We start from the raw sequence: 72,089 nt of genomic DNA, 5'->3' as shown, positions 1-72,089 counted from the left end.
TAAAGCAGCGTCTAGTCACTGCCCCAGTGTTGACCCTTCCATCAGGTGAGAGTGGATTTGTAATTTACTTTAACGTATCGTAGAAGGGACTTGGTTATGTTCTAATGCAGCAGGGGAAAGTCATTGTGTATGCGTCTCACCAGTTAAAAGAGTATGAAAAGAACTATCCTACGCATGACTTGGAGCTGACAGCAATTGTGTTTGTGTTGAAGATCTACCGACACTACCTTTATGGTGTAAGGTGCGAGATCTTACTGAAACGATCTGCTATTTATTCAACATTGTTTTTTTCTGAGTATAAATGTCATCTATCATAAATACTGAAAATAACATCCTAGGCTCAAAGACCAATGAGGAAATTCTGTCTGTTATACATATCTAAGCAATGGTACACAAAACTGGGCACTACTATATACAACGCAATATAATATACCAAAAAACTATACTACTCTGCGATATATTTACAATACAAAATACCCAGTGACGTCACTACAACTTGAAGACTATCCCAAAAATATTGTTATCTCAAAAATACCTACCCTTCCCACAAGGGCAGCTCAAGTCAATCTCTACTCGCGAGCTTGATATACTTGCCTAGCTGGATCTCCTGAAAAATGGTAAGTCACTAGGAAGTGGAAATATGCTATTATTAGTGTGTGGCGGCTGAGTTAAATAATTAAATTACTGCAATAATACTGTAATATGAGAAAACTAATAAACTGTATAGAATATATTTATCTATCATGTAATTCTTAAAATATGACTGTGTATCTGAGTTTACTATTTGAAGGTACTGCTAGTATAATAATATAAATTGCTGCTATGTGATATATATGTACATAGGAACTTCTGCTATACCCTAGGATCTGTATATCATGATATATCCCCTCATGATAGGGTTGTGCGGCCCATAGGCTGGACTTACTCTAGTCGGCCCTCTAAGTAAGTCAATCTCTATCATCCGCCAATCTGTAATGATCTATGTAGATCCTGGCCCACTACAATCACTCTGGGCTATCTCAAACCTCTGTCATCGTCCAACCGGCTACCTCAACCCAACATTCTGGGGAGACTGCAAATCTCTCCTAGTACGGTTAGACGAAATCCACATGCTATCTGAGTCATGTGGTTGCACGTGTCTGAAACTAGCAACGGTACCATGCTCTGCTGTAATTATATCTGTCTGTAATTTCCACAAGGATCTGATATCGTGTAATATTGTATACATAAAATATAAATATTTACTCATCTTGTTGCTTTTAACATGATTTCAAAAACAACCATAACACTATATTTCAGAGTTATATTATCTGTATGCTCTGTATATAATATATGTATACTCTGTATATAATATATGCGTGCTCTGTATATAATATATGTATGCTCTGTATATAATATCTGTATGCTCTGTATATAATATCTGTGTGCTCTGTATATAATATATGTATGTTCTGTATATAATATTTGTATGCTCTGTATATAATATCTGTATGCTCTGTATATAATATCTGTGTGCTCTGTATATAATATCTGTATACTCTGTATATTTGTTGTAGCATCTTGATGCTATCACTGTATAATCTGTCTGAGTGTCATGGTCTAGAAACCATATTTTTCTCTGAAAATACTGTAAGTCTCATTCATTTCTAACATTTTGAAATATCTGAATATCTGCATATCTAAAATACTGTAAAATCTACATATGTAGGGTACTGTAATAACTTATGCCACACATTTGAATAAACGTAGTCTCATGCTCAATTTCTGTAATTTCTGCTATAAAAATAATATTCATAATTCTCTAGAAAATAATCTGATATACATGCTTAGAACACTCATTCATAATCTTTTGTATACATAATAAAAATTGCTAGCATAGCATATTTCCCTTACCTTAACTCTGAAAAACCCCTATTAAATTTTGGGCCTATACCCGCAGGGTTCCTAACTCAACATCTTGAAAACAATATCCCCCAGAACAAAATATCAGTATTTCCTTACCTACAACATTTCTCATAACTATAAGGAAGGCATAATCTGAATAAAATACCTTACCCTGAATTTGGGATGAATTTCAAATTAACTTTCCCCGCGATCTGCTTTGGTAGACTTGCAGAGAACTTCGCCAGGAGCATCGTGGTGGCCTTAAATCTTCAATCCAGCGAGAAATGTGGCCAAGATCGAAGAGAGAAGGGGAGGGAGTTGTAGGAGAGAGAGAGAGAGAAAAGAGTTTCTACACTGAAATTTGATTAAAAATGTGAGTTTCAGCTATTTATAGGGCTAAATTCATCGACGAGACACGTCACCTCGTCGACAGTCCTTCAATAATTTGGTCGACGAACTTCCTCCCTCGTCGACGAATTTCAGACTGTCCTAAAAACCCTTCTCGGTATTTTCTCATCGATGAGGCGTGGCTTCGTCAATGAGGTCCCCTTATGTGCTTGTCGACAAACTCCCTATGTTCGTCGACGAGGCCCTGTGTAAGAATCCCAGGTTATTCCATCCAAAGGGCAATGTCGTCGACGAAGCCTTTTGCCCCCTTCTGTTCCTATTTCCATTTCCCCTCCCTCTTTATTATTTAGATACCAATATTTTTCGGGTTGTTACATTTATTGACCATAATAGTCTCAAGTATTTCTTCACTCAGAAGGAGTTGAATATAAGGCAGTGCAGATGGCTCGAGTTGATAAAGGATTATGACTGCACCATTAGCTATCACCTAGGAAAGGCAAACGTGGTAGCCGATGCATTGAGCCAGAAATCTGGGGGTACATCAGCCTTAATAGTTATGGCTTCACACCAAATCGTGATGGACCTGGAGAGGTTGGGTGCAGAATTGGTACAAGGGAATCATCAGGTGTTTATTTCTGGTTTGGTGGTTCAACCGACTTTAAGGGAGAGGATCAGAACAGCTCAGTTGAAAGATGTAGAGTTGATGGAGATTGCAAGAAAGATATAGGATGAGTAGCACAGAGACTTTAATGTTGCTGAGGATGGAGTTCTCAGATTTCACACTCGATTGTGTGTGCTAGATGACGCAGAGATAAAGATGACGATTCTAGGGGAAGCTCATCGCTCTCTCTATATTGTTCACCCAGGTAGCACGGAGATGTATAGAGACTTGCGAGAATCGTTCTAGTGAAGTAACATGAAGAGGGAAATTGCTAAATTTGTGGGTTAGTGCTTGACATGTCAGTAAGTGAAGGTAGAACACCAGAGGCCAGCCGGACCACTTTAACCACTGGATATCCCTACATGGAAGTAGGAGCATATCTCAATGGACTTTGTATCGGGATTGCCTTCAGCTTTACATGGGTAGAATGTCATGTGGGTAGTGGTTGACAGATTGACGAAGACTACCAATTTCATTCTAGTTAGAACCAGTTACTCCATAGATAAGCTAGTAGAACTCTATGTTTAGGAGATAGTAAAAATACATGGCGTGCCTATGTCCATCGTTTCAGATTGGGATCCACGGTTCACTTCCCATTTTTGGAAGAGTTTGCAGGGAGCATTGGGTTCTCAACTCACTTTCAGTACTGCATTTCACCCTCAGACGGATGGACAGTCTGAACGAACTGTTCAGATTCTTGAGGATATGCTACGAGCATGTGTGTTAGATTTTGGGGGCAGTTGGATCCGATGTCTGTCATTGGTTGAGTTTGCATACAATAATAGTCACCAAGCCAACATTGGAATGACACCATATGAGGCTTTGTATAGTTGTCGGTGCCGATCTCCATTGTATTGGAATGAAGTAGGCGAGCGGAAGATTTTGGGACCAGTACTTGTTTAGCAGGCCTCTACAAAGGTCAAACTTATCAGGGAAAGGATCAAGATAGCCTAGAGTCAGCAGAAGAATTGTGCGGATACTCGCCGAAAGGAGCTAGAATTTGAAGTAGGTGATATGATATTCTTAAGGATTGCTCTGATGAAGGGGGTGATGAGGTATGGAAAGAAGGTCAAGCTAAGCCCTAGATACATTAGACCGTTTGAGATTTTGGAGAGGATTGGTTCAACGGCGTACAAGATAGCACTACCCCCGACGCTGTCCAGGGTACAAGACGTGTTCCTCGTATACGTGTTCCAGAACCTTCACAAGTGATCAGTTATGAATCATTGGAGATCGAGGATATTTTGGTATACGAGGAGGTACCAATTCAGATTCTAGATCGAAAAATACAGGAATTGCGTACTAAAGATATACTGTTAGTTAAGGTGTTGTGGTGGAATTATGCAATTGAGGAGACTTCTTGGGAGTTAGAAACGGAAATATGCCAGAAGTACCCACAACTGTTTAGCGAGGGCTAGTGCCAGACAGGTAAGGGTATGGTTATATATAGAAGGATTAGAGTAGGTTGTGTGGCTAGTTGTGTATAGTTTTAATTATGGATAGTCTTTGGAAAAATTTGTTATGGATATTGTAATTTCCCAAAGGTAGTATTGTAACCACGGTATTCCTTCGCCATAAGTGAGGGTAATTAATAAACGTGGGGCGGGGCCACTATGTGGGTGACTACCAACTCTTTTGTAGACAAGAGTAGTGAGTTGAAAATGTTATTGATAATAGTTAACAAATTTCGAGGACGAAATTTTTTTAAGGAGAGGAGAATATAGTGATCCTAAAAAAATAAATAAAAATAAAAATAATTTAAATTAAAATAAATAATAATAATAATAAAATTATTTAATTAAATTATTATTAATTAAATAATATAATATAATATTATAATGATATAAATATAATATATATATATATATAAATATAAAATACATAACCTGATGGATTTGAGAATCCTTCAGGTGCAAGAAAGGTAGCAGTGCCTCCTCCGTTCACTCCTCGTCTCCTCTCTCCCACTCTCCTCCGTCTTGTTTCCGATATTCGACCGATCGAAAATCTGAAAATACCGTTGGGTTCTGCTCGTCGCCACTGACATTTTTACCAGAGCGGATCTATTGTGGGAGCGGCATAGGCGTATCTCCTAGGGTAAGGTCAAATCTCAAATTTACCTCAATTTCTCTTAAACTATAAGCCCCATTAACGAACGAAAATTGTCAGGAGACTTGTGGAGAGATTCTCTACAATCTAGCCGAAACGATTTTTTGAATTGGAGCTCTAGAGTACTAATCCTAAATCGAGGGTGAGTTTGATAATTTAGGATTTTATTAGGCTATTTAGGGTATTCAGAACTTAGGAAAATTTTAGGGAAAGTTACTTAGGGATTGTGACAAATGATATGGTGAAATTTGAATTTCTGGGCTCAGGGGTTTTTGAACACCTGGGGCGTAGGCCGGGGTGTTATCAGGGTTTTTCAGGAATCAAGTAAGGGGATGAAGTTAAGTCAGTAATTTTATGAAACTTGAATCAATTTAATTGTTATGTTTATATAAATTTGTTTATTTATTTATTTATTCATTTGGGAATTTAAAGGCTATTTTGAAAACCAACCGTTCAAAATAGATTTTACAAACCTAGGATATATGATATGATATTTTTGAATAAAATGAACGGTGGAAAACTTGTTTGTTTATATGGATATGTTAAAATGTGAAAAATTGTGTGGTGGATGATTTTATTTGTATGAATTATTGTATATCTGGATTTGGGATTTTGAAATACTGGATTGTTTGAGAAATACTGGAATGGTTGTGAAAAATACTGGAACTGCTTTTGAAAAATGCAGGACTTTGATTTGACGATCGAGGGCCAGGGTTTTGTTTAAACGGCTTTGAGCCAGGTTGTATTTTGTGGCCGGGGGCCAGGTTTTGGAATAAAAGGGAATATATGTGAATTAATATTTTAAACGGTGATTTATATTATCTAAATTGCATGATATGCTTTAGGAACCTTGGGGACCTGTATATCGTGAGTACGGTACCGTTGTTAGAGATTTGTTATGTGGTCGTGTGAGCCCACACCAGTGCTGAGAGGTGTAGGGTGGCCTTGTCCGATTTGCCTATGTGAAGTGAATGCACCCCCTGGGTGAGGGCAATCAGACCAACAGTTGGAGCTGCATAGACCCGCAGAGTATGTTAGCAGAGAGTACAGATGACTATTGTTTGGGTGGATCCCCCAGGACAATAGTCCAACCTTCGAGCCGCACAACCTGTGCCATGGGGAAGTAAATGGTGTGTTTGTCACATGGAGTGTCTTATATGCATTTTTGTTAATTTATGTGAATACGGTTAATTAATAAGATAACTTCAAGAGCTTACTAGGAAAGGTGAGTGCCCTAGTAACAGTCATGGTACTAAAGTATAGGGAAGCTACTTGTATGGGTAGATAATCTTCCCTATCCTCGGCTAATTGTGTGTGTGAGTGTAAAATAAGAATATTTTCATAAATGTATTTATCTACTTAGTGAATTGGTTATTTTCTGTACACTAAATGCATGCTGACCACACACTGACATTCACTTAGTCTTTCCCTTACTAAACTGTGCCTCACCCATACTTTACAAACTGTCTTTTTAGGGAATCCTAAAGATCGGGTCTAGCAGGCTAGAGGAGTCAAATTAGTGGTGTAAATTTTATGTAGGTAGTGTGTAGATAGAGATTTTATTTTTGTTTAGTTTTATGGGATGTAATTATGTGAAAATAGATATGTTTGTGTATAAAGATAGTTAGAACTCTAGTAATGTAATTTGAGGATTTTATATTTTATTTTCGCTATGTATGTGTGTTTTATATTTGATGAATAAGATATTGACTCACTCGAAAAATGAGCAGCTCGGAAGCTATCCCAAGTATAGGAGTTATGTCGTGTAATATTAAGCCCAAGGGCTAGATCGTCTCCTCAGGGAATGCATTTAATCTCAGATTTTACGTTCTTCCAATCGAAATTAAAAAGGTACTGAACTCAGTTCAGATTCGGGTTTTTCAAGAGTTGTTTAATTTTACGTTTGCCGAATTAAATGACACGTAATTTAAAAACCCTAAAACTAACATGCACTAAATAAAAGAAAACAAGCATAGAAACTCTACGTCTACTTAAGGAAACATTGGGACACGCACTAATTAAAAATAGAAACTACAAATAAGGAATTAAAACACGCTAGAATATAAACTCTAATCTACCTAAGGAAACATTAAAGCACGTGTCAATTAAAGAAGGAAACTTTGAATATAAATTTAAAACACGCAAAGGAAACTTAACTAGATATGAATACACACAAAAAAAAAAACGAACCTTTAACAAGAAGAAACTTGAATTAAAACTAAATTATTAATGAATTAAACGAAAACAAGACACGATAAAAACACAGACTTTAATAAAAACCGACCCTAAACTAAATCAAGTTTCGAAAAATAAAAATTAAGTCTTGAAAAGATGACTATTCTAATTTCGTTAAAAACAAAACACTTCCTTTTTTTTTCTTTTCGTATTTTATTATTTTATTATTTTTTTTTAAGAAACAAAATCAAAATCTAAAGTAAGCAAAGATAAATAAAACAGGACTAATTTAAATGCCTTAGATCTAATACTAACTTTAATTAAGAACAATTAGAGTAAACAAAAAATTACACTTCACTAAAAAAATTAAGTCCCTTAACAAACACTCAAATCCCAAGTCTCAAATAAACTTAAACAAATAAAAAAAAAAAAACACATCATTCATTGCAACTTAAAAAAAAAAACAGCAAAGAAAAGAAAAGATGAGAGTGAGAGAGAGATAGCTCTGAGGATGGAGAACTCTGCTGTGCCGTGGACTGGTGGAGAATGCTGCAGAGCTGGTGTTGGCTCCTGCAGGGACCTTGAGGGCTGCTGTGTTGTTGGTATAGCAGCAGGGGAGCTGCTGTGCTGCTGGTATAGTAGCAGGAACAAGGAGGCCGAGGCTGCTGTGCGGTGGAGTTGCTGGCTGTGCAGAGGGCTGAGGAGGAGGCTTGCTGCGTGGGTGTGTCACGGGTTGCAGCAGAGGGGCTGCTGGTGTGCTAGCCGAAGGGAGTTGCAGAGGGAAGATATAGAATAGAAAATACAGAGAGCTGTAAGAGAGAAAGAAAAAACAGGGGAAGAGAATGAGAGTTTGAGGGAGAGAAAGTAAAAGGAAGAGAAGAGAGCAAGATGAAAAAAAACAAAGCCAACTAAGGAAGAAGAAGAAGAAGAAGAAGAAGAAGAGGAAGATTAGAGGAGAGCTTGGTGGTCAGGGCACAGCTGGGAAAGAGGAGAAGAGAAGAATAAATAGAGATTGGGGAAGAAAGCCCTAGACTCGGATAGGAGACCCGACCCATTTAGAGGACCCGAATTATTATATTTTTTTTGTTCTCTGTTCATTGTAAATTATGCTCTTCTGGAGCCCGTATCTCACAAAACTCAAAACACAAAAGTTGTAGATAATCCTTTCCTATTTCTCCAAAAATTTGAATCGTCTCGATCGGAGATCGGACGGAAAAGTTATGCACGAAATACGAATAGGTGTCGGTTTTGATTCCCGGGAATTTTCCTGCTACAAAAAATTACCAAAACTTCATAAATAGTGCAATAAAGTTCAAGAATGATGATTTTGGTATTTTTTTAAAATATTGGATAATTTTGGATATTTAATTAAAAATATAAACCGTAAAGCTCGGGTTAAACGTCCAATTACGCAGTTTCGGTGCGTAATCAGATATCAGGTACACTAACATCACTAAAGTAGCACTCCAGGGACACGTGGCGGGTCGGGGTCATTACATTTCCATATATACACACATCTCCAAAAACATTCAGTATTCACAACATCAGTATGTTCCACAATCATCCATAAAATCCAGAAGACTTAAAACATAAAACATAACTTATTTACTTCCCAAAATATCATCAAAATTTTTGTACCCTTTTCCCTATTTAGAACCCAAAAATGCTATCAACCTCGAGCTTTTACGTGGTGGTCCTAAAAAGATAAATTTGTAATCCGGTGAGACACATCTTAGTAAGGGGAAGAGACAATATATCTTAAAAACAACGTGTGGTCAACATGAGATTATAATCAACATTTTAATATCATTTGCAAAACCAATAATATATATTCTGAAATCATTTTCTGAACCCTATCAAACACATGCAAAACATTCACCCACGAGACTACCCAAGGATATGGGTGATTACCCGCCCACACAAGTAGCACCCGTTTGCCCTGATACATTAGGCAACCCAAAGGTCACAACTGAAGCATACTAGGGCACTCACCTTAATCAGTAAGCTCTTAAGTGATAAATTAATCTAATACTCACACAGTTCTTATAAAAGTTTACTAGCAAAGGCCCCCAAGAATAAAGAAATCTACCCGCCCATACAAGTAGTTTCCCTCTGCCTTAGTGCGTTATGCAGCCTACTGCTACATCTGATACTATTAGTGCACTCACCTTTCTCAGCAAGCCCTCAAACGAAGAGTTTGCCTCGCCCTAAAGTAACATCTTCTACTAGTATAAATACTTGATTATACTATAATACATTATTTTGTCTGACGTTATTCAACCATCTGTATCTATTCATGTTCAAAACTTTAGCATTTCTTGGCATTTCACTTTACGTAACCTTTAATATTTTACATTGTTCACATTTCATATTTCATATCCATTTCATTCACATTTCCATTTCATTCATTTTCATTTCACTTATTCGTACTACAACTCCTTTTAGTTGTACATTAGTTAGTTCACATAGATATGCGTTAGAATATGCTAACACAACTCCTTTTAACTGTCATCAATTAGTCTACAACTCCTTTTAGCCGTCATTGCATACATGGTTGTATTATCATGCACATAGTCCTTATACATTTCATTATCATTGCATTTCTTACATAGCCTACATCTTATACATATAACATACGTTCAAATAGCATTACTATCCACTCATGCCACACATTTTGGTAGTAAAATTCATATATTGCATGTAAAATAAGCCAACCAATGTTTAATGTTTATATATTGAAAATACCTTTCATTTCTTACATAATTATCCTGGAAATATTTTCCACTTTCATCAGTTCGTTTTCACATATACATAGCTAAATAAGCAGCCTTAATGTAATAACCCGAAAAAAAATTATTAAAAAAATAAATAATTAAAATTATTAATCAATTAATTAGTTAAACATTATTAAATTAATGTATTAAATAAAAATAAATAAATAGTAAGAAAAAAAACACTAATTATTAATTAATTAATTAATTATTATTGAAATAAATAAATAAATAAATAAAATTTAAAATTAAAATTAAAATAATTAAATTATTATAATTATTATTAATTAAATAATATATTATATTATATTATAATATAAGATTATATATATTCTGCTTCAAGAAGATATCTTATATATATATATAAGATTACTTCTTTAAGCTCTGCTTCAAGAAGATTGTAAATTAAAAGCGATTCGTCTCTCTCTTCTCTCACTGTCTCCGTCACTCTCTTTGTCATTCTCCTCTCTCTCCTCAATTTCGTTGGCTTAACGAGCATCAATCAGAAAATGGAAAGTGCCATTGGATTTCTATTTCCGTCACTAACATTTCTATTAGAGCGGATTTATGGTGGGAGCGGCGTAGGCACCACTCCTGGTAAAAGGTATATTTCCCCTAATTTCTCAATTTCTAGTTAAATATGTTGTTAAATCGACAATCAGGCACCACCATGGGGTCCTAGTCGTGATCGTCGTCATTTTGACATAAGTAAATTTTCAATTGGGGTTTTCTAAGCCCTACTCCAAAACGAGAGTGAGATTTGAAAAATTGGTTATATTTGAGGGTATAACTATTTATTTGATATTTAAAGGCTTAGGAAATATTAAAATAATATTTTATTTAGGGTTGATTTAATGGAATTAAGATTTTTTATTTAGGGTTCGGGTGAGCGCCGCAGGTTTTTTTTGGGGTCCCAGTTGGTGTAGTTCAAGAAACCAGGTAAGGGGAAATTATATATTAAATCAGATTTTATGAAATTAAAGGTAATAATTTGTGTTATATTATATGTATGTTTTGGTGTGAATTATTAAAATGCCAATCATGTAAGACTATGATTTCTAAGCCTAGGACCACTTATTTAGTTATGTATTTGTGGAAATGAACTGAAGAAAATGGAAGAAATTTTCTAGATAATTATGTAAGAAATGGAAATTGTATTTTCAGTAATTAAATGCTAAATGTGGGTTGGCCTATTTTATAGAAATATATATGAATTTTACTATTAAATTGTGTGGCATGAGATTCTGTGCAAATATATGTTAAATGTATGAGATGCAGGCTAAGTAAGTAAGACATTATGAATAATATGTGATATGGATAATGTTGCCTGTGTATGTTAAATGCAACCATGTAAATGTAAAACAGCTGAAAGACAATCATGTTAGCAGATCTAGTTCATTTCTATGTGGACTAACTGATGACAACTAAAAGGAGCCGTGTTAGCAGATTCTAGCGCATTTCTATGTGGACTAACTGATGATGGCTAAAGACCAGTTGTAGTACGAATGAATGAAATGAAAACGTTATGCAATAAAATGACAATGGAATGACAATGCAATGAAATGAAATGTGAAACGTGAATGATACAAATGGGAAAAAGTCACTTAAAGTGAAATGCAATGCAATGCAATGCTAAGCTATGAATATGAACAGATGTGTATGATTGAATAATGATAGAAAGAATGATGTATTATGATATTAGAAGTATGTATGTACGTAGAACATGTTACAATTGGGCGAGACATACCTTTTTCCTGAGGGCTTGCTTAGTAAGGCGAGTGCACTAGTAGTTACAAATGTGGCAGTAGCCGCATAACGTATTAGGGCAGAGGGAACCTACTTGTATGGGCGGGTAATTTTCCCTATCCTTAGGGCCTTTGCCGATAAACTATTGTTGAACTGTGTGAGTACGAGATTAATCTTACACTTGAAGACTTACTGAGTAAGGTGAGTGCTTTGGTATGTTTCAATTGTGACCTTAAGGTTACCTAAGTATTAGAGTAGAGGGGTGCTACTTGTATGGGCGGGTAATCACCCCTATCCTTGGGTAATCTCGTGGGTAAATCTCTGCATGTGATTGTTTAGGTTCAGAAAATGGTTTTAATGTTATGATAATGATTTGTAAATGTATTTAAAATGATATTTGTTGACCTTATAGGTCACACCCTGGTTTTGATAATGACAAATACTTTTGTATTTAATAAATATCTAGTTCATGTGCAGGTTCATATTAGCATATCATCAATGGCACGTGAAAGCTCAAAGCTTGAAGATAAACTCATGCTCTTAATTGTAATAATTTTTAGTGAAATTTGTCTGTAATAGTAATTAGGGTATTCGGTTTGTAATAAGCACACACATCACATGCATGGTTTATTTTGTAAGCTCAAACCAGATACAAACCAAAAATAACCATAAAAAGACCTTAGGGTTTTCCTTTCAGTCGACCGACACCAGACTTTTTCGATGTCTTCAAATTGGACCCTAAGTGCCCCTAGGACACTCACACTTTCACATATATTTGTTAGGCACTTGAATAGGGCTTGTTTGCTTCAATACAGGACTGAAATGCACACACGATGCACTTTCGGTCGACCAGCCAAGCTAGTTCATTTTGGCCTGGTCAACTGAGATACCCTAGGTCAAAGTTTGACCACTCGGTCGACCAGCAAAGGTAGTTCAGAAGGCCCTGGTCGACTGAAACTCCCTTGGGTCAAAGTTTGACCACCCGGTCGACCAGCAAAGATAGTTCAAAAGGCTCTGGTCAAGCGAAACTCCCTAGGGTCAAAAGTTTGAACTGGTCGACCGAAACTGGTAGTTCAAAAGGCCCTGGTCAACCGAAACCCTCCTAGGTCAACAGTTGATCATTTGGTCGACCGAGAACATTTGTTCTCCAACTACCTGGTCAACCGAAGGGTTCTCGGGAGAATTCCCAGCGGTCTAGTCGACCGAACCAGGCAGTTCAAAATGCCCTGGTCGATCGAAACTCAGAAAATTGGGAAATCGCCTTCTCCTGGTCGACCGTGCCCTTAGTTCAATGTTTCCTAATCGACCGAACCATTTGAGACTTGGTCGACCGAAACATTTTTGGTTGACCGGACCTCTCGGGTTGTCATCATTTTTACCGCAGGTTAAATATTTTTAATTAGGGTTAAATTGATTTAAATATCATTAATCTTTTCTAACAATCCCTAATAGGTCCCCAACGGTCAAAATTTTTAGTATGTCTATATATACTCTTTCATTTGGTGGATTAAGCATCGATTAGCAAAAAGATTAAGAAAATCTCTCTCAAGCAAAAACACTCTCTTTTGATTCCCATTTACTCATACTCTTCCAAATACACTCTAGCTTACATTCAATACTTGTAAAATCATTTGTAAGTATTCTTGAGTGTTTAGATAGGAAGGTTTGCTCTCTCTTGGTTGTAAGATTGATCTATTTTTATTAAGAGCTGAACCAAAAGGATTCTTAGGGGGCGTAGCCAATAAGTTCATCCCGAGAAGACTTTACTAGATCTTCTGAGATTGTATATTTGTTGCAATATCTTAAGAAGCTCATTTTTGCTTTTGGTTGCGAAATATTTTCAAAACCATTTACAAATATCTATTGCTCTTTATTTTGAAAACCATTTGAGGCAATATTTGTATTTGAGGTGAAACATCTTTGTTGCAATATTTATTCACTCAAATATTTTTGCTAAAACAAAGATCCAATATATTTTGCAATCCAAGCATATACATACTTCCATGATTGAGATATTCTATTGATTGATATTCTTGAGGCTTATTTGATATTCTGTGTGAACACATTTGATTGAAATACTTTGAGATACACAGATTGCTTGTTTGACACTCTCACGTACTTACTACACTGATAGAAAACATATTTGAGAGTTGAAATATCTAGACCACACAGAGCTTACATTTTAAATCATCTGTGGTGTTTGTGTTTGTGCGCATTTGTGGTACAAATCTTCTTTACATGAAAGCACCCATATATTGTACCGTTTAATTGTATATCTGAGAGATTCCAGGCGTGGCCTGAGGGGGCGGTAATCCAGTTCGGTAAGGATTGGTGTAAAGGTTGAGGTCAGCCCTGTGATAATTTGACCTGGTTTGTATAGGTGCCGCTCCACCCATTAAAGTGAGCAAGTTAGTGTGATAATCCTTGTGCTGGTTAGCCAAGGTGGGGACGTAGGCAGTTGACCGAACCTCGATAACATATCTGCGTGTCACCCTTTATTTACTGCTTTCTGGTGCTTGTGCAATTAATTAAACTGCTTCTTTTAATTTCTGATATATTTACATTATTCGCATTAGATTGACCATAGGGTTGTGAACATAGGAGGAACACCTAAGAGTTAAATTTTAAAAATACCAATTCACCCCCCCTCTTGGGATTACGATAAAGCTAACAATACTTATATAGCTCATGTTAGCCATACCCTGTGTTTATTATATTGTTTCTTCCTTTACTGAGATGTGTCTCACCCGAATATAAATGTATCTTTTTTCAGGATTTCCTCGAGATCGAGCTTAGGAAGCTTGAGAGTTTTAGCCTTTTTGAGAATCATAAAAGAAAAAGGGTATATAATGATAATACTTTGGGGAATGTAAATGTTTATGTTTTATATCTTTATGTTTTAAGTCAGTTATGAAATGAATGATTGTGAAAATACTGGAATGTTTGGAGAGGTATGTATTTATGGTAATGCAGGTGTTGGATGGATAGTAGGGATGTTATATAGGGGTAGTAAACTCTGGTATTATTGATTATGTTTTTATATTATATAGAGAATATGTTTATGTTTTCCGATGCATATAATTGTAACGACCTGCTATTTAACTTGGGTTTTATATATATATATATTCTATAACATTTATAATGCTTTAATGCCAAACTGAATTAAACCCAACCATCAACCTAAACAGCGAGAAACGGAAATCAAATGAACATAACCATATATAATTATATACAACATCAGAGTGCTAACGTATTTCCCAAAATATACATATATGTTTGTTTTTCAGAATCCCTCAACTGGCTAGGACTATACAAACATACTCCCAAAAAATACTCACACTACTGTCAGGGCAATACTAACACCCCTCTATCTGTGAGCTTGATCTGCTCGCCTACTTGGATCACCTGAAAAATGTTAAAGTAATTGGGATGAGTCAACACTCAGTAAGACGAAATATGCTATTGCTAGTGTGTGGCAAATGAGTTACAATACTATAAAAATCTATTACTATATAATCATGTATCACTGAAACTGTAAAATACAATACCAGTAATATAACTATCACCTTTCTCCTGTTACTTAACATTTCTGTACTTTAGGTTTCTACTCAAAATACTTCTAATATATATATATATATATATATATATATATATATATATATATATTTTCTGTCTTTGTAAATCTGTATAAACATAGTAATAACTGAAAACTTCCCTATGGATAATTGTGTGTCATGATTTAACCCCTCATGACAAGGTTGTGCGGCCCGTAGGCAGGATTTACCCTAGTTGGCCAACCAAGAATAAATCACTAAACTCCATCAGTCTGATCAGTCCTCCTCAACCCATATCTGATAGGGAGCTTGTCCACTCGTGGGCTTTATACGATCGACCTTTATACCACGTATTATTTGAATAGGTGGTTGCGCTCTATATACTGTATATAGCAATGGTACCGTGCTCTGTAATCTATAACGGTCCAATAGGGCATGATACTATATAATATATCTCTATATACCACTATCTGTTTTACCATGATTCTATAATAATTGTATAAATCATGATGCTGTGATAAACTATATCTGTATCAACTGCATTTCAGAAATAAGCTGTAAAACTGTATGTCATGGTACTATAAACTGTATCTGTATCAACTATAACAATCATGGTATTCTGTAATTACTATAAATATTTTCTGTAAAACATAGCTCTGAAAATACTATAAAGCATGTCTTTGTACTATATTTATATTCTCAAGCCACATAGTAATTTAAAACATATTATACACAATGGATAAACTGTAAAACTATATTAATTCATACTGTGAATAATAATCTGGTATAAATATTTATACTATACTGAAAATCATACTAAATTAGTCTAACATAGCATATTTCCCTTACCTAACTATTAAAAGCCCTTATCGTATATTGGTCCTATACCTGCAGGGCTCTCCACTCAACACCCTGAATACAACATTCTCCATAACAGAATATCAATATTTCTTTGCCTACATCATTTCCTACAACTGACAGAAGGCTAAAAATTGATTGAAAGACCTTACCCTGATTCTAGGAAGAAATTCGACTTGATCCCACCGACGATCCGCCCCAGCAGACTTGAAGAGAACTCCACCACGAGTGTCGTGGTGGCCTCAGATCGATGATTCGGCGACTGACGGGGCCGAAATCAAAGAGAGAAAGGGGAAGGGCTGTAGAGGAGAGAGAGAAGGGGGTCTTTGGTCAGATTCTGCGCAAAAACTGAGTTTAAGCACTATTTATATTGCGGGATTCGTCGATGAGCTACGTCACCTCGTCGACAAGTCCTGTAGAAAGTTCATTGACGAACCTGCTCCCTCGTTGATGAATTTCAGACTTCCAAAAATCCTTCTCGATATCTTCTCGTTGACGAGACGGGACCTCGTCGACGAGATCCTGAAGTACCCTCGTTGAAGAAACCCCTGTGTTTGTCGACGAGGTCTGGGAAATTTTCTTGGAATTATCACCTCCAAAGATGAAGTCGGTTGCCTCTTTCTGTTACTATTTCCATTTCTTTCTTCTTTATTATTTAAATATCGTTATTCTTCGGGTCGTTAAATCGTGAATTATGGATTATTATGAATTTTATCAGGTATAACGCACTGAACCTTGGTTTAAGGGTTCAGGGCGTTACACCTAAGCTCAGAAAACGTAATTTACATGATTGACATTTTATACCCACATGAAAACATATATACATAAATAAAACATAATCCATTTCCATTTAATTCATAAAAACCTAATTTAATATATAAATTTCCCCCTTACCTGAATCCTTGAACTACACCAACAGGTATCCCAATCTTATGCCTATGATGCTCACCTAGTCTCTGGTTTAAAAACCCTAATTTAATTAAATAAACTATTATTTATACATTTTCTCAACTTAATAACCTTAAATAATCTTTTTAAAACCCAAAACTAAGAATCCAAACCCTTACTTAAACTTAGAAGCGTTTCCCGAAAAGCCCAATTTAAGAAACTAATCTGCAAGATGTGTAGAGAATCTTCCCTAGAACACCGTAGCGACTTTCGATCGTTGATTCGAGCTGAATCCGAGCTTCCCCAAACCTTCTTATACTCGACTTTGCCACGTGGACTCATCGATGAGAAGATAGGACTCGTCGACGAACCACTGAAGAACACTCGTTGACAAGGCCGTAAACTCGTCGACGAGTTTCCAAAGATCTCTCGTCGACGAGAAAATCATGCTCATCGACGAGCACCTGTTTGTTCCCTTTTACAATTTCTTTTCCCTTTTTCTTCTAAACTTTTCTTTTCTGTTCTTTTCCTTTATTCTTTGTTTATCTTTTTCATCTATTATTTTTTCCAATTATTTTATACGAGCATCTATTTGTTCCCTTTTACAATTTCTTTTCCCTTTTTCTTCTAAACTTTTCTTTTCCATTCTTTTCCTTTATTCCTTGTTTATCTTTTTCATCTATTATTTTTTCCAATTATTTTATCATTAAAATTTTCGGGTCATTACATACCCATTTATATTGATTAATGTATTTTGCTATGCCAAATGAAAAAAACGTTTAAACTGATATAAAATTAAATCAAATATTATCCCGCAAACATAAATGTAGAAAGTTAAGTGGGTATATAAAAAAAAAAATTAAAACGTGACTACTAGCATAAATTTCTTTAAATTACATGCGCATATGAAATTTAAGTTATAATAAATTTGAAAATAAAAAAATTGAATATTGAATGCATACAAATATAAACTTACCTGGCCTTGTCTTTCGTAAAAAATAAAATAAATATTCATAAATTTTCTTAACTTGAGAATGCATTTTTAGATTATGAAATTCCTATTTATAGGCAAAATGAAATCGAAGGTTAGTCCATTTTTGTGAATGTTTGGGCTTTCATGGAAGAAGATTGGGCTGAAATTTCAAGAGTTAGGAGCCCAAGTGGTGGCAAGGAAGGGTTTCAATGAACTTTTCTAATAAAAAAAGGGATAAATTGATATGATATATTTTGTCAATTAACTTAAAAATTATATATCACATGCGAGAAGAGTGTAATTTCCTTTTTTTTTTTTAACAAAATTTGTTATTTTATTTATATCGAAATTATATTTTTAAACGCATTTACTTTTTTGAATAGTAAAGTTGAGTAATGGGGAATTCATAAACCTGCATTAAACTCATAATCACATTTAGAACAAATAACATTCATTCAAAAGCTATGATTTTTTTTTAGTGCAAAATCACCATAGCCATTCATAAAATAAAGCCTTGTCGATTAATAATAGAAATTTGATTCCATGAAAATCCAATTAATTGATTCTATAATAGCTAATTATTCCAATTAAGCACCACGACAGTTTTGATTTGATTAACATAAATACTAATTTTTTTTTATTATATAGGATTTTCAGCCACCAACAAACTCTTCGGACCCTCTGATGCGGCACCAAACCTACGGATCAGTGTCCTTCACCCCCAAGTCTCGTTGATCAGGGTAAAGTCCGAAATACGATACGACTTTCATGCATCAGTTTGACATTCGGCCAACTCGACCCCTGTGACACATTTCCATTACCATCTACGATCCCCAATGGCTCACAGAGAACTCTTACCATCTACGGGTCTCGCTGGCTTATAGAGTAAACTCTCACCATCCTTAGTCATCGTTGGCTTATAAAGTAAATTCTCACAATCCACAGGTACCGCTGGTTCCGTGAGTGTATTTACCTAGAATTGAACTCTTAATGCTTTTTCTTACGTTTTGATACCTTTCCATTACGTCATGCTCGCGGGGGCAACATAAATACTGATTGAGGCATAATGAAATTGATTGACAACCAAAAAAAATAAGAAATAAAAAATGAAAATATATTATATAATATTACTCCTTTTTTCATGCACATTTTGCCTAATAACTATAATTCTCATACTGCATTTGGAGTATTTATTTCAAACATAAGAATTGAATAATTTTCAATACAATTTTATATTATATTTTATTCAAATCTAATACAACTCTAAAATCAAGACATTTCCAAACATAATGTTAGACTTTTATTTTCAAAAACCTGACATACCCAACTAATTTTGATTATTTATGACTCAATTATTTATGCACATATCCAAACATGTGTAGAGAGTGAAATAATTTTTATTTTTTATTTTAATTTTTGAGACAATTACAAAAAAAGTTAACTAATTTTTTGTTCTAAATATCTGTAAAATAAATTAACAATAATAAAAATTTTTGCCTCTGTTTGTCTATGAAAAAAGTTAATTTTTCATTTTAAATTTTTTGTTTAATTAAAAAAATAATACCTTGTCCTCTAATTTTTTAAATTTATATAAAAAAATTTCGTGTGGGTTATGCATTGGTTTTTTTTTTTTTAAAAAAATTACAAAAATCTAAGTACAAACCCCTAATTTAATTCATGATCTCAAATATCACATTATATATTTTTTGAAAACTTTAAAAAATAAACTGTCTCTCTTTGTAATATTTATTTTAAAATTTAGAAATAAAAAAATAAAACTATTCGTGCAGTTACAAACTTTTTATTTTTATCTTTTTAATTAATTTTTTGAAAAACTAAAAATAAGTGTAAAATTTTCTAATATTTTAGAAAATTAAAAAATAAAATAAAAATATTTCCACAATTAATGGACACTTAAAAAATTAATGTTTTCAAATGATGTGTATATAAGTAATTTAATAAATTATTTTGATTTTTAAATTTAAACAAATCTTATTACTTTCCCCTAAAAAGTTATAAATTTGAAAAATAAGAAAAAATTTGATTAAATGATTCTGTCAGTTAAAAGCTTAGGAAAAATATATAGAGATAAGAATTAAAATTTGTGAAATCATGTAGAACTATAAAATCAACTCAAGTCACAAACTCAAAAGTTTAAATATTAGTTCTGACGACCTCTTGGAATATTTTTGATGTCTAAGTTAATTAGTGATTAGGTTTGAAAAAAATGTAAAAGAGTAGGGGTCTAAGAGAGAGAGAGAGAAAGAGAGAGCGATTTTTCAATTTGATTGTATGTATTTACATTCTAAGAGATGATTCTTCCCTTTTCATATTTTGATCTTTACGTGGACCTTCCAATTATATAATGGGTAATTCCTATAGAGGAAATTATATAATGGGATCTTCCCCTTAATGTGGTTTTGACTCTTTATTTGTTATCTAAATTCTTAACATGTTGGAAATGAGTGCCCTTCTTTAGATTTTGATATTTATATGTATATATGATCAATTTGTCATATTTTCAACATCTAAAATATAAGCACATAGACATGTAAATGTAAAAAGAGAGATCCTTTGTATAATTTCCTCAATGCAAGGTCATGTGGGTATGAACGTGTATAATCATCTTGGTGATTATTTAATGGGTAATTTTTACTAATCTTAGTTTGTCAATAACTGTCTTGTTAGATGTAAGATTATCTTCCTCAGGTGTGCAGGTCAACTCGTCTATGTGTTAGGCATTCGAGTAAGTCGACTCTCCATGTGTTAAGCATGTGGCTGACCTGCCCAGGACAAGTAAGCTCATCGAACAAATTTGCTTTTACTTATACTTTGCACGTTATTGACATGCTTAAAGTAGGTCAATTTGTCCACGTGAAATGTACAAGATTGCTCTATTTTATTACAAATGAAAAACTATAATATTTTCTTCCATTGCCTTTTTTTTATTTTAATATAAGCTTTACCATTATTTCTATTTGTAGATAGAATTTTGTACAAAATCCAATAAGAGTAAGAACTACCTTAAATGGCAGTAAGATCGTTTTACAAAATTTTACCCTTAATTTGTCTTTCCTTTTTTGGCAATATGAGATTACTTCCCTAAGTAAACTTTGTTGCTTTTTAATTCGATCCGCCCTAAAAATATCTTTTGCCTTCCACAAAATTTTACGCCCAAACGGAGCCTTAAAGCTTGCCGGTAACCGGCGCCGTCCAGGTTTAATTTCCCACAGTCTCTTCTCTCTGTCTCTCTGTCTCTCTCTCTCTCTCTCTCTCTCTCTCTCTCTCACACACACACACACACACACACCGATGCGTCAGTTCTTCTCGTTGATCTGAATCCTATCGGTTTTGTATTGTCGGACAACGTTTGCCAGCCAGTATATAGAGCTTTCATGACGCTGATAATGTGCAGAGAGTGAAGGTGGGACTGGGCGAGAAGAAGATGCATAGAGAACGGGGCAGCGCCGTGGTTAGATCGAAATCAGCCTCCGGTGCCGCCCGTCCGATCAAAGATCTCGGGAAATCGACGGCTGTCAACGAATCAAGAGGAAAGGACAGGTACACCGTGTCGGTGCCCTCCATGGTCTGCAACAGGGACGACAATGGTAAGTCCTTTATTCCCTTTTGTGTTTTTTAAATACGTTTGCATAGATACTATTAATATTTTAAGAATTTCGTACAAAAATTACACAATCTGAAAGTGTAGCTTTTTGGGGGTATGATTATGTTTCTTGAACTGCTCAAAGATCATCTTTATTTGATTGGTTCCATGGCAAAATCACATAATTGAGGGAGTAAATTCTCAGGGTGTATGAGTAGGTTTTAAAGTGCTTAAGGAATGCCTTAATGATTAAAATTTGGCTGTTGGTTGTTTGCTTTTGGAAAATTTTGAGATTACTTGGCGTTTTGGGTGTCGATTGTGGGGTTCGAATGGTTCCTTTCTGTCTTCAAGGGCATTTGAAGGTGACTAAGCGGTTATCTTGAAAAATTCCCAGGTTCCTTGGAAAAATCACATAATTGAGGGAGAAGGAGCTTCTTGGGGAGTATGAAGATTGGGAATTAGATTTTTAAAGTGCTCACAGAATGCCTAATGGTTTAGTTTGGTTGACTTGTTCAGTTGTTTGCTTTTAAAAATTTGAGAGATCCACTCGGGGTTGTGGGGGTTAGAATGGTTCCATTTCTGTCTTTCAGGCATTTGAAGTTAACGAATTGGTTATCTGGAAAGTGCATCCAAAATAATCAGAACCATTATGAAATTGATGGATTGGGAATAAATTTAGGTTTTTCTGGGGCTAACAGCATTTGTTGCTGTTTGTAGATTTTTCTAATAGCAGTAGCTCGTAGGTTCCATGACAGAAGCACATAATTGAGGGAGTAGCTTCTTAGGGAGTATGATGCTTCAGGTTAGATTTTGAAGTGCTTAAAGAATGTCTAATGGTTTAATTTAGTTGCTTAAGGATCCCTCAAAAGTTATGCTTAAGGATCCCTCAAAGGTTAAGGCTTTCACTTTGTTGGTTGTGCTTAATAAAATAAATAAGAACAACTTGTCGCAAATCAGAAGACCTTTGAAAGCTCTTTCTCCTGATGTCTGTGTGCTATGTTTCAATGACTCTCAGACAGCTTCTCATCTCCTTTTACACTGACTTTGCTTGGAGGATTTGGAATAAGTTGTTTGGTATCGTGCTGGAGAGTTGGGTATGCCCTGTATCGGTGGAAGATTTACGAGCCATTTCTTTCACAGGTTTTGACAGAAGGAAGGATTGGGCAGCCTTGTGGAGGTGTGGTATATTTGCAATTTTATGGGGGATATGGATTGTATGCAATGCATGGATATTCTCCTGGAAAAAATTAATTTGGGAGTTGGTCTGGGATAAGATCCAGTTTTTAGCATCTCTATGGTGTGTTAGTTTTGGTTTTTTCAGAGCAAATAGTTTCCAAGGGATTTAAAGAGACTGGACGACATGCTGCTTTGTTGAGGGTTTTTTTTTTTTTTTTTTTCCTGTAGGTTTAAGTTGTTTTTTCTGATTTTTTCCAGATTTTCTTTGGGAGATTTCTCATTCTCCCTCTTGTAAACTTTTTTCCCGTTAATATAATTTTCTTGTGCTATAAAAAAAATTGTTGTGGGTTGTTTGCTTTTGGAAATTTGTGAGATCTACTTAGAGCACTGCGGTTGTCAATTGTGGGGTTCTAATGGATCCATTTCTGTCTTGCCGGGCATTTGAAGGTAACAAATCAATTATTTAGAATGGTCTATTGAATAAAATTAGATCCATTATGAAATTGATGGATTGAGATCAGTTTTAAGTTTTTTTTGAGCTAACAGTGTTTGTAGCAATTCGTAGTTTTTTCTAGTAGTAATCAATACACTTCCTAGCCTGTTGAATTTACTTTTGTCTAGTTTTCTATCAATTCTTCAATACTATTCAATCCAATCCCCACGTCCTGGCCCCTTTCTCATAATTAATTACAATATGTTTTAAAGAAAATCTGTCTCTCTGTGCTCAATCTATTTTATGTAATGGCCATATATATTCAAACTGTTTTTCAATCATTAGATGATGCTGGTGGAGGAGCAAATGGAAATTATGATGAATTAGCATCTGGCTCAAGACCTCCATTTCCATCAAGCACTCTCGGTTACTCTCAACTACCTCCCCACCATACCAACACACATTCTGTATTTTATCAGAAGAGCCTTCACCCTTTTCGAGCTAACACAGAGTGCTTAATTTAATCCCTTTCTTCATTATGTCAAATTCTGTCATTTTAGCCACATAACGGTATAAGTATATGTGGCCAAACTATTACTTATGAGTAAAAATGGGTTTTAAAATTGGGCTTGGGTTTTAAAAAAAAAAAAAAAAAATTGGGCTCGGATCATTGTTTTAAAATTGGGCAGGATTTTCAGCTAGTGATAGCAGTTTTGTAACTGATGAGCATTGTGTGGCCATGATTGGCTGATGATTTTCCTGATAAGTTGTTATGTTACGGTTCCTTTGCGTACCAGTGACAGCACGCAATCCAAATAGCTAAAATTAGTGACCCAATCATGATGTAAAAGATTCACTGCAATCCTAAGAAACCCTAATCCTATTCAATTAAAAAATGAAAAATGAAAAGAAAATTTCAAGAAGAAGAAGAAGAAGAACGATGTGGATCTCTTCCTCAGTTACTTCCCTTCTAATTCTCTTATTTAGTGAGTCAAAAAAAAAAAAAAAATCTTAAAATGGACCTGAGCTCTGCACGAGATATGCATAGCCATATACTCTATTCCCGTCTCCCCTATCATTCATCCACTTTGTCCCCTGCGAAAGGATTTGGTGGCTGAAGAGTCCAAACACCATACACTCTCCTCGAAGTTTGCTCCATACCTGTAACTCAATCTCACCTCACACTTGCTTACTTTGAGCTTTGCTATGTTTTCTGTCTGTCGCTTGTTCTCCTTGTTCTCTGTGCTGATGGAACCAACAAGCTAGTGTTTTGGCAACAATGGTGGCTAAGATGGCAAGAATTGTGATAATGGGGCAGGGATGGCTGGTCTTGCTGCTGCCATCCTCCCTCTTCCCTTGTCACACCCTTCCTAATTTAGAGTGCTACCTTCAACTCCATGAATTCTTTAAAAGCTATTTCTGTCTGCAGAGAACCAGGAACAAGGGATTTCTTCATGGCAAACCTTGAATAAATCAAAAAGTGAGAACTTGAATCAATTTTTTGTGATGTCTGGCAGCACGGCAGTGGCATTTCATGTGCTTACCCTTCTTTGGTTGAGTTTTATTCAAGAAGCATGTCTCTTCTCCAGATTTTCTTGGCAAGGGACTTGAGGAAAAGGAAAAAAAAAAAAAAAAAACAGCTTTCCTCTTTGTTTTTTCCTTCAATTTTCTTCAATTGGAATATGCTTTTCAGATGTGGAAAGAATTTGAGGAAAATAAAAGTTGAGAAAGAAAAGAATAATATAAAAATAAATTTTATATTCTTTGATTGTAATCAAAATTTTAATCTTTAAAATAAATTTGTGATAGGGTTAAAGTGAAAAAATACACATATTTTGATGTTTTAACTCACCTTAACCGAGCAACCCCCAAACTATTCAGATTTTAGTGGTTTGAATTGGCTCTGATTCCAATTCACTAATTCGAAGTTTGAATTGATGGTCCGAGCTTAATATTTACTTTTACAATATGACACCTCAACTGAAAGAGAGGAAGCAGCTGCCTAATTTTTCTTTGTGGTTCTTGCTTTCTCTTGAAACCACAGTCAAGGCAGCTCCAATTTCCCTCTCCTTCTTCCTCTTTCTCACCTCCTCTCTGTTTTGGAATGATCAAACAAAGTACAATTTAGGTACGTCTATTAACAGTAAGAGACATATTTTTAAAAGAACAAAGTAGACCTTTCTCTCAACATTCATGTTACATGCCAACCTATTAAATAAGTAAACCTCAACTTTTTATATTTTTGCCACAATCCCATCATTTCAATATCTTTTGTACGTGTCAAATTGTTAAAATAACTATGTTATTAGATCTTAATGCCTCACCTTATTTTGTTTCTACAAATAAACTCTTAATCAAGATATATTTGGCTAAAAAAGAGTTAACGTCCTAATGTATTTAGTGAATGGCCTATATAAATGCATTAAAGCATACCTTTAATCCAAAATAGCAAACCAACTAAGCCTATTTTAGCAGCTGGGGCCATTACGAAATGCTGTTGCATAGAGGATTTTTGAGATCTTGATAGTGTTTAACACTGCTAAATTGGCATGAACAAAAATTGCAGCCGTACTATCTATTATGGACCAGTACCGTAATATAAGTGCTCTCATGGGACCATTACGGTTGTTGCAGGACTGTTGCATAAAAAATAATCTTTTACTTTTATACTTTTCTTCTCATTTTCCCTCATTTTTCCTTTCGTAAGTCAATCTTGATTAACTATGTTAATAGAGGGGGCTAAGGTTATAATGAAGATGATAGTGATCTAGAATTATTTATTTATTTATTTATTTTTTTTGTAACATTCACAAGATACACATTAACTAACAATTTTATATGAAAAATGCTGTATTTAAAAAACTTATTTATTTTGATAATATTATTAATTTGATAATTTTCTATGCTGTTCAACTTCACATTCTTTCATTTTCTAGTTTTTGTCTTGTTCTTGTTGTTAATACTTTATTTTTTTAATGATATATCTTATGATTATAATATTATATTTTTAAAATTTAGGTTATACAATATAACTTTCTTGTCTAAATTTATTAGATTGTTATTACTTTTAACTAATAAAACGAAAGAACATGTTTAATTTGTTGTATGCTTTATGTGTCTAATAGATTAATGGAGAATACATATTATATGCTAATGTATTCTATTTTTTACACATGATTAAGGAATGTAGAAAAATATAATTTTTCTGTCAATAGCAATTTAAAGTCAGTGTAAAATTTATTATCCTACTAAACAATGTTGGCAAGTTGAGTTAAATGATCCAAAATACATTATTATTATTATTATTATTATTATTTTTTAAATAAGAGTTAGAAGCTTAAAACGTCCAACTTTATAATTGGATCAGGTTGTCTGTGCTTGAGGAAAATTCATGATTGCTAATGAAAGAGAAAAAAATATAATTTCTGTCAAAAGAAATTTAATTAAATGTTGTCTATACAATGTTGGCTAGTTGAACTAAATGATCCAAAATGGATTAGTTTTTCGTTTAAATAAGAGTTAAGAGCTTAAAACATGCAAAAATATAAATATGGATAAGTTGACTGTAGCACTTGTTTCCCAGTATATAATAATCGCTTCTCCTGCTTCTCACTACACTCGTCACCATTACACCATGCTACCTGCTACCACTATTTAAAACTATGAAGCCTACCCCTCACCTACCATGTGCTAAGTTACATACTCCATACCTGTACCAGTACCATGACTAGAACTTACAGCGTCCTGGGTAACTATGATTTGAATGGGGTTTTTGCACTTTTTACCCTGGGCCAGTACTCGAATTTTATTCCAACACAGGAATAAGTTATTTGTTTTTTTTGGAGAATGGTTGGTTTGTCCATTTTGGCAATTCCTTTTGTTGGTTTTGGTAGGAAAAAGGACAGGGCAGTGCTCTGGAGATGTGCTTTTTTGCAGTAATTTGGGGGCTGTTGCTGGAACGCAATGCATATATTTTCTCGGGGAAGAAGTTGTTGTCTCTGCTGGTTTGCGAGAAGATTCATTACATGGCTTCTCTTTACTGTGTGGGTCATGGGAACTTTAAGGTGGTGAGGTTTTCCAATATTTAGTGCAATTGTTGATATTTGTTGGATTGATAGTGTGTGCTGGTTTTTTTTTCTTGTTCTCCTTTCTTTTTTGATTCTTATTTTTTTTGTATTTTTAATTTTATATCTGGATTATCCAAGATGTTTTTAAGGAGATGTCCTATTCTCCTGGTCACCAGATCTATCAATGAACTTCTTCTTTTGCTACAAATTTTTTTTTTGTTCCAATCCATAGTACATTAGAATTGCACAATTGAATATAGAGGCATTCAGCATGGTTGGAGAATATGCCATTAGACTCCCTTACCATGGTGACATGGTCAGCACTGTCTTCGGCAGGGGCACTGCATCCTCAACACTGCATATGGCAAATAAAGCTCCTGGATGAGAATCGTCAATTTGGAATGGGAATATCAAAGTAATTAAATGACCCTTTGGAGGTATTGGATTTGATAGGAAGACTCCCTTACCATGGTGACATGGTCAGCAGTGTCTTTGGCAGGGGCACTGCGGCCCCCACACTGCATATGGCAAATAAAGCTCTTTGATGAGGATGGTCAATTTGGAATGGGAATATCAAAGTAATTAAATGACCCTTTGGAGGAATTGGATTTGACAGGTAGTTTTTGGGGAGAGAGAAGCATTTGAAATTGCTTGAAAAAACGAGTAACGACTAATGAGTCAGAGATGTGCAGAGATCACAAGGACAAAATTTCAGAAAAAAAATTGTATCTGCGCCATTTATGAAAAAAGGTTAGTGTTAGGGGAGGTCAGTGGAATTTTTTTAGAAGCGAGGGAATGTCTGTAACTTTTGTCAAACCTGGGATGTCGGTATTTTTGGCCCTATTTAATTTAATTTTTTTTTAATCAATTTTTGGTGAATAATAACCTGGAGCTTGTGCCCTCATTATAAATAATTCATAGATGATGTTCACATTTTTTTAATTGCAGATGAATCTGAGACAAGCAGAGAAGATTCAGATGTTAGTGGCTCTGATGGGGATTACACTTCTTGGATCTCATGGTTTTGCAACCAGAAAGGAAATGAATTTTTCTGTGAAGTTGATGATGACTACATCCAAGATGATTTTAATCTTTTTGGGTTGAGCAGTCAAATTCCTTATTATGATGATGCGCTTGATTTGATTTTGGATGTTGAAACATCTAATGGTGAGGTTTAATTCTTTAACCGACAAGATTACTTTGTTTGAATTGATCATCTCATTATTTGTTTAGTGCAGTTTTGAAGTTAGATTTAATTACATAAAAAAGAGTTTGGCCTAGTGAACAACACTCCCACTTATAGCTGGCTCTGTGTAAGATAGCTTTAGGCAGCTTTGCCTGCCTCCCCCAAATTTCTTGCGAGGCTGATAAACCCTAGACTCAAACATGTGCTACTCTCTGTGAATGTGCATTTGCTTTTGCATTACCTGATATATAACTACGTAAATGTTAGAAAAAAGAACTTGTTCGTATCTTCTTTTGCTTACAATTTACAACTTGTAGGGCATGTGCTTAGCTGCCTTTTATTCCTTTATTGGATGGCAGTGTGCCTTGGTTCCTTTGTTCTTTTATAAGCTCTGTGCTAGGTGAGCACTGCATGAGTCTGGCTCAATCCCATTTTTCAAACCCCTACGCCCCTAACACCAGAAAGAAAAGCCCTATCACTACCTACCTACTTAAGAAGTGCATAAGGGTTGGCGATTTGGTTTGGACAATTGTGATAGCGGGACCAAAAACTTGGTTTAAAACTGGGCTTGAGCTTGTTTACAGGCTTTATCAGTCTTAATCCGTGGGTTGGTTTGCCCAATTTATTAGCTTGGCTGTCTCTTATTGAGGCTATTTTTGTATGGCATATTTTTTTCCGGGGGGTACATGGGGAGGCTCATTGGGCCAGGGGATGCTCAATGGGGGGCTGTACATCCACCTTTCTAAGTGTCCACAATGAAATTGATGTGTGGATTTTATGGCTCAAAGCTGGTTCTTGGAAAACTGACTGTGTGTTGATATGAATTGCATGTAGTATTGTGTTGCTTATATTATATGTTATTTCAGACTAGTTAATTAGGTGTGCATATTGTATGTGCTTGACATGAACTTCAAGCATCTGGATGTACATTATAGTTTTTGGGGCACATCCAAGGGAAATTTTGATCATTTGGCCCCAGAAATTATGTGCAGGCATTTCATGGAATTGATACATCTAGATAGTTCAATCGACTAAATGTTGATTAGACACATTAATTGCCCAAAGTCGTGTTCTTAATCCATCTCTTTGTTTCTGTCCAAAATTTACTAGTTTGCCTTTTTGCCCTCACATGATATCTATAGATGATATGCTTACTGAGGAGCAGAATGAATTGGTTGAGTCAGCTGCAGAGATGCTGTATGGTCTAATTCATGCTCGATACATATTAACTGGCAAAGGAATGTCTGCAATGGTGAGATGTTTTCCAAGCTTTTAAGTGATTGTTATGGCTTTGTTTAACAATTCAAAACTTTACCATGGCAAATATTCTGCATCCTTGTGTTTTCAGTTAGATAAGTACAGGAACTATGATTTCGGGACATGCCCAAAAGTTCAGTGCAGTGGACAACGATGCCTTCCTGCTGGTCTCTTCGACGTCCCCCGATCATGTTGCGTGAAAATATACTGTCCGAAATGTGAAGATATTTATGAACCTCGATCCAAATCCCAAGAAAGTATCCTTATAACTACTGCATTGCAGGCTTTTCTTAGCATTTGTGTTTGCTTTCAACACTTGCGTTAATCAAGTTGGCTTTAGTTGCCCCAAGGGCAATGACAGTGTGATACACTAGGGTGCTTTGCCTGCAGTTAAAATTACAGCCAAAATAGGGTCATTCATTATAATCACAAAATGCCCTAGTCTTAAGCTAGTATAAGAGTCTAAGAGAAGAATATAAGGCCCTGTTTAGTTGTGAAAAACATTTTCCATTTTTCATTTTTTAGTTTTCCAAATAATTATAAAAATTTCTCTCTTTTTTTTTTTAGTATTCCAGGATTCGTATTAAAAGGGGTTGAAAATGAAGATTTTGTTTAGTTGTGCAAAATAAATTTTCATTTTTTATTTGTAGATTTGAAAATAATTACGAAAAGGACAACTTGTTTTTTAATTTTCCAAAAATTATGTAAGGTAGTATTTGAGATCATGAGTTTTGGGGCTTGAGTTTGGATTTATGCGGATTTGGAAGAAACTCAATTCATAATCCACATGAATCGAAGTCCAAGATCCAAGTTCCATGTTCCCATTGCAAGGAAAGAAGTTAGAAATCTAGAAAATAATAAAAAATTTTCTTCAAATTTCATATATAAATTTGGAAAATTGGAAAACAAAGTGGTATTTCTGTAATTATTTGAAAAATTAAATAATAAAAGATAATATTTTCACAAGAAAATAATACACATTTTTTTTATTATTGTTAATTTATTTTGTACAAATGTTGTAAAACTGAAAAATTGGCAGCTTTTGTACTTCTTTGGAAAACTAAGAGGAAACATGGAAATTGTTTTTCACAACTAAATGGTCCCTCAATGTTTCTTTTAAGTGTTATTGAAAACCCACAGTTATCTTGTGCTTAGGTTATTTGGCGGCTGGGTGCCTGGATTTGTTTTGTGATTCATTTCATGCATCTGCCAGCTGAACTTTCTGGGATGCTTCACCATAGTTTGGTGATGCATGGGATTAGTTCACTCTTGATGGCTGGATAAACAATCTCATGATAGCTGTAACTGTTGCACTTTCAAGCCTGTGTCCCAAAACTTGGAGTAGTGCACATGGTGCCATGTCGAGTCGATGGTACATGGAAAGATATTTGTCGTGACATGATTTTTTAAATCATATTTGTGATGCTTGTATTTGTTGTGGACTGGGGAACAAAATAGATAATGTTTTTTCCAATCTCTTATTGGAAGTCTTCTTGTGAACTATCATTCTAAACAAAACTTACCATAGTGAGACAATCTCCACATTTTTCTGGATCCATGGGATATTAGTTATCTTCTTGGGTTTTGAGAATCATCCATATTAATGTGTCAATAGAGCCTTTGCACTACTACTCCTATTTGATCTTATCTAGTTTTTGAAAAACTTAGTATCTGAACTTTTAGTATTGCATCTTTGAATGGGCGATGACATTAAGGGTTTGTTTAATTGTGGAAAACCATTTTTCAATATTTAGTTTCCCAAATAATTACAAAAATGTCATCTTGTTTTCTAGTGTTACAACATTTCTATGGGAAAGGTGGAAAAAATGTTTTCCTACTTTTCTATGCAAATGTTGGAGAACTGGGAAAAAGTTGCATATTTTTTTGTAATTCTTTAAAAAATTGAAAATGAAAAAATAATTTTTAAACAGGCTATAATCTTTTTTGAGAATGCTTGAATACAACAACAACAACAAAACTAAGCCTTAGATCGCACTAGGTGGAGTCGGTTACATGAATCCTTTTCCACCAATATATGCGAACATGGACAATTTCTTTTGACAACTTCAGGGCTATTAAATCCATACTATTTTATTTCAAGTTATTTTAGGTCTACCCCTATCCCTTCTACTGCTCCTCACAATAACTTACTCTTCCTCATTGGCGCACTATGTGGCCTACTTTGTAAGTGCCCAAACCATCTGAGTTGCTCTACCCTTATCTTATCTTCTATAGGAGTTATGCCTAACTTACTACAAATATGTTCATTTTTTAATTTCTCTTTCAATGTTATATCATTCATCCATTTAAGCATTCTCATTTCGACAACTTTCACTTTTTGGATATGTTGTTTCTTAGTTGCCCAACATTCTGATCCATATATCATAGCTGGTCTTTGAGTCATTCTATAAAACTTTTATTTTTTTAAATTTTAAGGGTGTTCTACGACCACAAAACACATTTGAAGCACTTCTCTATTTTACCTAACTTGCTTTAACTCTATGCATTACATCTTCTTCAATTTCTTCTTCAACTTGCATAATAGATTCAAGGTATCGAAATCTACGAGTGCTATTTATTTCTACATCATCAAGTTTAACTTTGTCTCTAATATTCCTCTTACTATTATTGAAATTACATTTCACATATTCAGTCTTATTTCTACTTATCCTAAAGCCTCTAGACTCTAAAGCTTCTCTCTATAATTCTAACTTAGCCTTTACTCCACCCCTAGTTTCATCAATCAATACAATATCATCTGCAAACAACATATACCATGAAACCTCATTTTGGATACTCCCAGTTAGTTGATCAAAGCAGATCCTTGATATATACCTATTATAATTGGAAATTCTCCAGTCTCTCCACCTATAGTCCTCACACTAGTCATTACTCCATCGTATATATCCTTAATGACATTAGTATACCTACTACATACTATTTTTTTTTTTTAAAACCTATAATAGAACTTCCGTAAGTACCCTATCATATGTTTTCTCTAAATCAATAAATTCCATATGTAAATTCCTCTTCTTTTCCCTAAACGTTTCCATTAATTTTCTTAAAAGATATATAGCTTCTGTAGTAGATCTCCCAGGCATGAAACCAAATTGATTTTCTGAGACATTCATTGGGACATTCATTGTTCGACTACCCTTTCCCATAGTTTCATTGTATGACTCTTAAGTTTAATTTCGTTATAGTTATTATAGTTTTGAATATCTTCTTTATTTTTGTATATAGGTATTAAAGTGTTTTTCCTCCATTCATCTGACATTTTCTTAGTTTTTAAATTGTGTTAAATAAATTACTTAACCTTATAATTCCATTATCACCTAAGCATTTCCAAACTTCAATTGCAATGTTATTCGGTCCTATAGCTTTTTCATTTTCCATATTTCTTTAGTGCAAACTTAACTTTGTTGACTCTAATCTTGTGAATAAATATAATATTTTTAGTTTTTTCCTCATTTGTCAATTCCAAGTTTAAGCCTTCTATTTGGTTTTTATTAAATAGTTTACTAAAGTAATTTCGCCTTCTTTCTTTTATGTCTTCTTCCTTAACAAAGACAATATCATTCTCACTTTTTATACATTTTACATTACCTAAGTCCTTACTTTTTCTTTCTCTAACTCTAGCAAGTTTAAATATACCTCTTTCCCCTTCTTTTGTATCTAATCTATCATACAAATTATTAAATGATCTATGTTTAGCCTCACGAACGATCTTTTTTGCATCATTTATTGTCTCTTTATACTTTTCAAAGTCATCCATGTTTCTACATTTTGTCATGCTTTATACCAAATTCTTTTTGTCTTTACTGCTTTTTTAATATCTTGATCCCGCGACCAACTTTCTTTGCTATTCGAGAATTTTCCTCTTGACTCACCTAAAATCTCTTTTGACTTTTTTTTTAATAGAACTAGCTATCCTACTCCAAAGAGTGTTTGTGTCTACATCATCCTCTATAGTCCTTTCACCATCTTTGATCATTTTATCTTTAAATTTTATTATATTTTCTCCCTTTAGGTTCTACCATCTAGTTCTCTTACATTGATTTATTTTATCATTTTTCTTCCATTTTTTAATACATATATCTAACACTAAAACTCTATGTTGTGTGGTTAAGCTTTCACCTGGGATAACTTCACAAGTCTTAAATGATAAACGATCTACCCTCCTAGTTAAGAAAAAATCTGTTTGATTTTTATTTTGTTCACTTTTGAGTGAAAATACTCGAATCAAAGGAGTTATTTTGATAATGATTTAGAGGGACTAGTTTATTTCCTAGATTGTAGCAATTGAAGTTTGATTAACTCCCTCTTTAGTTATTTTGGGTTATTTTTTATCATTCTGTTGCTTTTATCTAATTACGATGTAAACTGAATTCTTTACTTTTCCCTAGTTTAATATTTTAAAGTCAAGTATTAAGGAAAACAGGGTGGAATATTGATAATGTGAACAAAGGGCATTGAAAAGGTGCATTAAAGGTCTCACAAACTCAAATGATGGCGATAGAAAATCATATGGGGGTAACATGTATACTTAATAGATCGAAAGAGTTCTTTTTCTCAAAGTTTTTCATCTTCTTAGGCTGGTAATGAGGGAGTTGTTTAGGGGGAAAATCTCTTTGCAGATTATCGTTCTTTACCTTGTTTGTTTTGGTTTGTGTGTGTATTTATTTCTTCCATTCTTTTGTATATGCAAATTAAGGTTTCAAATGGATTACTTGCAACTGCTCTGGCATCTATTGTTGTTTTTTAGCATTTGTTTGTGTATGCAAATTTAAATTTCATATGGATTACTTGCAACGGCTCTGTTATCCAGTGCTTTTTGGCAAATTAAAATTTCAAAGTGAATTAGTATTATCTAGTGTTTTTTTTCCCACTTGTATATGCAAAACTGCTCTCTTTAAGCATTATTGCTCGTAATTATTTCGAAGTTTCTTTGACTATTCTCAAAGTTGATGGGGCTTATTTTGGAACAACATTTCCTCATTTGTTTCTGATGACTCACGGCCACCTCAAGCCACAGAAGGTGCAGCAGAGCTTTATTCCCAGAATATATGGCTTCAAAATTCACAAGTAACGTAAGAAGTTTTAACTGCTTTTAGCTAGCTCTCTCTCTCTCTCTCTCTCTCAAGAATGCTCAATTCTAACTTTGTATATATCTTTATAAGCCCCCCAAATTCTTTGAACTGGTTATATATATATATATATTATATTTAATTTCTTGTTGAGAGATTCTTGTATACAACTCAGGCTTTTATGAATGATCAAGTGGGGTACTTTTTGCTATTTTTTTGAATTGCCTCTTGGTTGAGGGCAGAGATGTTTATGGTGTTTCTTGCTACTGTATTTCTCTATCTTGAAAAGTTATTCTAGCTTTTCACTTGATTGGGGCTAAGCTCTAAAATCTCAACAGTCAATTGTGATTGTTACTTTTTCATATTTATTTATTGTTGGTGGGCATCAAATTGTGAATTAAGAGAAATCATTTATCCAGACTGACATAATTCCGTGGTGAAGAGTTGTTATAATGATTTCAGTAGGGTGATATCCTGTTGCAACTAGTTAGTAATAACTACATGATTGGTACATAGCGATTGGTATACCTAGGAACCCAATTGTATTCATCACTCCATCTTTCACCACCATTCCATTCCCATTCCATTTTGCAAAAATCTTGTGTTTTATGCCGTCTTTGATCATTTGAGGATGCTAGAGTTTTTGTTTTGTTATTTATTAATTTTATGTTTTTATGTATTTTAATCTTATTGGAGTCGTATAGTGCTATGAATTTTTTCCATAATGAGATGTTCCTTAAGATGCAAGGAGGAATTCACCAAGAATGGTTATACTCTCCTAGGGTTTGGTAAAGTATTCGAGACATTGTATCTAGATTTGTTCCGGGTACACACACGGGTGGACTTCCCATTGGGTATGGAGCCCACCCTGTGTATTCTCGGGACAAAGCTGGAGGACACTTGTTCTGAAAAAATTAACTATTTTTATTATAATTAATTCTCATGTTCAAACTCGAGAATTTTGAACTCTAGTCAAAGCTTATAGATTTTATTTTTCCCATGGAAATGCTGAATACTGTTTTTTTATTTTTTTTAATAAAAAAATGGTTTTAGTAATTTTCGTGGCTGAATACTGTTTTTTTGTTTTTTTTAATAAAAAAATGGTTTTAGTAATTTTCGTGAGAAAATTCAGGCGCCATTGAGTTGGGAAAAGGACTTCTGTCATGAGAAAGCGAAGTTATTTTTGATTGTGCTAGGTCTTTTATGTTGACCACAAGCTATTTTCCTCTCACAAGAATTGTTGGATGACCCAAACACTTTAAAAATGAAAACAAGCTTAGCTATAAGACTATTTTCCTCGAAAGCAAATAGAATTTTCTTTTCAAACTTAAACTATAGAAAGATGACAAAACTTCTTAAATTTTTATAAAAATGAAAAAGAAAAATTTATTATTCCATATTCCTATGGTGTGGATGATTGTAATATCAAATATACATTAATAAGATTGCAAATTTTAAAGTAGCGTATCCTTCATTTCATTTCTTTTAAAAAATATTTAATCATTGTGTATGAAGACAAGAAAGATTGTCCGAAAGAAACAGTGCAAGAAAAAAGAAAAAGAAAAAGAAAAAAAGCAAATAGGTTATTGGTTAAGTGCATGCCAGAGAATGGACCGTAGGTCTTTGCATTTGCACAAAAATACAACATGTAAAAAAAGTGTGTCAAGGTGGGTGCCCTAAACTAAAAATAAATATTTTTTGTTGAAAAAAAAATAGATAGTCAGAAAAAAACAATAGAAAGGAAAATACTAACCTCGCACTCCTAGAATTTGAAAATAAAACTTAAATTTTTTGAACTATTCTCTTCATCATTTCTATTAATAAAGACTCGGAAAATTCGAATCATGCGTATTTTACAACCTTTTAAAGAATAAAAAAAATAAAATCTTACTTTATGTCTCTCAAACCAAGTAGAGGATGAGTATTTCATGCTTTAAAAGTCTTCAACATGTTCATAAGAGCTAAACCTGCTTGCAAGCTATAAATTTGAAAAATCAATTTATCAGTCATTGAGGAATAATATATTTTCTTTTGTTAATAATAGATTTGATTTTGGTTTGAAAATTTCAAAATTGTAGTTGACCATTGGTTTCTTATAAACAATTTAAATCTAAATTTATAAATCCTGAAATATTAATTTTTTACATGCTGGCAGACAGTATTTTTTAAATATATCTAATTTTTAGCCTGAGCAGGACAAATTTCAAAATAATTGGCTTGATTAATTGATCAAGATAATTGAGTTTTGATTTGGTGTTCTAATAAACACAAGTTTAGCCATTTTAGGAATTTGATAGTTAATTGAATCATGTTCACTTCTAAAGTAGACATCATAATAATCTTTTTTTGCATGTTTAAAGTTTGCCGGTCCATAATTTATAGTCAAAAATTTAGTTATATTAATACTATATTTGAGTATATTGAACTTAAATTTTGAATTTAAATTTTTACGCTTTTAGACAAAATATAATAAAAAATTACATAAAAGTTCCTTACAAATCTGTTCAAAATTTGAAATTTATTCTCTTTGGTCCGACCAAATAATTCTAAGCTTTTTTGAATGAAAAGGGTTTTTCAAAATTTAAAAAGTCTAAGACAAAGGCTTGTGAGGAGACACGTTTGGGTGTGTTTCGTTTAATTTATTCTCTCATAAAAAGCCCAGAGGAGTAAAAGGAAAACTGCAAAATCTCAATTGCATGAGGTGGATGGATGTGATTGGCGGGGTTGGAGGAACATGGGTAGAGCTGACGGTAGAGTAGCAAAACCCCTAATTCACCAAACCCCCGGTCGGCCGCTATGCCCATGTGGCTTCTGACCCACCCCGTCCCTCTTTCCCACTCATTTCTCTCTTCGAATTTATTAGTCAACCCTCTCTCTCTTCTTAAATCCTTTGATCGATCTATCTCTCTCTCTCTCTCTCTCTCTCTCATTCATTCATTCACCATTCCACCACTTTGGTTTTGATTTCTGACAACAGTGATTTTGATCTTTCTCTTTCTCTCATTGATTGGGAATTTTTCGAGTTTTGATTTCTTCTAACAGAGCAGAAAGGGGCCATGTTGATGTTGGTGGACTGTTCAAACTGCCGGACGCCGCTGCAGCTGCCGCCGGAAGCAAAGTCCATTCGCTGCGCCATCTGCCACGCCGTGACCCAAATCGCCGATCCCCGTAGTCTCCCTCCGCCGCCTTACTCCTCCTCTTCTTCCTCCTTCCACCACCCACCGCCTCCGCCGCCCCCCGCCGTGGCTCCGTCTCCCTACAACCACGCGCCGCCCGGTCCCCCGCCCCCCGCCCACGGCCGGAAAAGAGCCGTGATCTGCGGCGTCTCGTATCGCAACACCCGGCACGAGCTCAAGGGATGCATTAATGACGCTAAGTGCATGAAGTATTTGCTGGTCAATCGGTTCAAGTTTCCTGAGTCCTCCATTCTTATGCTCACTGGTACTTCGCCTTTTGCCTTTTTGTTTTCGTATCTTAGAATTTATCTGTTCTGTTTTTCGTTTAATTGATTATTTTTTGCTGATTTTTGAATGAGAAATTCTAAATCGGTTCCTTTTTGGTTGTTACTTCTGATGGATGCCTGTTTGGTTGTTGGTTCATTGTTTGAAATTTATAGACTAGATCGCGTTATTTGAATAAAATTTTTGGGGAGTATTGGTTGATTATTTGAAGTCCCATATTTAATCTCGTTTATTTCATTAGATGGAAAAAACCCGAATCTGTATTGCATTGCTTTAATAATTTTCAGATTATTCCTTGACATTGGGTTTATTGCATATGATTCCTGAATTCTCTTCAAGTCAACTTGTTTCAAATTCATCCTCCTCCCCAACCCCCCGAAAAGCCCATTTCAACACTCAAGACACTTTGATTTAAGAACTCAATTAACTAAAATAAACACAATAATCAAACTTCATTTCACATGTTGAATTTTTAAACCGTGTATAATGCTGTTTAGAAATAAGTCCCAAGAGTTATTTCACAAAAGAATCAAGTTAAATGTGGAAAAGATGCTATTTCAATATTTCAAGAATGAAAGTTCTATGTTTAGCACAACAATATTCCACACTATTGATTTAGACTAGCAAGCAGTAATATTGAAAGTCTAAGGATTTAGATGTACTAATCAAGTTTTGGAATTCAGAATTTCAGGCAAAGGGTTTATCAAATATGAAAGTGCAGAATTTACAACTAAGGTTTAGTAATAGCAGGGGCTGTAAGAGATAACAGGGGTTCAAACAGAAATTGAAGTTACCACAAAAATCTATGGATGCTTGACGTTGTTCAACACAAGTCTTAGACCACGCTAGAAAATTCCTTGGAACAAGCTTTGAAACACTAAGACGAACGCAACAATGTAATGAAGGGGAAGTGGCCGTGTGGGGGGTATTTTGGTGTGGCCGTGTGGATGCGTTGGAGGATAGTTAGAACTCGTCTGAAGTTCTTCGTGCATACTTTGAAATATGGATATGTATGCAGCCAATGAAATGATGGATTGGTGGCCTTGGGGTGTAACTTTCAATCATAATTTTTCTGAAGCTACTTTGGAAATCACATTCATGCAACTTCCACCACCGATAATCATTTTGCAACTCTTATTTCCACACTTGATATAAGTATGAAAAATAGAAGTTCAGCGCCAATCCTCTTTTTCTCAAGGTGTCACCATGATACATCGCATTACATTCACAATAGCATTTTCTTCTTCTTCTATGGATAATTCATCCTCACTAGTTACTTCTTCAGGAATGTAAGGGTGTTCTTCTCATGATTCTTCTTCTTCTTCCTCTTTTCAATGGCTAGGTTCCTAGTGGGGCATTGCTTGGCAAAATGGCCTCTTTTATGACACTTATAGCACACATCACTTCCAGACATTTGTTTGGAAGACCCATTCATAGGAGTCTTCCCTTTGTCCAAAGGCTGCTGGATTGTGGGATTGCTTCCTCTTGAGGTAACTTGACCAGTGTTGGTAGGTCCAGTCCTTACATAAGATGTGGCCTTCCTTTGGTTGGTGTCATTGGAGGGGGTTCCAAATTTTCTACCCAATTGAGCTTTACTCATCTGCTCATAATCTTGTGCCAAATTAAAGCATGCTCAAGGGATTCAATGTGGTGGGGAAACAACTCTTTTCTGAGTTCAGGTTTTAGGCCAATTCTAAACCTAGAAATCTGTTGGCTAATACGCTCGTCTACCCGACACCTAATGGATAGCTCATCAAATTTACTCATGTACTCAGTCACACTCATATTACCTTGTCTAAGGCTATAGAGTTGATCCATGAGACGTTCCCTATAAGAAATTGGGACATATTTTTCTGTCAATCTATTTTTTATCAAGTCCCAATGTTATATGGGTCTATGACCTAGGCCAGTTTCTTGTCTTTCGACATTTACCCAATGAAGCTTAGCTTGCCCGGTTAGTCTCATTTTTGCAAACCTTACTCGGTGTGGATCATGCATCTTATACCAGTCAAAATATGAATCCATTTCAGCTAACCAATCCTGAAAAATCTTTGGATCCATTTGACCGTCAAAGGTAGGGGCTTCAATTTTTGCTCTCTTCATGACATCCATTTCTGGGTCATGATTATCCCTACGAAAAGGTCTCCTACGTTGGAATTCCTCTTCATAATAATCCTCTTCATTCCAATATGGGATATAAGGGTCATGACGCTGAAATCTTCTTGGAGCATGAGGTCTTGCTGGAGGAGGGATGGGAGGCCTCTCTAAGGGTGGTGTCCTTTCTCTTGGAGGATTGTTTGTTTTCCTAGAGTGGTGAGAAGCAAGTTCATGTTCAATCTCACGGGGCTGTTTGGGATTTTCTGGAGGTTGGTCCGGAGCTAAATTAGTTTCCAACCTTTCGATCCTAGCAAGGGCTTGATATTCCTGTTGATTTTGGCATCAGTAATGTTTTTAATGATGAGGATTTAACCCCATTTCTTGAAGCATATTCTTTTGTGGAGCCCTCTAGTTCTAACCTTGCAGGTGATCCCACCCCGTTCTGCACTCCTCATAAACTTGAAACCCCTAAATTGCCTTTGCCCCCACCTTTACCCATACCCAAGAATGGTGATGAAATTGAAGAAATCTTGGATTACAAGACAACATTCACACGAGCAGGTTCATATCGAAAGTTCTTGGTCAAGTGGAGAGGTAAACCACTTTCTGAGGGTAGCTGGATTTTGAAAGAAGACCTCCTTCATCTAAACCAGGAATTGTACTCCTAGTACTTCACTTTTCATTCTTCGGAGAAGAATTTTTTTGGGCCCGAGAGAGATGATGGGGATCAGCAGCCCTTACCCTTATCCTTCGCCTACATGGTGACACATGGTCAGTCACCCGATGTCCACATTGGTTTATAATTCTTGAAGGTACACATGGAGTATTCTAAAAAATTTCAGCATGAGAAGACCTGAGTTGTTATGCCGACACAAGTCTGAGCTCAAGACCCATGTTGGCCCCACACAGCTTCATTGCGCCAGTAGGGAATTTGGCCTCCCTTTGACTTTTATTTTGTATTTAATTTATAAACATGTAAGACAACTTGCTTGCATGTGCTTGTCCTTAGTAAGTTGTGTGTTAGTAAATTGTGCTTAGTATTTAATGTGTCTTGTAAGTTGGAGGGTTGTAAGTTGTTGTGAGTATTCATTGTGTCTAGTAAGTTGGTGTCTTCATTATTTGTGTCTCCCATGCTTGTATAGGAATTGTTAGTTGTTTAATGTCTTTGTCCCCCTATGCTAGCTAAGCTTATTAGTGCTTCCCCCCCCCCCCCCAATGCTAGCTATATATGTACCCCTTCATTGTAAAAACTATGTAGAGAGAGAAAAAAAAGTATTGTTAGTAAATTAAAAAGGTTTTTCCTTTGTGAAGCTTGTTAAGCTTTGTCCAATCCTTGTGATTGTGTAGTGAGAGGCTGCATTGTTCTCCTCGGAGATCAGGTGGTGAGAGACCACCATTCTATCCAGCGACTCCATCCCTATCCCACTCTCACGATCTCCACCCAAATACACCCACACGGCCAGCACCTTCATATCCCCACACGGCCACCATCACTCTATTGCATTGCTGCATTCGTTGGTATTTCAAAGCTTGTACGAAGAACTTAAGGCGTGAACTAACTTGTGTAGAATATCGTCGAGTCATCCATTATATTATTGGTAAATTCAGCACTTATTTGAACCCTCATTTTATATTGAAGCCTTTGTTGGAAATATGAAATTTCATATTTGTTAAGCCTTTGCATCCATAGACTTCAATATTTCAGCTCGCGAGCTTGAAATCAACTGTGGAATATTGCTGTGCTAAGCTTAGAATTTAATTCTTGAAACATTGAAATTGCATCTTTCCACATTTAACTTAATATCTTTTTGAAAGAATCAATTGGGACTTATTTTTGGATAGCATCATACACCTTTTAAAAATCCTAGAACATGTGAAATGCCCTCTGAATTAATGTGTTTATGTTGATTAACGGAATTCTTAATTTGAAGTGTCTTGAGTGTGTATGCTTGTTTGTGAGGGTTGAAATTGGTAGGACTAGGTCACCCCATCCCGTTCTACATCATCCTCCTTTCTTTTTTTCCCATGTGGGGCTTAAATAAATTTTGTAAGACAAAAATCTTTTTAGTAGTCAACCAGGTATAAAAATGAACCTATAATACGTTGCATCATATGTTTTTGTTTGTTAGTGTGTGTGCATGCTCATGTGTATGAGAGAGAGAGAGAGAGAGAGAGAGAGAGAGAGAGAGAGTTGGTTATGTCTATGTTCCAATTAAGGAATGAATATTAGTTGACTTCTTTGTTGTTTTGCAAGTACTAATCATATCCAACTTTCTTTATGTATCAGTGACTGCTTATGTTAAGAGTGGGATTGGGGAGTGTCTTTGTTTTGGTTTGTTTTTATGGTCCCCTTGTTTAAATCTCGTATGAGTAATAATTGCATTCGATCAATTTTTTATATGTATGATAAACTTTGTTTATCATGTTGTTTCATAATGACTAATTTGAAGCAAGACACTTCCTCAAAAGTAAAATTTGTGAAAGAAAATGTCATTTGATATATATTACTTAATGGGTTCTGGTTACTTCTAATTTCATCCTTTTCTGGAAGTTAATTTGTAGAAGAAGAAATAGATCCTTACAGGCGTCCAACGAAACACAACATGAGAATGGCGTTATTTTGGCTTGTTCAAGGCTGTCAATCGGGAGATTCCCTGGTTTTCCATTATTCTGGTCATGGTTCACAGCAAAGAAACTACACTGGTGATGAGATAGATGGTTATGATGAAACACTCTGTCCATTGGACTTTGAAACTAATGGAATGATTGTGGATGATGAAATCAATGCAACAATTGTCAGGCCTCTTCCTAATGGGGTTAAGCTTCATGCAATTATAGATGCTTGCCATAGTGGCACCGTGTTGGATTTACCATTCCTCTGCAGGATGGACAGGTCTGTCCTTTTTTGGCGGGGGGGTATATGTTCTACTCAATATTTGATTTTCCTTTCATAGTAAAAAGAACTTAACAGGCCTCAGCCAAAATATAATTAAAAATGAACATGTTTTAATTTCATTTCTTTTTATAACAATCAAAGCTTGGCTTACTTATAGAAATCTTTCTTTTTCTCTGTGCAAAGAGGTGGGCGTTATTCATGGGAGGATCACCGCCCTCGATCAGGTGTATGGAAAGGAACTAGTGGTGGGGAAGTCATATCCTTCAGTGGTTGTGATGATGATCAAACCTCTGCTGATACATCGGTAAAGTCTTGGGCATTCGATTAAATTTTGTCCTCCTCCATTTGGTTAAATCAAATATGGTTATTTTTTTCATCCTTCTTTCATCACACAAGTGAAGCACAAAATCTGATCTAGTATTCTATTTTTCACAGGCTCTATCAAAGATTACTTCGACAGGTGCAATGACATTTGCTTTTATCCAAGCAATTGAGCGTGGACATGTAACTACATATGGTAACATGCTGAATTCCATGCGGTCTACCATTCGTAATACAGATAAAGATACTGGTGGAGGAGTTACGACTCTTCTTACAATGCTTTTGACAGGAGGGAGCCTTGGTGGTTTGTCAAGACAGGTACATTTGTGTCTTTTCCTCATTGATTTGTGCATATCTATTACATAAACTTGTAAAGGTTCTTATGTGCATTGCCGTTATTGTCTAGAATGCTGACATAGACAAAAAAAGATGATACCAAAATTTTGAAAGCTATTGAATCTACAAGCCAAACATTGAATTTAAAACACACACACTTAGAGGGAGAGCCTTTTGGTCCCTTCCTTGTCTCACTTTCCTTGAAAAAATTCCATATTCCACCCTCGGGAACTTGGAAAATATTAGGGACAAGGAAAATTTGAGGAATTCAATTGGTTTAGGAAAGTAAGAAAGGAAAAAAAAAATGTATAGATAATTAATGTACAAAATTTTGATTCTAATCATCATTAGCATTTGATTTTTGTTAATTTTTAATGATGATAGAATAATTTTTTTGTTTTTAATAGAAAAAAATATTGAGAGAAAAATAATGGAAAATAAGTTTCTTTCTTATTTTCCTTTCCTTTCCGCAAACAAAATCTTTGATACGAACAAACCCTTAGGCTAGTATGTATACAATGACAAAACAAAAAGTTTCTCACTTGTATTCAAGAGGGGAAAAAAAAGCATTTTGTCACAAATTTTCTATGGTGAAACAATTATTTTTCACGCATTAAAGAGAATTAAGTGAAAACTCATCAACAAAATGGAAGTTGTGCAGTAAATCTAAGATTCTGTGGATATTGCTACTCCCTATATATGTCAGAAAAACTTATTTTGCCTTCCCCATTGCAAATTATTCAGCTAATGTTTGGACATTGCTTGTATTTTGTCTCTGCAGGAGCCACAGTTAACTGCGAATGAACTATTCGATGTGTATAGAAAGCCATTCTCCCTGTAACCATGGAAGTTCATCTTCTCATTTTGTGGATTATTAACCGTTTGTGTATAATATGTCGGCTGCTATTGCGAACCTCTTCGCTCTTAGGAGTATTTGTATGTTCATAATTTCTCAGGCACTGTCTTCATATTGTTTTTTACATGGATATGTAAGATTGATTTTGTTCAGGAAATTTATTTGTGATTTTGGGATAATCATCTATAAGAAAGCCACACATGTGCGTGCACACACCCAGAGACAGATGGAGAGAGAGAGAGAGATTAGGCATTATAGGAATGTGATCATGAGATTACGTCCCCTCCAAAGATGCAAACATTTCCAAAAATTGAGGGTTAAGATATTTGTGTTGATGATCCAATTGGGTTTGCTCAAGTGGTAAGGATGAAGTTGGATTATGATGATTCCAATATTCTAGATTTGATTGCTCACTTATGGTTTGCCTGGTGAATTACTAGAGATGCGTCAATAGGCTTTTTGATTTAGTGTCGCGTAGGTAGGTTTGAAGGATTTGTCCATATTGGAATTCAGTCATTAGAAAAATATATTTGTTTGCTTAGATGGAAAAAGGACAAATTCTAGATTGTAGAAGTTGATGATGAATGAGCAAAATGAAGGCTATTAAAAAAAAATAAAGTTTCTGTTTAGATCTTAATTGTCTTTGTTTAATCTATACATCCCAAGTTTGTCTTGTACTGGGTATTGTTCAAAGCTAAACTTGCTAAATCAAATGAGTCTGCAATGCCTTTATAGTTTGTACTCAAAATTAAAACTCAATTAAAAACTTGTAAATGCATTCCACCCGTTGAATTTAATTGACGAACTTGTAAATTAGTTAAATGTTTTAGTTTTAATAAATATTTAGCAAATATAAAGTGATTCAAAATGGATGATTGCGTGACTTGCGTCAATTACTAAGACTATGTTTGGTTTGCAATGTTATTTATAAGAATAAAATTATAAGCAAATATGCCTCCATGGGCATGACACGGTGGAAAGATATCAGTAAGTAAGAAAGAGTATCGGGGGTTTAATTTTAGGTAGGGACACCCACGGAGCTTGCGGTACCTGTAGATGGTGAGAGTTTACTCTGTGAACCAGTGGGAACTGTGGATGGTGATAGTTTGCTCTGTGAGTCACCGAGGAGCGTGGATAATGAGAGTTCTTTGTGAGCCGGTGGGAGCCATAAATGGTAATGGAGATATGTCTCGGAGGTCAAGTTGGTCGAACATCTAATTGATGCGCAGAAGCTGTGTCTGCATTTCGAACTTTGCCCTAATTAGCGAGATTTGGGAGCAGAGGACGTTGATCCGTAGGTTTGATACCGCACCAAGGGATCCGAAGGGCTCATTGGTGGTTAGAGTTCCTATGTAATAAAAAAAAATTATAAGCAAATATGAAGAGTAAATGAGTAACAAACAAATCTCAAGAGGTATTAATGTTAGATTTTTAAATATTTTGGAGGTTTTATGATTATTAGAAAGCTAGGAAAGTGTAAATAAGGTAAAAAAAAAGAAAGGAAGATAAACAGAATGACATTTATGTTTGAACTTTTGGGGAGAAGGTGTTATTAGCCTCCTTTGTTCATTTAATAATTACCATGTTTCAACTTTTGGGGAGAAATTCAATTCAAAATAGCCTTCAATATCTTTTTCTTTTCCCCTTTTGGTAGAACGGCCCTCCATCAAACAAAACAATAAACTTGTAAGTGAAAAAATTTTACATCTCTAAAACATTTGGATTTCAAGTGAATATGAATAAAACTTAATATAACTTTAAATTATATTTTATTCAAATCAATTGTAAGTTTAAATTTAAGACATGAATTTCGAGGTTCAAAATATTATTTGAAACTCATCTACATGTATGTTTAGGTATTGTTTTGATTGATTGGAGCTTTAAAGTGTGAACTTACATAACAGGAATTAACCGATCTTTCATCTCATATTCCTTTTCATCTTTCTCAAAATTTAAATGTAAGATTTCTAATATAATAGTAAAGAATTTTAATAACTTAACGTGTCTTGAAAATAATGTCCAACCATTGGTTGCACTTATCAAACTCATTTAAAATAACTTGTATAGATGCATCGCTACTTCTAATAGCCGATTTAATATTTTTTAAGATACTATTTTTATTTTTTATTTTTATTATCTTGTAGTTAGTGGGGCTTAATGGGATGAATGTACAAAGATTAATTTTAAAATCTTCAATGCTAGTTATCCAAGAGCGTAACCGAGTCAGGAGCTAATTAGATTTAACTCGCTATTTAACTCGATTTGAATCGAGTTTATTCAAGTTTGAGTTAAGCTCAAATTAATGAATTGAGTTTTAATTTTATAATACATGAGATAAATAATATATATGTTATAAAATATTTTGTGTAGCACATATGCATTATATATCTTTTTTCACATATGTTTAATATTAATTAGTAATCAAATATAATTGAGTTGAACATAAAACTTAAGAATTTACAATTAAATCAAATTTGAGTTCACTAATTTTAAAATAAATTGAGTTTTAATTGAGTTCTTAAAATTGAATCGAGTTGTATGGAATTCAAACTAGAATAATCACAAACATAGCGATTCTTTTTGGACAAGGTAATTCTTGTACAGATTTTTCTTACAGAGTAAAATCTTGCAAAGCGGCTTGCTAGGGGTAGAGGCAGAGTGGAAGAATCCCCAGAACCTCCATGGCCACCACCACCCCCCTTTGCTTCTCCGCCTGTGTATCTCCGCGTTGTCCCGGTCCTCACTCAATCCAAAAGTCTCTAATCTCTCTCTCTCGCCACCGCCTTCCGGGACTCATGAAAAATCGAAGTTGGGTTCGAACTCGGGCCCTGGGGGGCGACATGTTGGGGGAATTTGGGGCGCGAGACCCGTTCCCGGCGGAGATAGAGAGTGGGTTCGGGGAGAAGGTGCTGGGCAACGTCGACACCGAGCACAAAATCCTCATTCCCGATCTCTCCGCGCTCTCTCTCGCGCGACAGCACTGCTCTCCGGTGCCCCCCTCGCAGCCTCCCATGTCGGAGGAAGATGCTCAGAAGCTCTTAAACAAGGTTAGATTGTGTTTTTATTTCGCGCCCCTTTGAGTATCTGTTCATAATCTTAGCTTCCATGACTTAGAGCTTGGAATTTTGTCTCGTGAACTTCTGAAACGGCTTCTCAAGAAGGTGAAGCTTTTGGATTCCTGCTCCTTTACTTCATGCCAGCAGCTTAATTTGGGAACAGCAATAACAATCTGTTTCGAAAAGCTGTTTTAATAAAATCTCTGGTTTGTAATTTCGTCCGAGGTGCTTTGGAAATGGCGAAACTGAGAAACCCAATTACATTTTTTTATATAATTTCTTTTTGGAAATCTTGGGATTTGGACAGCTGCTTTGTATTTGGTAGCCGCGGAAATGGCAGAATTAGACTTCTTTGAAGTTCGACTAGTAGTTGTTTGAGCAAAATCCTGCAAAATAGAACTTTCAGCATGATGTTTGAAGCAGCAAAATTGCTGCATCCAAAAATGTCTTTCTTGTATAAGTTCTTGATTTTAGGTTCTGTGGTTTGGAATTTTGTCTCGTGAGTTACTGAAATGGCAAAAAATCAACTAATTGGTTTCGTCCCAATAAGTTGAATATTTTGGTTTCCTGTTCTTAAATTTCATTTCAGTAGCCGCGTGAATAGCAGTAGCAGTTGTTCAGAAGTCTGAAGTTCTATCTTCTCTGTTTTGGAATTTCATATGAGGTGCTGTGAGAATGTCGAAATTGAGAAGTTTTGCATTTTGACAGTCTCATAATTGGCTGAATTAGATGAGACTTTGATCGATTTCAGTTGCCAGTTTAATCAAAATTGGTAATGACCCAATATTTGGTAACTTAGAATGGAATGAAAGTGGAATTGAATGAAAAGTTATTTAGCAAGTATGTGGAAATGTAAAACTGCACATGTGTAAAATTATAAAGATCAATTTCATTTCATCTTATTTTTTTCTTGCTTACCAAACAAGTCATAACTTCCTAACTTTTGTATTTCTTTTCCTTTTTTTTTTTCTCTCTTCAAGTGAAGCAATTAGCTAGTAAAACTTCTCCACCCAATTTGTTTGTTCAAATTTTCACTTGATTACCTAAAGAAAAAGCAAAGCATCGACAGCTAATCTTGACTTTCTTCTTTATCAGAGGCTCACAGATCTTAAAAAATCCCAAGAGCCTGTATGTAGTTATCAGAAATCTAGTATAATTGCTGTTTATTTCTTTTACATTCCCTTAAGTTCAAGAGCATGAACTTCGGGCCTTGAATTTAGATTTGTGTGGATTTGACCGAAACTAACTGTAAATTTGTATTGATTTTTCCCCCCAATTCCATACAAATCCGAACTAAAGGTCCAAAGCCCCAGAATCCGTACTTCAAAACACTTCCTTATTTTCATAGTTAGTGTAATTTTTTTCACTCTAGGTTGTTGGGTGGAGAATTTTGGATGAAGAGGGGGCACTTAAATTACAGTGTCTCTGGAAATTGAGGGACTTCAGATGTGGGCTTGAACTTGTGAATAGAATTTACAAGGTTGCAGAAGCTGCAGGCCATTTCCCAAATCTTCACTTGGAACATCCCAATCAAGTTAGAGCTGAACTTTGGACTGCTTCCATAGGTAATGTTGATTCTAAATTTCTAATGAGAACTGTTTGTCTGTTTATTTCACTCAGCTTCTTCTGTTAATGTGATTTTGCTAGGAACCTGAGGTATAGAAGAATCACATTCATACCTAAATAAACTGAAAATGGGAAACATATAAATAAATTATGCAAATTTCTGAGCTAGGATAATATGCTTGTTTGGTCTGTTAAAAGCTGCTTTTGAAGCTTCAGTTTGAGCGAGGATCTGTTTGGAACTTGGAAAATATGAAAGGGAAAAAAAGAAAGATATAAAGGAAACCACTTTTTTCTTGTTTGGTTGCATAAGAAAATAGGAAAGAATGAAACTTAGAGTAAATTAATGAACATCATTTTTCAGTTTTTCATGCCATTAATCTTTGATTTTTCTTAATTTTGTATTACATTTGAATAGACTTTAATTCTTATTAATAATTGAGATAGAAAACGCAATGCAAAGTTTTTTTCTGTCTTCTTTTCTTTTTCTTTTCATTTCTGTCGCAAAATCCTTCACCCAAACAGAGAGTTACGGATTTAAATGAATAGTTTCCCATGGGTTATATATAGTTTGTCCTCAATATTACTAAAATGTTCTGTTCCCAGCATTTTGATATGGCATTACTGGATTTCTAGTTGGGAATTTTAATTGAAATAAGCTGTTAATTGTAGCAATTTTACAATGTTTTGAGTTTAGTCGAGCAGTGGGTTAAATTATTGATTTTTCATGATTTCAAATAATTTAGCAGGCCTTCTTTTGAACCCTATCATGACAGTTTACAGAATAAATTTTTCATTGTTTATCAATTCTCATATTCTTACCCTTTGTTTGATCAAGATTTTGTTTGGGAGATGGAAAAAAAAAAATGAAAATGTGAAGGAAATTCATTTTCTATTATATTTTCTCTCTTTATCAAATATTGTTAAAATAAAAATTATTCTAATTTAAGTAAAAAATTTAGAAAAATCATATGTTAATGATATGTAAAATCAAACTTCTATTCATTGATTTGGTATATTTTTAATTTTATAACTTTCCTTAATAAACCAAACATGAAAAATGGATTTCTTCCTATCTTGCTTTTCTTTTCTCTAACTTTTTCCAAGTTCCAAACAAGTCTTAATGGTTCAAGCTAATTGAATCTTATATCTTGACACTGTATACAGAAAAAGCTTGAATTTGGATAGGGCTGTCTAATACTGATACTTAAGTATTGCCAACTTGCCATAACCTTCATGTGCTATGTAAGCTGAAAAGAATTTGATGATTCAGGGTTCTTACTTCTTAATTCTTTTACATTTGGATTTGCACATATGAACATTTTTGTTTTTCCAAAATTAACTTTTATGTAGTTTACTTGGATCAGATGATTTGGTTTTGCACCTCATCAGATCACAAGTTTATCTCTTGAGTTTTTAATGATTTGGATGAAGTAAAGATCCATATGTATTATACCTAACCTTCAATTTTTATTTTTTTTTTTGACTTAAATTGCAGGGGGTTTGAGCATGAATGATTTTATCGTTGCTGCGAAAATCGATAAGGTAGAAACATCAGATCTTGTCCCAAAGAAGAGAATATGGGCATAGCTGCAACTTTTCTTGCATTTTCTCAAGAAAATCCATTGACCCATCTGCTCTTGAAACGGGTTACGCCGCTTTTCTCCCATAATCCCTTTTTTCTTTTAACTTCTTGCATCACCCAAAGTGAACCTTTTTGTTCCTTGTGTATATGAATTAGTTAATTGTTTTGTTTTTCCCTCAGCAATTATTGCAGGTTTTTATGGGAAGGCATCGATCCCCTTTTCTGAGTTTTGAATTTAAAATTTCAAAAATAACTAAAAAAAAATTACCCTATAGAATATCCTCAATTCCTCCTCTCTGTTCTTAAGAGAGGTTGGAATGGTGAATATTTTTTCAATTATTATGATATCGAAACAGGTATTTTTACATATCCATGTGTACAAAATAATTGCATTTTAATTGAAATTCAAGCAAAGAAAACAGAACTACACCAAATTTATTTGTTTTTTTTTTTTTTTGAAAAAAAAATTCACAAAATCAACTCTTTTCATTGTGTACAATTGGCCTAATACCTCTTGATTACAATGTGACCAAATTAAATACTTCAAATTTTCCTTTTTTGAGAGGTAATTGATGGAGAGGAAATGACTAATAAGGTATGAACCCTACTTAAGTGGAAGATTGAATGAAAAAATAAATAATTTAATCTGAATTTTTCTAAAAAGAAAAATGAAAAATTGACTAAGCTAATGTAAATGAAAAAATAATAATAAATGTTAATGCAATTTAAAAATAAAGAGGAATTGGTCATTATATTTCTACATATTTGTCATCCAACTACTTTGTAATCTATTATACTCCTTATCCATATCTTAAGGTGCCAAACATTGCATTATAATACAAGAAAGGATTTCTATGTATTGAATTTTTACTACACGTTTGGTACGTAAAAATAGAAAGGATTCTTGGGATTGAGACTAGAAATCTTATTCTGCATTCAAATTATCATTATATTCCTTTCTTATTTTGTTCCATTCCATTCCACAAGTCAAACATGTCCTTAGGTCTGTTTAGGAGCACTTAGAAAGAAATGCTTATAGTATTTATCACTTAAAATAAATACTTTTATAAAAAAAGTTGTGTTTGACTTATACTACGAAAACTATTTATAAAAAGTGCTTTTGCAGAATAACTTCTTTTTTTTTTTTTTTTTTTTTATAACTATTTTAGTGAATTTTGAGAAACAATCAAAAATAACTATTTGGCCACTCATAAGTGAGATTGTTCATAGATGTGGTTAATTTTATAAATATAAGAAAATTTAGTGACTATTTTATAATTTTAAAAATATGTTAGAAAATTTAGTGACTATTTTATAATTTTAAAAATATGTTAGAAGATAATTATGTATTATAATATGTTAATTATTAATGAAGCATAATACAATTTTAGAATGAAAAAGAAGAACCATCTGTTAATTTAAATTAATATTAAAAATTTAAAATATTAATTTAATTAATAATATTATTTTTAACTTAAATTTTATGATAATCAAATGTAAATATAAAAAAGAACAAGATTATAGTTAATCAAAAAATAATATTATATTATTTTTAGTCAATAAAAATATTTAAATACTAATAAAAAATAACAGTTAACATAATTATTAATTGATTTGTTTCTTGAAAATTAAACATGCATTATTTTATTATGCATTATAACCTATTAATTATTAATAAAGTATAATTAAATTTTAGGATAAATAAAAAAATCATCAACAAATTAAAATTAAAATTAAAATTAAATAAACTAAAAATTTGAATTTAATTATTAATACTATTTTTAATATAAATTGATGTGATAATCATATGTTATAAATATACATTAAAAACAAGATTGTTGTTAATTAATAAGTAATATTATATTATTTTAGTTAGTACAAAATATTGAACTTTAATTATAAAATTAATTTTATTATTACTTAAAATTTTAATTATAAAAATATTAGCATTTTTATTTAAAATATATTGAAAATACATATAAGTTATTATAATTCAATTCTAGAACTATTTATTAATTTAAAATAACATTAAATGAATTAAAATATTAAAGTTAATTAATAATATTATTTTTATCATAATTTAATATGATAATAATATGTTATAAATATACATTAATAAAAATATTATTATTAATTAAAATAATAATCTTATATTATTTTTTACTAGAAAATATTTAAAGTTTAATTATAAATAATTAAAATAATTGTTAATGAAATACCAATATTTTTAATTTTAATTATTTTTAAAAATGATCATATAATACCCAATAATAAAAATATGTTATGATATGTCACTCATATATTAAGTGGAATGCATGTACAATAAGTACACTTGGTAGAAAAGTTGTGGTTTACAGCAGGTTTGTAGGAGAAATCGTCGACGGTTTTGTCAGGATGGCAAGAAACAGTCAACGGTTTTGGTGCTGTTGCTTCGATTGTTTGCTCTCGATATTAAATCGTCAACGGTATAAAGGAGGACTCCTCAAATCAAGCACATGATCATATAACCTGATTATTAGGATGTAAATTTGGTTGTAACAGCCACAAATCATGAGTTAAAGCTTTGTAACAGTTAGGCAAATCACAAGTTAAAACTTTGTAACAGTTAGGCAAATCAGGAGTTAAAACTTTGTAACAGCTAGACTTATTTTTTAACTTTCATTCTTAGAATAAATTTTGTATACTTGTATATATTTCCATACAAACATTTGTATTAGGAGGGTGAAATACTCTTCCTCAGAGTAATAAGAATTTTGTTGTCAATATTTTCAAACTATATCATGGTATCATGAGAGCCTTCCTCCCCTGAGAACCTGATCACAACTCCACCCTCTCCAATAGAGATCCCTCTTATTGCTCTCATTATCACTACCCAAATAAATGAAAACCTCACACCTTCAACCTTCAACCTTCCCTCAATGGCATGCCCAGTTTGAAGCCCTCCTCACTGGGTATTATCTACTTGAGTATGTTACTGGTGATAAACCATGTCCCAACTCCACTAATATCTTCACTTCTATCCTTCAAAGAACCTACTAGATCAGACAAGATAAGCTTATTCTCAGTGCCATTTTTGTAGCGACTTGATTTTTCATACCATTTTTCCCCTTATATATATATATTGTGAAATCCCCCTTGTAACGACCCGAATTTAAAAATGAAATTTAAATAATAAGGAAAGGGAAATGGAAACCGGAAACAAAAGGAAGCCGTAGACTTTGTCGACGACATTGCATTTCGGAAGAGAAAAACAAAAAGGGGGAGTTTCAGGGCTTCGTCGACGAATCCCTTGTATTCATCGACGAGAAAATACCGAGAGAGGTTCTGAGGCAGCCTAAATTTCGTCGACGAACACAGGGTCTCATTGACGAAATTTGTGAAGGACTCGTCGACGAAGGTCAGGCTCGTCGACGAAATCCTGTTTTATAAGAATGAAAAACCTGGGAGAGATATTATTTTTTTACGCAACCTCTCTCTCCTCTCTCTCTCTCTCTCTCTCTCTCTCTCTCTCTACGGTTCTCTCTCCCTTCTCTCTACGTTTTCGGCCCCACCAGTCGTCAGATTGACGATCCGAAGTCACCACGACGCTCCTGGCGGAGTTCTCTCCAAATCTGCTGGAGCGGATCGTGGGAGAAAGTTAGTTGGAAATCATCCCAAAGTTGAGGTAAGGTTTTTTAAGCCATATTTGGTCTTGCGCTAATTAGAAGAAATGTTGTGCGCATGAAAATACTAAAGTTTAATACTGGGGGTTTTCAGTTTCAGAGTGTTGGTTAGGGAACCCCTCAGGTGTTAAACTTGAATGCTTTTGGGCGAAAACTTTCTACCAAATATTTGAGTTTTTGGCAGTTGAGGAAAATATTGTATACTTCGAAATATTGAACTTTAATTCTAGGATTTTTCATATTCAGAGTGTTGAGTTAGGAACCCTGCGGGTGCGGGGCAATTTTATTAGGGGCTTCCCAGAAATCAGGTAAGGGGATAAGCTAAACTAGTATTGTTTTGGAAAATGCTTATAAATATATATAGTTATCATTTGATTTATGGAAAATGTATATGTTTATATATATGTATGTTTTATATTTGCAAAATACTGTGAAAATGATCATATGTTGAGTATATGGAAAATCTACTGTGTGGCATGAGTAAAAATATTGTGTAATGTTGTTTTCTGGGAATGTGGATGATGTGAATTTTTATGAGGGAAAACCGGCGTACGGGTCGAGATGTTTTTGTACATATATATATATATATATATATATATGTGGATATGTTTGCCGGCGTACGGGCCGTGCTATGTTAAAATGAGAAATACCGGTGTACAGGCCAATGATTTTTATGATACATGTATATATGTGAAATGATACGATTGATGTGAAAATAAATGAAATGAGATATTTATGTATCATGATTTCAGTATATGTATATGATATCAGAACCTGGTTGGCTTGGTTTAGGCTAGCACTTGCACGGTACCGTTGCTATGTGTCCATGATCCCAGTGATCATGATATCTGTGTTAACGCCGCTGTACGGAGTGGTGTGAGATTGGATGGTCGATGTGGTTATTTTCGAGAAGTGTACTGTTATCGCCCCTGGTGTACGGACCAGTCTGGGTAGACCCATCGAACCTACAGACTAAACTATCGACTTGGCAGTGGTCGGCCAACCATTGTCAGGTCCTGCCTTTAGGCCACACAACCCAGTCATGTGGGGGTAATACATGACAACAGCCAGCTAACCTACCAGGATTGTTTTATGTTATTATTATTCTTATAACATGAGTTAAGATATGTTATGAATATGCAGTATGTTCTGCCATGTTGATTTATATATATATGTTTTCCCAGATTGGATGAAATAGTACTAAATGTGTTATATATATGATACATGTTGAACACAAATTTCTCATGTTGCCACACACTAGTATTAGTTTATTTCCCTTACTGAAAGGTGTCTCACCCCTAAATTTTATTAACTTTTCAGGAGCCCCCGATAGGAAAGCGGAAAAGCCCCGCAAAAGTAGTGTTGTTTATCTGCCCTCTGCGAAAGGTAAGTTTTTAGTAGGGACAGTTAAGGTTTTGTGGGAATTGTCCCTAGATTCCATTTTTGGGATGTATATATATTGAGAGTTAGTGTTTATAGTACTCTGGTATGTATTTGGCACATTATGATGAGATTTATATAATTTTATACTTTCTGCTGCGTAGGCTTCTGCTGTATGTTTTGTTATATCCCTGGTACCCACGGGTCCAGGTGGATGGTAACCTGCTGAGTTGGATTGTGGGATATGTAGTATTGATTTTATAATGTTGATAATATAAAAAAAAAAAAGAGTAAAATGAGCAGGTCATGACACCCCTACTCCGATACCTTCTAATAAACCAAACCATCATCACGGCCAAATAGGGACCGTGGAAACTGGAACCCAATAAACTACCTAAACAGCGGGAAGCAAAATACATACAATCATAACAATATATACAATACCAGAGTATAAGAAGTTTCCTAAAATATGCATATACAGCCATTTCCAAAAATACCCTCAACTGAACCTAGGGACTACTCCAAAAATGACTTCTCAAAATACTCACCCCACAGACAGGGCAATATTGTAGTCCCCTCTATTTGCGAGCCTGATCTGCTCGCCTAGCTGGATCACTTGAAAAATGTTAAATCACTGGGATGAGACCACGCTCAGTAAGACAAGATATGCTATTACTAGTGTGTAGCAGGTGAGTTTGCATATTTGTAAAAACGGATTTAGAAATACCATAAATAGTTGATTCTGATAAAACATGTATAAATAATGTGCAATATAACTCATACTTATGTTATTCAACATAAACTGTTTTTCTGAATTTTCTATTCATAATACTTCTAATATTCATAGGTATGTCTACAGTTTCTGTAAATATGAATATATATATATATATATATATATATATATATATATATAATAACTGAGTAAACTTCACTAGATGGCTAACTGAAAGTCATGATTTAACCCCTCATGACAAGGTTGTGCGACCTATAGGTGGGACTTATCCTGGCTAGCCGACCAAGATTAGTCAACTGAACTCCGAAAGTCAGATCGGCTTCCTCAACTCTGGCTGATAGGGAGCCTGTCCACAACATAGGCACGATCGACTGCTGAATCCACATACTATCTGAGTTATGTGGTTGCACTCAAAACTGAATATAACTACGATACCGTGCTATGCTATCTGAATCTGGTCCATTAGGGTCTAATAATATATATGTAACATATATTTTATATTACTGGTTTACCATGATTTTGAAATAACCATAACATTACAAAACTAATATGAAAATCTGAGTAACTGACTGAATATTTAATGTCTGTTTATCTATGTATCTATCTGTGTATCTGATAAACTAGGTGTTATGGTTCTGAAATCATGGAAATTTGAAATTTCTAAAAATATAGGTTTCTATACGTATACTGTAAATCATGTTTCTAAATATATTGTATAATTTCTCTCTGTATATGTATTGAAAATTCATCATTCTATAAAATATATATATATATCCCATGATATTTTTTTCTAATTTACTATAAAACATGGTATTTGTTGCCGCATAAATACTGTGCTAATTTACTATAAGCTCATGCCACATGATTTAAATAAATAAATTCACATGCTCTAAAATCTGTATTTTTTGCTATAAAAAATATTTTATAATCTGAATAATAATAATCTGGTAAAACATGTAATTTTTACTAATAATCATACTAAAATTCCTAACATAGCATATTTTCCTTACCTGACTATCTGAACTCTAACTACTATTTACAGTCTCACACGTGCGGTATTTATAACTTCAACATCCTGAGATAATACACACATAATCTCCCAATCAAACAACTGGTTTCACCTAAATAATTATCGCATACATTTATTCTCAAATCCACATATGCTCAAATCCTAGACTATAATCCATATATCATTTTACCTGCATTTCTGAAATACCACACACTGAGATCCTCAACCCTTGCTTGCAGGAACACCCTATTCCTGAAAATATAAGACCTTGATTTTACTTCACAAAGCTCTAGTATATTTGCATATAATACAGAATCTAACCTCAAATAAACTAGGTAATATTGAAAATACTCAAATAATCTACTTGCCCTGGTTTTGGGATGGTTCCCGAACTTCTCAAATCAACATTTCGCTCCAATTATGTTATAGAGAATCTCCCCAGGATCATGGTGGTAGCTTCTGATCGTCAAACCAGGGAGAGACGGAGTCAAAATCTTATAGAGAAGTTAGAGAAACCATTTTAGAGAGAGAGAGAGAGAGAGAGAGAGAGAGAGAGACTGTAAAATGAAATTTCCATCAAAAAAATCCGTTTTAGGGCTATATATAAAATGCTGTTCACGTGGCCTCGTCAACGAGCCACGTCACCTCGTTGACAAGTCCAAGTGTAGTCTCGTCAACAACGCCTACTCCTCGTCGACGAGATTCAGGCACTGAAAACGGCCCTCTCGGTAACTTCTTGTTGACGAGATGAATGTCCCCGTCGACAAACCCAAGAAGGATGCTCGTCGACAAGCGCCCTATGTTCGTCAATGAGACCCTATAAATTCCCTTTAAATATTTCCCTATTTTGCTCTTTTCTTTTATTATTTAACTACTATAATTCTTCGGGTCTCTACATTCTCCCCTCTTTATAAAAATTTCGTCCTCAAAACTTGCTATTTGTATTGCCACCATCTTTAAAAGAAAATGGACTACTTATTTTATTACTAATCCTCACTTATGGGAGAGGAATACCGTCGTTACATAAGCAGTTCTGGGAGATTACAAATATACTCATAAAAGAAAATTCTCCCAAAACCAAAACACTACCTATCCTATATTCTAAATTACAGTTACACATTCATTACTTTGTACTAAACAAAATAAAATCGTTATTATTTAACTTACAAATCACTACTGTACCCCACTAAATAGGTGTGAGTATTTTTGTCTGATTTCTTCCTCAAGTTTCCAAAAATCTTCTTTCACCGCATGATTCCTCCACAAGACTTTTACTAGTGGTATTTTCTTACTACACAATTCTCGTTCTTTCCTGTCTAAGATCTGTACTGGAGCTTCTTCATATGCTAGAGCATCACTGAATTCTAATTCTACATAATTGATAACATGGGAAGGATCTGAGACATCTTTCCTTAACATAGAAACATTAAATACGTCATGTATTATGAATAAAACTGGTGGTAAAACTAGCCGATAGACAATTGTCCCAATCTTCTCAAGTATCTCAAAAGGGCCAATAAACTTAGGGCTCAACTTACCCTTCTTCCCAAACCTTATGACTTCCTTCAGTGGTGCTATTTTCAAAAAAACATGGTCACCCACTTTAAATTCAAATTCTCGGTATCTGCATAGCTTTTCTGCCGACTCTGAGCTGCATTGATTCTATTTTGAATAAGTTGGACCTTATCATGCGGCTTGTAACAACCCGACCCTTTATACGGACCAGTACTGTTATCACAAATACAGAATACCTGCACCTGTAAAACATACATGAACAACCCGCCCTAAACAGGGACATACGGGTGTAAATCATACACAACTATAGTTCAATTGCAGTGGAAAACATAAACATTCATCGGGATTTCTACTAGACATATACCAGAGTTTACATGTCGTATTCTTAACTATAGACATTCATACCTAAAACATAACCAATAATTACAATCTCCCAAAAAGATATTCCGAACTAGGGCTATTTCACACATCGAATACGTAAAGTTAACACAAAAACCACCTCCCTGGTCCCTCTATCAATTAGGACTGACGTCCAGTAGAACCTGAAATAAAGGTTGTATAATGGGATGAGGCACTTCTCAGTAAGGCGGAAAAATATTACAACAGTGTGTGACTGCATATGCTTATTTCAATTAAATCTGATACATACAACGAATATTTTCAATACTGTGAAGCAACAGGTATAGTAACTTAAATACTATAAATTTTATCCATAAAAGCTTTTAAATCATGTATATGAATATGTAGAACGACGACCAGCTTGGTATGACATATTACGCCTATTTACCCTATGGCATGGGTTGTGCACTGATAACTCTAATAATACCCTATTTGTGCAAGCATTGTCAAGTATCTATTACATAGTCCAACTGCCCCCACCTGGTCCATTGTTTCACCAATGATTTCATTACTCTTGCAAGCCGACTATCTCTATACCCACATTGATTCACATGTGTGGTTGCACTATACTTTACTAGCAATGGAACCGAGCCTTTGGGAGTATCTTTCAACCCCTCTATACTGAAGTATGTTTCAACTTCTTTACTAAAGTATGTTTCAACTCCTTTACTGAAGTATCTTTCAACTCCTTTGGTAGAAAGTTGTGGTTCCATTTATCATATATACAATTTATAATGAAAACATATTACCTTGTGCAATTCCAGTATTTTCACAAACTCATACAATCACTTCGGGTATAAATCGGCACACACTCTCTCGGTTTACCCTTTTTACGCATATAGCTCAGTATATAACCTGCACCTGTTTCACATATTTTCTCTATAGCAAAAATAGAACTCTAGCTCCCATAGTTCATACAAGTAGTATATATGATTCTCACATTCCATTTCGATACACATGTCACACTAGTTTGATTAAAAGTCCGCTATACAGTACATAATACAATAAACATCCTTTAAATGAGAAATAAGGGTTTCAAGCATCTCCTATCATAATATTAATGCAAATAAAGAAGTTTTATAAAGTTTGGAGATCATACACCAAAATTCATATTTTTATCAAAAATCGTAAAATCATGAAAACCAGCATTTTTACCCAATGAAATTCAGTAAATAAGTAGTCTAATTATACATATAAACGTAAACTATCTTTTAGCGGTTTAGCTTTACAAAAAGACCGTTGTAAACAAGTTCCCCTTACCTTAAACCCGAAAGTAGCAATACGTTCGGATCGGTCCAAAACAACGACCTAGAATCCTCGAAACCTAAATATCACAGAACATTACTTCACTGAAATCTAAACTACTATATAACTACCTAATAAAAAACGGAATCAGATCCTTATCTCGATTTTTTGGAAAAATCCTGAAATCTTCAAAACGATGATCCAATCCGCTATAATTGTAGAGTTTCCTCTCCTGATCCCTGTAGGAACCTCCGTTTACAGAAACAGGCAACAAACGGCGAAGGATCGTAGAGAGAGAGAGAGAGAGAGGGAACCCGCTGGTTCTAGAGAGAGAGAGGAGAGAGAGAGTGAGAGAGCTTTTGGGTTTCCTTAGCTCTTAAGCAACCAAAATGGATATTTATGGGGCTTTTGACCGAGTCAAACTCGTCGACGAGGTGGCATCTTCGTCGAGGAGCCAGCCACATAGTTCATCAATAAAGCCATATCTTCATCACCGAACCCTATCCGGATATTTATTTGGCTCGCTCGATATTCCCTCGTCAACGACGCTCTGAATTCCATCGACGAGGCATTGAAAGGATTTTATCGACGAACGTGCTGCCCTCGTCGACGAACCCTGTAGAAATACCCCCTTTTGTCTATTTTCTTATTTATTTTCTTATTTACGGGTTCGGGTCTTTACAATCTCCCCTTCTTATAAGAATTTTGTCCTCGAAATTCATTAACTGCTAAGTATAATCTTATCTTATAATTTCATTCTGCTGAAGAGTCGACAGCCACCCACATAGTGGCTGCGGCCTAAATTTATCACATACCCTCACATATGGCAGAGGAATACTGCGGTTACAATATAACGCTTTAAGAACGCATAATATAAATTCAAAACACATCAACATATATATACATTCTCTTACCTGACTAACTCAACCATCTCTGAACAACTAAGGATATTTCTGACATATCTCATTTTTTAATTCCCATGAAGTTTCTTCCACCGCATGGTTACGCCATAATACCTTTACTAGCGGTATCTCCTTAGTCCGTAGTTGCTGTACCTTTCGATCTAATACATGCACTGGTACCTCCTCATATGATAAGGCATCACTGATCTTTAAAGGTTCGTAACACAGTACGTGTGATGGATCTGGCACATACTTCCATAGTACTGACACATGGAATACATCATGGACTCTAGATAGTGCTGGGGGTAAAGCCACTCAATAAGCAACCGAACCTATCCTTTTCAGAATCTCTAAAGGCCTGATATATCGAGAACTTAGCTTCCCTTTCTTTCCGAACCTCATCACCCCTTTCATCGGAGCAATCCTCAAGAACACCATGTCTCCTACCTCAAATTCCAACTCTCATCAACGAGTATTAGCATAACTTTTCTGTCGACTCTGAGCTGCCTTGATTCTCTCCCGAATCAACTCGACCTTTGCAGAGACCTCTTCCTTTCACCTACTTGATCCCAGAATAATAGAGATTGACACCGACGACCATACAATGCTTCATAAGGTTCCATCTCTATGCTAGTCTAGTAACTGTTGTTATATGCAAACTCCACAAGCGGTAGATATCGTATCCAACTATCACCAAAGTCTAGTACACAAGCCCGCAACATATCCTCTAACGTCTGAATAGTTCTCTCCGACTATCCATCCGTCTGCGGATGAAAAGACTTACTAAACATTAGTTATGATCCCAAGGCATCCTGTAGATTCTTCAAGAAACGAGATATAAAACGTGGATCTCGGTCTGAAACGATAGAAATAGGGACACCATGGAGTCATACCACCTCCTGTACATAAAACTCTGCCAGCCTATTTAGAGAGTAGCTGATTCGGATTGGAATGAAATGTGCAATCTTCGTAAGCCGATCCACTATAACCCATATAGCATTCTGTTCATGCACCGCCGCAGGTAATCCTGTCACAAAATCCATTGAAATGTATTCCCACTTCCACTCAGGAATACCAAGTGGCTGAAGTGGTCCTGCTGGCCTTTGATGTTCTGCTTTGATCCGCTGACATACCAGGCATTGTTATACAAAATAGGAAATCTCTCTCTTCATGCTGGACCACAAGAAAGATTCCCTCAATTTTTGGTACATCTTCGTACTACCGGGATGTACGGTGTAGAGTGAACGGTTTGCCTCTTCCAGAATAACCCGTTTAATCTCGGCATCATTCGATACACAAACCCTACTGCAAAATCTCAATATCCCATGCTAAAGATATTGAAATTCGGCTTCAACCCTTTCTGAACTCCTTCCATAACCTCAACCAACTCTAGATCCCCCTTCTGCGCTACTCGGATCCTTTCTTACAAAGTCGGCTGCACCACCAAGCTGGCGAGAACAGTCTGATGATTTCCTTCCACCACTTCCAAGCCCAACCTTTCCAAGTCCGTACAAATCTGATGCTGAACTCTCACTGCTGAGATTGACGCATCACCAGACTTCTGACTCAGAGCATTAGCTACCACATTAGCCTTTCCAGGGTGATAGCTAATAGTATAATCATAATCTTTTATCAACTCAAACCATTTGTGTTGTCTTATGTTCAGCTCTTTCTAAGTGAAAAAGTATTTAAGACTTTTGTGGTTGGTAAAAATTTCACACCTTTCACCGTATAGGTAATGCCTCCAAATTTTCAATGCAAACACCACCGCTGCTAATTCCATATCATGGGTCGGGTAGTTTTTATCGTACTTCTTGAGTTGACGAGAAGCGTAAGCAACTACTCTGCCCCGTTGCATTAGAACACAACCAAGACCCTTTTTAGAGGCGTCACTGTAGATAACGAATCCGCCATCCCCAAATGGAATGGTTAGGACTAGAGTAGTAACCAGTGCCATTTCAGCTCCTGAAAACTCAACTCACATTCATCAGTCCAATCGTACCTCACGTTTTTCCTCGTAAGTCATGTCAAAGGACCTGCTAAATTGGAGAACCCTTCTATGAATCGACGGTAGTAACCTGCAAGACCCAGAAAACTTCTGACCTCCTGAACATTCTTCGGTCTCGCCCAGTCCACTACTGCTTCTATTTACCTGGGTCCACTGACACACCTTCTATGGACACTACGTGCCCTAGAAATGCAATATGTTCTAGCCATAACTTGCACTTCTTTAATTTTGCATACAACCTTTTATCCCTAAGCATTTGCAATACTAGCCTTAAATGAACTTCATGCTCTACAGCGCTTCTAGAATACACTAGGATGTCATCAATAAATACCACGACGAACTGGTCTAAATATTCATGAAAGACCCTGTTCATCAAATCCATAAATGCTGCAGGTGCATTAGTCAAACCAAAAGGCATAACCATAAATTCGTAATGGCCATTCCGGGTCCGAAATGCTGTCTTTGGGACGTCCTCCGTTTTCACCTTTACTTGGTGATACCCAGATCGTAGGTCAATCTTAGAGAAGATCTGTGTGCCTTGAAACTGGTCAAACAAATCATCAATCCTGGATAGCGGGTATTTGTTCTTCATCATCACCTTGTTAAGTTCTCTGTAGTCGATGAGAATCCATCCTTCTTCTTCACAAATAATACCGGTGCTCCCAAGGAGAGACACTTGGTTGAATGTACCCCTTGTCAAGCAGCTCCTGAAGTAAAACTTTTAACTCTTTCAATTCGGTTAGAGTCATACGATAAGGAGCTTTCGATATTGGTGTTGTACCCAGAGCTAACTCTATAGCGAATTCCACTTCACAATCTGGAGGTAATCCTAGCAAGTCCTCTGGAAACACGTCAGGGAACTCGTGTACTACCACAATCATCTCCAGTTTACTTTCTTTGACAGACGCGTCTTTTACCAGTGCCAAATACCCTTGGCATCCCTTTATGAGTAACTTCTTAGCCTACATAGCTGAAAGGATCCGTGGTGCGGAACGCACACACGACCCTTGGAATTTAAATTCCTGTTCCCCTGGCGGTCTGAATAACACTTCCCTCCTATGGCAATCAATACTAGCATAACTAGTCAACAACCAATCCATCCCTAAGATGATATCAAAGTCATACATGTCATACACCACAACGTCAACTGGTAGCACCCTCCCCTGAATTTCTACTGGGAAGTCATAGACTACATTGCTACACCCGACTGCAGACCCAGACGGCGTAGCCACTACTAGTTCATAATCTAACAGTTGCACCCCTAATCCATACAGTTTAACAAATCCATGGGAAACAAAAGAATGTGTTGCCCCATAATCAAATAATGCAACAGCTTTATGAGAAAGAATGTAAATGATACCTGTGACTACATCACCAACATTTTTTGCGTCACTGGGAGTTAGAGAATACACCCTAGCCTGAGCCGTACCCCCTTGCTGACCACCATGCTGTACCTGAGTATTTCCCCTATATGGTTGTTGCGAGGTTCCACTGTTTCCCCGCATACAACAGTCTCTCACCAGATGTCCTGGCTTACCACACCGTATACAAGCCCCTGTAGTCAACCAACAATGCCCCACATGCTTCTTGCCACACAAAGAGCAACCATGATAAAATGTGGTACCCTGAGACGTACCTCCACTGTTCTTCTTCCAGTTACCCTGCCTTGCCCCGGACGAAGAATTGGGAGGTATCGGCCTCTTCTTCAAGACCTGAACCTCCGCGTCCTCCAACAAACTCTCCTTTGCCACAGTGTTTTTATCAACCAATGTAGAAAAGTCCTGCAACTGCAGAATCGTTGTCTATCTCTGTAATTCCTTCCTCAAACCCCTCTGAAACTTCCAGGCCTTCTTCACTTCATCTGGTATCATGAATGGAGCAAATCGGGATAGCTCTTGGAATTTGGCAGCGTACTACTGCACTGTCAGCAACTCCTGCGTCAGGTTCATGAATTCCTCCATTTTCGCATTTCTGACCGTGGCTGAAAAATAACGTTCAAAGAATAGCTCTTTCAAATGAGCCCACGTCATCACTACTGGTATTGATCGGTGCTCCTCCATCTTCTTTACATACTCTCCCCACCTGTCTGGCTCCCCTGACAACTTGAACGTTGCAAAGATTACCTTATGTTTCTCCTTGTAGTTCAAAACATCCAGGATCTTCTCGATCTCTTGGATCCAATTCTCAGCTCGAACTAGATCTGCACTTCCTACGAAAACTGAAGGCTTCAACCTGGTGAACTGATCAATGGAGCAACCCATCTCAGTCGTGGAATGGTCCTGCCCTCTATTCATTCGCACCACCTCAGCCTTAAGCTATTGTGCGAAATCCCGCAATACACTAGTAGAGTTACTACTAGCTTCATGGCCGGCACCCTCACTACTACTGCCTCCCACGTTAGCAATAATGTCCTTGGATTCCATCCTGAAAAGCAATAGTGATAATCCATTAGAGGAATAATATCCTAAGCATCAACTACTACTATCACACTATAGATTTAGTCCCTTGACTTCACATTCTTAATTTTTGATGTACCCCGTTGGTTTGACATCCCCATTCTAACTCAAGTTCCACCCTTCCACTTGGAAACAACACTGTCAATGGATTGCCGTGATTTTCTGAACCGTTCGATTGACCTAGAAAAACACAGAAGTCTATCAATGGATTTCTGTCCCCAAGTATACGAAGCAAAACCCAAGGTCTTATTCATGTACTATACTATGGTATATTCTAGACTACAAAAACTAGAAAATCCTTTGTTCTGCACATATCCCTAACCAGGCAGCATGAAACAAATCACACTTTAGACTAGTTAAGGGCTCTGATACCAACTATAACAACTCGACCCTTTATACGGACCAGTACTGTTATCACAAATACAGAATACCTGTACCTGTAAAACATACATGAACAACCCGCCCTAAACAGGGACATATGGGTCTAAATCATACACAACTATAGTGCAATTGTAGCGAAAAACATAAACATTCATCGGGATTTCTACTAGACATATACCAGAGTTTACAAGTCGTATTCTTAACTACAGACATTCATACCTAAAACATAACCAATACTTACAATCTCCTAAAAAGATATTCTGAACTAGGGTTATTACACACATCGAATACTTACGTAAGCTAAACTCAAAAATCACCTCCCTGGTCCCTCTATCAACTAGGACTGTCGTCTAGTAGAACCTGAAAAAAGGTTGTTTAATGGGGTGAGACACTTCTCAATAAGGCGGAAAAATATTGCAACAGTGTGTGACTGCATATGCTTATTTCAATTAAATCTGATACATACAACGAACATTTTCAATACTATGAAGCAACATGTATAACAATGTAAATACTATAAATTTTTTCTATAAAAGCTTTAAATCATGTATATGAATATGTAGAATGACGACCAACTTGGTATGACATATTACGCCTATTTACCCTGTGGCACGGCTTGTGCACTGATAACTCTAACGATGCCTTGTTCGTGTAGGCACTGTCAAGTATCTATTATACAGTCCGACTGCACCCACCTGGTCCATTGTTTCACCAATGGTTTCATTACTCCTGCAAGCCGACTATCTCTGTACCCACACTGATTCACATGTGTGGTTGCACTGTACTTTACTAACTACAAAACCGAACCTTTGGGAGTATCTTTCAACCCCTCTATACTGAAGTATGTTTGAAATTTTATACTGAAGTATGTTTCAACTCCTTTACTAAAGTTTCTTTCAATTCCTTTGGTAGCAAGTTGTAGTTCTATTTATCATATATACAATTTATAATGAAAACGTATTATCCTATGCAATTCCAGTATTTTCACAAACTCATACAATCACTTCGGGTATAAACCGACACACACTCTCGATTTACCCTTTTTACGCATATAGCTCGGTATATAACCGGCACCTGTTTCACATATTTTCTGTATAGCAAAAATAGAACTCCAGTTCCCATAGTTCATACAAGTAGTATAAATGATTCTCACATTCCATTTCGATACACGTGTCACACTAGTTTGATCAAAAGTCCGCTATACAATACATAATACAATAAACATCCTTTAAATGAGAAATAAGGGTTTCAAGCATCTCCTATCATAATATTAATGCAAATAAAGAAGTTTTGTAAAGTTTGGAGATCATATGCCAGAATCCATATTTTTACCAAAAAATCGTAAAATCATGAAAACCGACATTTTTACCGAGTGAAATTCAGTAAATAAGTAGTCAAATCATACATATAAGCATAAAGTATCTTTTTAGTGGTTTAGCTTTACAAAAAGACTATTGTAAACAAGTTCCCCTTACTTTAAACCCGGAAGTAGAAATACATACAGATCGGTCCAAAACAACGACCCGGAATCCTCAAAACCTAAATATCACAGAACATTACTTCACTGAAATCTAAACTACTATATAACTACCTAATAAAAAATGGAATCAAATCCTTACCTCGATTTTTGGGAAAAATCTCGAAATCTTCAAAACGATGTTCTGATTCGCTATAATTGTAGAGTTTCCTCTCCTGATCACCATAGGAACCTCCGTTTGCAGAAACGAGCAACAAACGATGAAGGATCATAGAGAGAGAGAGAGAGAAAGAGAGAGAGAGAGAGAGAGAAAGGGAACCTGCTGGTTCTAGAGAGAGAGAGAGAGAGCTTTTGGGTTTCCTTAGCCCTTAAGCAACCAAAATGGATATTTATAGGGCTTTTGACAGAGTCAAACTCGTGGACGAGGCGGCGTCTTTGTCGACGAGCCAGCCACATAGTTCGTCAACAAAGCCATACCTTCATCGCTGAACCCTATCCGAATATTTCCTTGGCTCGCTCGGTATTCCCTCATCGACAACGCTCTGAATTTCTTCGATGAGGCACTAAAGGGACTTCGTCGACGAATGTGCTGCTCTCATTGACGAACCCTGTAGGAATACTCCCTTTTGTCTGTTTTCTTATTTATTTTCTTATTTACGGGTTTGGGTCTTTACACGCCTACTGCACTATTTCTGACCCCAAAACTCGCCTCTTACCTGGCTCATCCCAGTATAGAGGAGAACGAAACCTCCTAAATGATGGCCTGATAGCTGTTATTGTAGGAAAATTCAACCAATGACAAATACTGGGTCAAGTTACCCTTGAAATCGAATACACACGCTTGCAACATATCCTCAAGTACCTAGATTATTCTCTCTGTCTGAGGATGGAAAGTGGTGCTGAATGCTAATTGAGACCCGAAAGCCTCCTACAAGCTCTTCCAAAATAGTGACGTAAAACGTGGGTCACGGTTCGAGACTATAGATACTGGCACTCAATGGGGTCGAAAAATCTTTTGAATGTAGATATCTACTAATCTGTTTATAGGGTAGCTAACTTTAATAGGTAGGAAGTGAGCTGTCTTTGTCAGTCAATCAACGACTACCCAGATAGCATTCTGTTATGTCTCTATGGATTTTTGTTATTGGGTTACCACTAGTGCGACATGGATTGAATGCAATTTGGGTGATTGTTGATCGTCTGACGAAGACCACTCATTTCATCCCTATTAAAGTCGACTATTCCATGGACAGATTGGCAGAAATATATGTTTTAGGAAATAGTACGCGTCCATAGAGTATTGGTATCCATAGTCTCAGATCGAGATCCTCGGTTTACCTCACGATTTGGGAAAAGTTTTGAAGAGGCTATGGGTACACATTTAGCATTCAGCACAGCTTTTCACCCCTAGATGGATGGTCAAACTGAGAAGACGATCCAGACATTAGAAGATATGCTTCATGGGTGGGTGCTAGATTTTAGGGGTAGTTGGACCTAATTTATGCCGCTAGTTGAGTTTTCTTATAATAATAACTATCAGGCTAGTATCGGCATGACACCTTACAAGACATTATATAGTAGGAGATGTCGTTCTCCTCTTTTCTGGGATGAGGTAGGCGAGAGGCGAGTTTTGGGTCCAGAGATAGTACAGAAGGCGTATGGTAAGATACGACTAATTAAAGAAAGAATAAGCACAACTCAGAGTCGGTAGAAAAGCTACGCAGACACATGCAACCGAGAGTCAGAATTTGACATGGGAGATCGAGTATTCCTTAAGGTAACTCCTCTGAGAAGGGTTATGAGGTTTGGGAAGAAGGGCAAGCTGAGCCCTAAGTATATTGGCCCTTTTAAGATATTAGAGAGAGTGGGGTCAGTTGCTTAAAGGCTAGCTTTACCACCAACTTTGTCTAGAATACACGACGTATTTCATGTAGCTATGCTTAGGAAATACGTCCCAGATCCATCCCACATAATCAGTTATGCATAAATAGAGTTTAAAGATTCATTAGCTTATGAAGAAGCACCAGTACAGATCTTGGACAAAAAGATACAAGAATTGCGCACTAAAGAAATTCAAGTGGTAAAAGTCTTATGGAGAAACCATGCTATAGAAGAAGTTTCGTGGGAGCTTGAAGAAGAAATTAAATAGAAATACCCACATTTATTTAATGAATTGTAGTATTAATTAGTATGATTAGATAAAGATAAAGTTTGTTCAGTGTAGAGCGATAATTATATTGTACTTTAGATTATAGGATAGGTAGTGTTTCGGTTTTGGGAGAATTTTCTTTTTAGGTATATTTGTAATCTCCCAGGACTTTGAATGTAACCACGGTATTCCTCCGCCATAAGTAAGGGTAAGTAATAAAATAAGTAGACCGTTTATCTCTAAAGGATGGTAAATTATATGAATGGTGTTCAACACAAATAGTAAATTTCGAGGACGAAATTTTATAAGGAAAGGGGAATGTAGAGACCCAGATAATTTTCATAATTTAAAATAGGAGGAGGAAAGAAAAGAAGAAAATTAAGCAGGGTCTCATCGACGAACACATGAGATTCGTCGACAAGAATACATGAAGGTCTCGTCGACGAGGTTGTGTCTCATTGACGAGAAGATACCGAGAGGGGGCTTTTGGCAGTCTGAAATTCGTCAACGAGGGCTTCAAGTTCATCGACGAACTTTCTTCATGGACTCATCGACGAGATGACATGTCTCGTCAACGAATCCCTCTCGTCGACGAGTCTGGGATTATAAATAGCTAAAACCCGGATTTTTCTATAGAAAATTTTGCAAGAAGACCCTCTCTCTCTCTTTAAAACATCCCTCTCCCCTTCACTCTTTGATTCCGACTCCGTTTCTCACCGATTCGATGATCCGAGGCCACCATGACACTCTTGGAAAATTTCTTTGCAAATCTGCTGAAGTGGATCATTGGTGAAAGTAACTTGAACTCCATCCTAATTTTAGGGTAAAACATTTTATTTAGTATTTGCCTTTCCCACAATTATAAGAAATGTAGTATACAAAGAAATACTGATATTTTGTTCTATTAGATGTTGTTTTCAGGGTGTTGAGTGGGGAACCTTGCGGGTGTAGGACCAGACACAGTAGGGGGCTTTTTCAGAAACCAAGTAAGGAAAATATGCTATGCTAGGAATTTTAGTAAAGTTATCAGAAATTGTATGTATGTATATATATACTAGTTATTATCCAATTTTACAGAATATGAGTTTAATGTTTGTGTGGCCTAAGTAGATATTTACCTGATATAGAATTTATATAATTTTTTTTTTCAACATATCATGATTTACAGTATATACAGATATAGACAGATATTTATCATACAAGTATTATAGATTTTATTCAGATTAGTATATTAAAGTAATTATAGAATGCCATGTTTCCCAAAACCATAACACTTATCTTATATAGTCAAATTATATAGTGAGATATACAGTTATAGCAATCAGTTGCTACAGTTATGTTATTCAGATGTTACAGTATTTCGAGTGCAAAATTACAGTGTTATGGTTATTTTGGAAACATGATGAAAATAGTAAGGTAATTATAGTAGTAGTATATATGTATACAGTATCAGATCCCTAATGAAATATTACAGACAAATACAGTTTACAGAGCACGATATCGTTGCTATTTACAGATCATAGTGCAACCATATATCTCAGATAGCGTGTGGGTACTGTCAACCACGCCCGGAGTGGTTGCAGTCTCCCTAGTTCTCTGGGTTAAGGGACCTGGTTTGACGAGGTAGTAGTCCTGTTTCGTACTTAAGAGAGGATGCAGTTTGTCCTGACTGAGGAAGGGTAGAGTACAGTGACTTACCTGGTAGGCCAACTAGAGTAAAGTCCAGCCTACAAGTTGCACAACCTTGTCATGAGGGGTTAAATCATGACATACAGATTTCCAGGGAAAAACACAGTTATGTATATGTTTACAGATTTATAGCATTTGA

General features: G+C 35.3%; 3 protein-coding genes across 6 annotated transcripts; all 3 read left to right on the top strand.

Annotated features, from left to right (window-relative positions):
- Positions 1 to 21,079: 21,079 nt before the first annotated feature.
- LOC131160279 (casein kinase II subunit beta-1-like) lies at positions 21,080 to 34,985 on the top strand. Of its 3 annotated transcripts, none has more exons than XM_058115753.1 (6): positions 21,080 to 21,181; positions 21,380 to 21,572; positions 28,193 to 28,411; positions 29,573 to 29,682; positions 29,779 to 29,944; positions 34,652 to 34,985. In XM_058115753.1, the coding sequence occupies exons 2-6, from the start codon at positions 21,410 to 21,412 to the stop codon at positions 34,774 to 34,776; spliced, it is 783 nt and encodes a 260-aa protein (XP_057971736.1). In that variant the 5' UTR covers positions 21,080 to 21,181; positions 21,380 to 21,409; the 3' UTR covers positions 34,777 to 34,985. The 3 variants fall into 3 exon arrangements, with proteins under 3 accessions (XP_057971736.1, XP_057971737.1, XP_057971735.1); XM_058115754.1 differs by having other exon boundaries at positions 21,342 to 21,572; XM_058115752.1 differs by having other exon boundaries at positions 21,080 to 21,572.
- Positions 34,986 to 37,580: 2,595 nt separating this feature from the next.
- LOC131160278 (metacaspase-1-like) lies at positions 37,581 to 44,920 on the top strand. Of its 2 annotated transcripts, XM_058115750.1 has the most exons (5): positions 37,581 to 38,215; positions 42,895 to 43,225; positions 43,412 to 43,532; positions 43,664 to 43,867; positions 44,667 to 44,920. In XM_058115750.1, the coding sequence occupies exons 1-5, from the start codon at positions 37,831 to 37,833 to the stop codon at positions 44,724 to 44,726; spliced, it is 1,101 nt and encodes a 366-aa protein (XP_057971733.1). In that variant the 5' UTR covers positions 37,581 to 37,830; the 3' UTR covers positions 44,727 to 44,920. The 2 variants fall into 2 exon arrangements, with proteins under 2 accessions (XP_057971733.1, XP_057971734.1); XM_058115751.1 differs by lacking the exon at positions 44,667 to 44,920 and having other exon boundaries at positions 37,621 to 38,215; positions 42,895 to 43,248.
- Positions 44,921 to 47,293: 2,373 nt separating this feature from the next.
- Positions 47,294 to 51,150, top strand: LOC131160277 (probable pterin-4-alpha-carbinolamine dehydratase, chloroplastic). The gene is made up of 3 exons (XM_058115748.1): positions 47,294 to 47,788; positions 49,170 to 49,362; positions 50,859 to 51,150. The coding sequence occupies exons 1-3, from the start codon at positions 47,423 to 47,425 to the stop codon at positions 50,948 to 50,950; spliced, it is 651 nt and encodes a 216-aa protein (XP_057971731.1). The 5' UTR covers positions 47,294 to 47,422; the 3' UTR covers positions 50,951 to 51,150.
- The last annotated feature ends 20,939 nt before the right edge of the window (positions 51,151 to 72,089 follow it).

Source organism: Malania oleifera, chromosome 7 (genome assembly GCF_029873635.1).
Source record: "Malania oleifera isolate guangnan ecotype guangnan chromosome 7, ASM2987363v1, whole genome shotgun sequence".
NCBI lineage: Eukaryota > Viridiplantae > Streptophyta > Magnoliopsida > Santalales > Ximeniaceae > Malania > Malania oleifera.
The sequence above is the reverse complement of the archived record's forward strand: the minus strand, read 5'-3'. Positions and strand labels throughout refer to the sequence as shown.

Coding starts and splice junctions, on each gene's coding strand:
- LOC131160279 (XM_058115753.1), top strand. CDS start 21,410: ATGCATAGAGAACGGGGCAGCGCCGTGGTTAGATCGAAATCAGCCTCC. Junction 28,412..29,572: donor GGATGTTGAAACATCTAATG/GTGAGGTTTAAT, acceptor TGATATCTATAG/ATGATATGCTTACTGAGGAG. Junction 29,945..34,651: donor TCGATCCAAATCCCAAGAAA/GTATCCTTATAA, acceptor CTATTCTCAAAG/TTGATGGGGCTTATTTTGGA.
- LOC131160278 (XM_058115750.1), top strand. CDS start 37,831: ATGTTGATGTTGGTGGACTGTTCAAACTGCCGGACGCCGCTGCAGCTG. Junction 43,533..43,663: donor AAACCTCTGCTGATACATCG/GTAAAGTCTTGG, acceptor TATTTTTCACAG/GCTCTATCAAAGATTACTTC. Junction 43,868..44,666: donor TTGGTGGTTTGTCAAGACAG/GTACATTTGTGT, acceptor TTGTCTCTGCAG/GAGCCACAGTTAACTGCGAA.
- LOC131160277 (XM_058115748.1), top strand. CDS start 47,423: ATGGCCACCACCACCCCCCTTTGCTTCTCCGCCTGTGTATCTCCGCGT. Junction 47,789..49,169: donor CTCAGAAGCTCTTAAACAAG/GTTAGATTGTGT, acceptor TTTTCACTCTAG/GTTGTTGGGTGGAGAATTTT. Junction 49,363..50,858: donor ACTTTGGACTGCTTCCATAG/GTAATGTTGATT, acceptor CTTAAATTGCAG/GGGGTTTGAGCATGAATGAT.